The sequence below is a fragment of the Schistocerca serialis genome, chromosome 6 (assembly GCF_023864345.2).
Source record: "Schistocerca serialis cubense isolate TAMUIC-IGC-003099 chromosome 6, iqSchSeri2.2, whole genome shotgun sequence".
NCBI classification, from domain to species: domain Eukaryota; kingdom Metazoa; phylum Arthropoda; class Insecta; order Orthoptera; family Acrididae; genus Schistocerca; species Schistocerca serialis.
This window is the reverse complement of record NC_064643.1, coordinates 498,964,424-499,036,512: the sequence shown is the minus strand read 5'-3', so window position 1 is coordinate 499,036,512 and position 72,089 is coordinate 498,964,424.

Below are 72,089 nucleotides of genomic sequence, written 5' to 3'. Positions count from 1 at the left end.
CTGACTGCCAAACTGCTAGCCATGCTTAAAATGAAACCTTTGCCACGGATTACTAGGTTTTCCGACATTTTTATTTCGATATCTCTTTTATTACGCTGGTGCTGAAACATGGCGATTGTCCCACCGCAATTAAGAACTGCCACGAACACGTCACAATATGGATAAATTCTCGAAACGTGCAGTGATTATTGTCAATGAATTAGTGCGCTACGTGTCACTTGTTGCACTTGGGACTACCGAACAATAATTTTCTGCGACAAGAAGCAAAAATTCTCGTGCAGTTGAGCACCTGTTGCATTTAGTGTTACATATAAAGGTGTTCTAGTGATAGAGTTAGGTGATCTTTTAAAAATGTGGGCAGATAATATAATCAAGCTTCGTTGCTGATTAAGTCACTTCTTTTTTTGATAAAAGGCACTTTAAATTTCAGAGATGAAGATCCAAGTTTCAGTTGTACTTCCTACGCTTAGTGCTGCAGAAATACCGACAGTTATGCAGTGGCGCATGTGAAGCGGCAGAACCGAACTGAACTCAGGCCCATGTTACAGAAAGGTATAACCGACATTTGACTGTGGGATATGCTTTACCACACGATCTAGACTTCAGCCTTGGCCCATTTTTAAATGTTCCAACGTGAATAAGTGAACAGACTATAAAAGTACAAGTAGCAGAAAAGTAGGGTAAAATACAATTAGTGTATAGACTGAATGATTTGTTTACTTTCTTACTTGTCAAAAAGCGTCTGATTTGCGTGGAATATCTTCGTTTATGTTAACCTGATGTTTAATATGGTAAAGTGAGAACATTTTCGTGATATGTTAATTGGTTGGCTACTCTGAAATAAAACGAATGATCAAATCACAGGTTTACATTTCGTTTCACTATATCTATAATCAGCAACCAACATAAAAATAAGTAAAACGACCGTCAAATATCGACACAGAGACATCACAGTCTGCACCATGTAATCTATGATATGTCAGAAAACCAAGCAATTGAACTGTTTATTTAAAAAACTGGTTACATTATCTTTGCAATGGGTACAAGATACCAGTGTGTAGATTATATGGCATGGAGAACAAACTTCACAGTGCGCATGTAAGGCTCGCGACATATACCATTTAATTTAAGAGACTTAAGACCTTGTTAAATCGTAAAGTATTTGATACATGGTCCATAATAAAAATAAGTACCTATAAACTTCGTTGAGGATGACAATCACCTTACGCGAGACATATAATGATGCATGGTCCTTAACATAAAATGAATGGTTACAAAAATCATTAAAATTTACAACCCATTTACACGAAAGCTTTAAAGATTCTCATAAAAGACCAAGAATTCAAGAAATGGGAAAAATGTGTGGACATAGCGGGCGAGGGTACATACTAACGTTTTTTGTTTTGTTTTTTGTTTGTAATAACAGAATACTGATGAAAGCACCGGATAAAGATACATACAATAACAGGCCTAGAGCGCCAGAGTCGTCCCAGGCTAACAATAAATCCGGTGCATGAGTGTTACAAGCAAGACCTCACCGTAGAACAAGTTCCAGTACCAATCACAAGCAATGTGACAGCAGCTGCGAGCTGTTTCACTTTGTCTGGTGGATATAGGAGTAGATGGTAAAAACATGACTGGGAAACAATGTTAACTGCTCATCGCACGAGAGCGTCCCCTGACTGTGAAACGAGAGCTGACCCTCTGCACACTAATATCCAAGGCATCACAGATTTTTCTCACCTTTGACACGGTCATGGCAGACAACGAATGCTGCTCTAGTAAGAGGCGCTTCCCAAACGATGTTGGAGAAATTGCAATGCGAATACTTACTACACGAGAGCGTCAAACAGCGGCGTCGTCTTAAACAGGGAACCTCTGGAAGAGAGGCGATGTTGTCCTCGTGGAGCCACGGTGGCTCAATTCGTTGTCGTTGTTGTTCTGGTCTTCCGTCTGAAGGCTGGTTTGTTGCAGCTCTCCCCGTTAGTCTATCCTGTGTAAGACTCTTCATCACTGAGAAACTACTGCGGTCTACATCCATTTCAAACTGCTTACTGTATTCATGCATAGATTCCTGTACAATTTTACCCACTGCCTCCACCCCCTCGCCCCTACCCCCCCCCCCCCCCCCATTCCCACGCACACATATACACACAACACACACACACACACACACACACACACACACACACACACACTTTCCTCTGTTCTGTATTGACGACTCCTTGGTTGTCTCAGGATGTATCTTAGCATTCTTTTAGTCACGTTACACCACAAATTGCCCCAGTTCGATTCAGTACGTCCTCATTAGTTGTTCTATCTACCCACGTAATATTCAACATTTTTTCAGCATTACCACATTTCAAAAGCTGCTATTCTCTTCTTTTCTGAACTGCCTAACGTTCACGTTTCACTTCCCTAAAAGGCTACACTCCAGGCAAATACCTTCAGAAAACAGTTGCCAACACATGCATTTATGTAAGAGGACTACAGAGGCATTTGAACACAATGTGAATGACCATAGGCTAATGGAAAATAGGTTAGTGCACTATTTTTGCTGCATCGTTAGATCCATCGTTTTTTGATTTGATATGATTTATGAATGAAGTAACCATTTCATCCTCATTTATACACAAATCCTAATTTATCCCTGCGATATATTTTAGAGCAAACACGCTTTAACCAGCGATATGACGTCATGTATTATGCCGCAAATGTTCTTTTTTCTTCATGTTAAATTATTAATATGGTTGTTTAGTATATTTATTGATTTTCTGTTCCCCAGTTTTCTGTAAGTTACCAGAAATGAAGGTATGTTTCCTCTTTTTTGCGTATATGTCATAATTTGCATAAAAATAATGTAACTTTATATACAAATTGTTCATCAGTCTTATCTTCAGGGAGCACTACAGCTCATTATAATTCTGTGAGGTTTGTGATATTTGCCACATATTTTATTAAATTGAACACATTTTGTACTCTCATTACATCTAGTGAAACAAGAAACTATGTTGAACCTTAAGTGAAGTTGTCGGGTTTAGTGTCGTGGAATATTTTTTGGAACAATGCAACTTTTCCAGGAAGAATACATCAGCAAGTATGCTGAAATATTATATTTGTTTTTCAAGTGTCAAACGTCTCTTTTGCTGATATTCTCACTTTTTATTATGCTGAATGTTATGGTTGGGTTCCCAATCCATTTAAGAAGGGAAATCGTAATAACGACTGCTTAAATTCCACCATGCAACATGTAATTCATGTGACGTTATCCTAACGAGGATCGAATATCTGTCCCTAGAAACAGAAAATCTTTCCAAGGCTACGAATAATTCATTTTCCTAGACCTTCCTAACAAAGATATATGCTCCGTTGCCTACGACTGAGTGTACCTAATATGATAAACTGAAACTAAAAATGAAAAGAAAAAGCGAAGGGTGTGTCACGTAGGCTACTGGGAAGCTTCTCAGGGAAGGCTTTTCTGCACGACAAGGCGAACGCATATTATAAGAGAAATAAAAGGAAAAAAGTCGCACACTGAGACGGATGTTCATGTTATTGCAGACTTCATGTCGTTTACTCCTGTACTGAAGTGATCATAATTCATATAGGACTGATGAAAGACCCAGTGTCAGTCATGAATTACACTTGTGTCGCCAGATAAGATCTTAATGTGTCAGAGCTGCTGACAGTCCACTGCTAACACCATAATACATTCATACCTAAAACCGGTCCGAACAATCCACTGCAATTTCCTCCGGTGCTACACACGTCCACACACAATGAGAACTTGCCGCGTGCGGCGTGCTGCTGTCCGCCGATTATATCTGAGCAGACTTGCTGGAGCCTCCTGAACGGTCGGTCAGTCGCCGCTCTATATATAGAACACCGGCCGGCCGCAGCCACCTCTCCCTAGCTCTCGAAACTACCTCTGCAGCGTCGATCAATATTCTCGTAATTCACACACTCTTCTATAAACCATTACAAGTGATTGGTGACTGCAGTAAACAAGAATGCAACCAGACATGGGATGCAGTGGAATCCATAGCCTGAGACTGCTTTTGGTGCAGTCCACGTTTGTAGCCCACAAGCCCTTTTGCGGTGTGTGGCACAGGATTCATCTGACATTGATTTACTCCACATTTCTGTTTCACTCGCGGAGAGTGCACGGGGAGAGCAATTATTGGTAATCTTTCATATTTTTGGTTTTTTTTTTTTTTTTTTTGAGGGGGGGGGGGGGGGGGGGGGAATAATCTGTCATTTGACGCACTTGATGGCGTTCCTTTCCTATGTCAGTCTCTACCTCTCATAGTAACACTTGCACCCAAGGTCCTCAATTATTTGTTGCGTAATATATTTCAGTCTATGTCTTCCCATATAGCTCCTTCTAGTTTTTCCTTGATAGAGCAATACGTGTCCTATGATCCTGTCCTTTCTTATTGTCAATGTTCTCCAAATGCTTCATCGCCATCGAAACTATGAAGAACCTTTTCGCTGCCACAGCCACGCTCACTGCCCACCTTTGAAGTGCTCGCTCCTCACTTCTTCCCCAGCTGATTTCAAAACCAAAACCGGCCAAAAAGGCAAGACCGTGAAAATAGGACAACACCAAAGATATCAAAATAAGAATCAACCGCAACATGCGAGCCGCACCGGCTCACAAACACTTGGCAAAGTGACACACTAGAAATAGAAATGTTGGGTACGGCCTTTCTGAAATGCATTCCTAGAGTGATGGCCGCATAATGTGCAGACACGATATAAAGATTACGTTTAAACTGCCAAAGAAGACCAAAGAGTGTCTGAGATCGGCAAAGGAGAAAAGGAGCCCACTTGGAAATTGGAAATTTGTGGTAACTACTATGGGACCAAACTGCTGAGGTCACGGTCCCTAGGCTTGCACACTACTTAATCTAACATAAACTAACTTACACTAAGGAAAAAACACATACCCAATCCCAAGGTAGGACTCGAACGTCCGACGGGGTCATGTGTGATTCGTGCAGGACACAACGATGGCCAAGGAGTATTGTGCAGATTACCCCTACCCCTACACGACAATCATGCTTCCCGAAAGCAGTGGCATTTTCAGCAAGATAATGCGCCGTGTCACAAGGCCCTACATGACGATCAGGCTTCCCGACAGCAGTGGCTTGTACAACAAGATAATGCTCCACGTCACAAGGCCAGGAGTGTGATGGAGGGGTTAGAGAAACTCAGTGAGGAGTTCCAATTGACGTGCTGGCACGCCAACTCGCTAGATCTGAACGCGACTGAACACATGTGGTATGTCATTGAATGTCATGAGCTCATCGCCTCCTCTCTGGAATTTATGGGAACTAGGTGAGTTGTGTGTGCAGATGTAGTGCCAACTACCTCCAGCGAACTATCTAGGCGCCGTTGATTCCACGCCATGATGCGTCGCCATTTTTATCCGTCCCAAAGGTCGACATACCGCCTATTACGAAGGTGGTTATAATGTTCTGACTAATCAATGTGTGTTGCAGATAATCACTGGCTCAGAGAGTCTGAAACAGGACCGCAATGGGTTGTGAGGTGACAACGAGCAGGAGGGGCGCAGCGTAAGGGTATCACACATGGGTTTTCGCGCGAAACGGTTCCTTCGGCCGTCAGTTCTGCTTCTGCCGAGGTCGACTTGTTACTCCTGTGGGTAGTGGCAATCACAGTGCTGTATCGACGGTGTCCTCCTAAGGCCCTCAGTGAATTTGCATTTCCCTGTTTATACATGCTGTGCAGACCTGGACACTTGCAGTTTTGCCGTCGTCGATTCCGCATACGCGAGGACCGTTATTGGGGAAGTTTGTGGTCAGTATTGCTCCGCTCTGACATCTGTGCCTTTTCTGTTGATGTCTTAGTATCACTGGAACGTTTTAATTTATTGTGACTAATCTTGACCGCAACCACGTTGCACCTTCGCATTTATTTCATTGGTGGAAATCAACGGGTGTTAATTAGTTGGCGATAAAGTGTATCTCTGAGACCTTTACTTGCTGTGGATTACCAAGGCCATACGCAGTGCAGCGGGATGCACTCAGCCCTTGTGAGACAAACTGAGGAGCTACTTGAGTGAGAAGTAGCGGCTCAGGTCTCGTAAACTAACATACGACCACGAGAGCGGTGTGCTGACCACATGCCCCTCCATATCAGCATCCAGTGATGCCTGTGGGATGTGGATGACACGGCGGCCGGTCAGTTCCGTAGGGCCTTCATGGCCCGTTCGGGCGGAGTTAAGTTTTAGTTTTTATAAGCAGTGCACCAGTATCAAATTAAGTGGTTTGCAAGGAAAACTTAGCTTTACCCTCGAGTGTACGCAGTTTCGTGTTTGGGCTTTAGTGTTCAATCAAGTTCTTTACTGAGTGTTATTTACTTGATTATGAGCCGTGTGGGATAATTCTTGTTCACTGTGTTTGAGATTTTTGTACGTTTTGTAAGGTTTGTAATTTTAAGGTTTGTAATTATTTTAAGAGGTATTCCCTCTGTATGTGTGTTTTGAAACTAGGTTCTAGGTAGTTGTCAAGCCTGAGGACTGATCAAGGAAATACTGTTTGTAATACCTAGTCACTAAGTACTCCCTTGGAGGCGTAAGAATAATCATCTATTTCTTCTGTCTGTTTGATTCAAGTAGGCACTTGGCCCTGTATTTCCGGTGTAAATTTTTCCTAAATCTTTTGGGGAGTTGTTGATCGTTATATTTTTATATTATCTTGCCAGCGATTTAAGATCTATTTCCTTAAGGCAGTTTTTTTGCGAGTGATGTTTGCTACCTTATTTTATGATGGATTTTTTTGGGCTTAAAGCGGTACTATCTTATGATGGTGGCGATTGTTGTTCATGTAATTTGTATTTCTGTAGCCTGTGTCTCACCTATGTAGTGTATGTTAGCAGCGCCTCTTGGCCTTGTGAAGCGCGAACCCGGCATTACCACGGCTACAGAACGCGAGGTCCACTTGCTGTTATTCCCCCTGCACATGCCCTTCGGCTGTGTTTGAGGCACGTCCGCTATTGCTATAGCGGAACTGTTCAACTTAGAGGCTTGCCTTCATTAACTTAAGTTTTGCTTTTCCCTTCTTAAGGCTCTGATGTACTACCTTCAACTTCTAAATATTCTGTCTAAAGACCTATACGTGAGCGGTGTTTTGGGCTAGTTCCTTTGCCTGTTCAAATATTTGCGTAAATTCTTGATGTGCTGAGAAAAAATTTAATGTAATTTTCGTGCTGATTGCCACCTCCTGTTTTTAATGATAACTCACTACTCTTTGCTTGAGCTTAATTTGTCATTGTATCCGTTCTATGAATCTAAGAAAATTTGTCAGCTCTTCCATGCTTGGGATTTTATTCCAAATTACCAGTTCTTAGCTTAATAGCTGTGACTGTTTAAGAAGATTGTACAAGAGTTATCTTTTACTTACTTATTGTTTAAGACAGGTTTCATTTCTTTATTTGTTACTGGCACTGATTCCTTGACGTAGCAAGAATTGAAAGTTTAGTCATGCCGATCTGTGGTTAAAATTAAAAAAGCTTATTTTCATTTAACAACCTCTTATGTTCAGAGGTATGTGCTAATTATTGTATTTTATTTGGTGCTATCATCTGCACTGGAAATAAATGTGAGCATACAAAGGCCAAATGATGCAAGAATTATGGACCCATTTTTCCATGTGATTTCTTTCCTACCCCAACCTGCAACTTGAGGTTACGACAATGATTTATCAATTTCGCAATGTGTATAACAACTGAATCTGATACACTAATGGCCATTAAAATTGCTACACCAAGAAGAAATGCAGATGATAAACAGATATTCATTGGACAAATATATTATACTAGAACTGACATGTGAAAAGACTGAATGTTATGTTCACATTCAGTAAATGAAAACTGTACGCCCGGTAATACTCAAGATTCCAGCAAATGGACAGTACGTTTATTCATTCCTGCACCTCAGGTAATCTTATTCACTTCGTGACGGTCATTCTGGCTACAGTTCCAAACACTGAGCATGTCGCGTAATCATTGTCGCTGTGTGAAAGCCGCCTACGTGTTAAGACCTCGCTTCTTCTCTTCCAGTCAAGCAAACCCGAAACTTGACATCGGTATGAAACGACAGCTTCGTAATAAATACCCTTGTCACGCACTGAATGTTGAAGTTGGCGTTCTCATGAAACACTTCTAACAGAGTTTTTTCGATTCGTTAATTCTAAGTACAATACTGTGCAACGGAGTTACCGTCGGATGCTTTCGTATAACTAAACATGTGTATTCAGGAATGTATGCAGCAAACTTGTTTCAAGAGACGGATAATTCTACCACCTGCGGCCTGCCGGTGAGTACGTAACATTCATTCCCTCTCCTCTGATCCTCAAGGCAGTTGTTTAGTCTACGTCATCTGCCGATAAATTAGCCGCTTCCGCTGGCCCACACAGAACAATTACGTAACAACGTTCAACTAACTGAGTCATTTACTCATGATCAGCATTATAATATTTAGGGAGATATTTTAGCATGGTATTTACATGTGTCATTGTAAGTGCTGACAAATAAGCAAGCTTTACCTTAGAGCACACTATTTGGAAAGTCATTTTGTTCGCTGCGCTCGGAAGTGGATAGGGCGGTAGGCCGCACTTCTGCGCCACCTTCAGAACTACAACTGACGCAGCATCGTCTTTGCCTCTTCATAAGTAGAAACAAACGACTAGTACTCTACAAATGCGCTCTCTATGTAGACGTCTATCTTCATCGATACGCATGACTCAGTGGCAACAGTGCCGCAAGCTTATACAAGATGTAACAAGAAGGAATGGCCAAGCTTTCAGGAATGATTCCTCACATGTTGAGTAAGAAAATATGTTACATGAACGTGCGTCGAGACGCACTTAAGTTCCGTGTTAGAATTTCTACAGTTCATCAACACATCAGTCATGGGAAACAAAAAATGGCCCTCAGCACTATGGGACTTTAACATCTGTAGTCTTCAGTCCCCTAGATTTAGAACTAATTAGACCTAACTAACCTAAAGACATCACACACACATCCATGTCCGAGGCAGGATTAGAACCTGCGACCGTAGCAGCAGCGCGGTTCCGGACTGAAGCACCTAGAACCGTTCGGTCACAGCGGCCGGCCATGGGAAACACACCAGAAAAGAACGTATCAGCACAATATGAAACAATCCCCTAAATGAAACGCCCTCGGTTATCATGGATACTTGCATGGACCAGCCGTCTCATTGAATCCCTGATGTCCTGACGAATCTATGGAAAATTGCGTATCGCTTCACAGTTAAACACAATACGGTCACAAAGACTCTGTACGTTCTGTGTTGGGGTTCCGTACACAAGAGCTTTCAAATGCCTCCACAAATAAAAGTCTAATCCGCTTAGTTCCAGAACCTGTTATTTACTAGTCTACGAAAATTAACAGTGAAATGAGCAAGACATCCATTGTGCAAAAGTATATATGTTGTCAAACTCGTAAAGGCATATGTTCTAGCAGAATAGGTAGAATATTGTCTAAAAAGGCACAGTAAGTCCCTCCGTTGAGCCTGGGTGGAACATGAGGCCCTAAAATGCAGTCAGCAACAACGCTGGCAGAAACGCTTAAAGAAAATCTTGATTAATGACGTGACTGCACAATTTCGTGAGAATTCTCGACAACCCGTAATAAAAAATTGGTGTGGGCCCAAAATTGAACCTTGTGGGACTCCCTTCGAGATTTCTTCCCTCTCACAAAATGCTTTTTTCCTTCCACAATTGTCTGAATTATTCAGCACAAGTTTCTGCATTCCATTAAGTATGATTCAACCAGCTGTGATCAACGCGATTATGAAGAGAAGTAGACAATGACCTACAGCATGAAAATAAGTACTTCCGGATCCATGTCCATACAATACGTTTTATATCTCTATGTGTGAGGAATGTGTCCTGAAAATTTGGTCTGATCTTTTCGTCACTCCCTGTATACAGGAAGTTGGTAGAAGAGACTAATTCGAATAAAACTTTCGAAATAACTTGTGTCCAATTTTCATTGGTTAGTGAGATTGTAAGGGGTTCATTACTATTCGCTAGCGCACTTGAGCAGATGTAATTTCGATGGATTGCCCACGCGCTGCCTGCGATGTGGAATATCTATGCTACAATACACGTCAGAGCGGTGTTGGCAGTAAGTCGAGGTTAGTACCTAGCAGAGAGCAGTCGTGTTTTGTAGCTCGCACAGAGCACTTGAGTTATGGAGTTCGGACAGGGCAGTGCTGCCGGTCGGGCGGAACGACGGCAGTGCCTGAGCGATGTAGTATAAGGTAATAAAAAAAATATTATTGTTCTTTGTTGCTGCGCGCATATGTTAATTGCCACAACTGATTTAATCACAATTGTAATGTTAAAGTCCCACGTAATTCCCTGCAGAAATGTTTCAATAATAACTTTTGTTCTGAAGAAAACTTTTGCCAGTCATTTATCTGAATTTAAAGATTTTACTACTTTTTCCTGTGCATACTCATGTTGATTAAGCAAAAGAAAATCAGTTGTTTTCCTACAAATGAAAATCTAGTGTCCAGCATTGCACTGGGCTGTGCCAAAAATTTTTCTTATAATAGCAGATGTATAAATAGCGTTATCCGGCGACATAATTGTGAGGCAAGAATTTTTCAGTTTATTCAGGATGATTTCACAGGGCCATGATGCAGCGCTGCTGATGTCAAAACTTATTAATCTCGATATGCAGTCAGTCTTTAATGGAAGGTTACATTAAAACTTGAAATTTTATTATTGGAAAGAAAGTTTTGTATTGGGAACTTTAACGAGATTTTTTTGTGTTGGGAGGTTTCACTAAATGTGCATAAATACTCATAATGTTAAGCAAAAATAAACGATTTATTACAAAGCTGGTTTGCAGAAATTCCACCTCCGGCTTCAATGCACTTTCGAATTAGCTTAACATTTCCACCTGTAGCTCTTTTGCGTCGTCTTTGTACTTCTCTGAGCGCAGCACTATTCATACTCCGAACTGTCAATTTATCTCTTGTGTTTACTTTTTCTTTATAAGTTTTGTCTTTCAACCATCCCTATAGCAAAAAATTTAAAGGGATTGGTCGGTGAACAACGACGTAATTTTGTAGACACATTCAGCAACATATGTGGATACTGTCTACTAAATTTATTGCAAATAGACTTAGTTACAAAGAAGTAATAAATTGAAACGTCATGCATGATGCAGAACTTACGCATCTAGTTGTTTTCGACGTCATATCTTCTGAACTACATGTCGTACAAGCACATAATTTTGCAGTTACATTCAGTACTATAAGTTCACACTGTCTAAAACGTGTCGCGAATACAGTAAGTAGTAAAGAAGTAATCAATTATAACGTAACGTCTCAGGCGGTCCATAGGAAGTCACCACTACCATCTCAGGAGGCACTTTTACTGCATGAACCGTGGAAAAGTAGTAAGTCATAAACTTCCTTCCCCCCATCATTTTCTGGGGCTACAAGCGAGAAAACTTTCGTACAGGTTTTAAATCATATGTAAGATTGGTTGCAAGTCGCCAAGTGCTCTCATTGTCAAGTTCCGGGTGAATAAAGTCTGAGAATTCACGCGTCGGCCTAAGCTTCTTTTTCATACCCACCCCAATCCATTTGCGATTGTTGTCTGACAGTAAGGTGCATGTGCATAAAGTTTGGTTGAAATCGATCCAGTGGTTTAGAAGATGTGGAACATACATACTCTCACACACAAAATAACCAATTTTTATAAAATTTATGTATTTGTAAAATACGTGCGTCATGCTTGTACGATGCTATAGATATGACCAGCAGATCACAATGATAGTTGAAATATTCTGTTACGTAAAGTCAGGTACAACCAAACAAACTGAGTTTCAAAAAAAAAAAAAAATCCATAAATAAATACATAGCAACTTGTGTACCAATACGTGAAACGTAACCAGCTGTCTCTCTGTGACGCACGAAAAGTGGAAACGTTTCACAGAAAGATTTATTCGGATTACTCTATACCATAACATACTAAAATATTTACTGTTCCTCCTGAAATGTCCGTATAAATGTTACACAACTTTAATTATGGGTTTCGGCTGGATCACGATATTTTCAGATTTAAAATATAAAATATAGGACTTCCACTACTCTCGGTGTCAGCTGATATGAGTCGTTACAATTAAGCTTTCAAATTTTAAATAGGTTTATCTGTTTTTCCTTTATTCCAGGCCGTTAGGATATTTTATGATAACTAAATTAAGCAGTTTGTCCAACACTTTAGTGAATACAGGCATCGTAGAATGTCTTGAAAACCAAATTACCGACCTATAAAACGGTAGCATCATTTTAAATTGCTATATTTCAGCAAATATTATTCGTTATTAACCTGTGTGATACATGTATAAGGCACACGCCAATATGCATGTGATTTGGCTCTACGGTTTTATCTAGTTGGTAACGCCACATTTCTCATATACACTCACAAGTGATTTCAATAAATTCTCAGTTATAACGGCGTGCAGCAGCTGGCCCTCGCGGTAGCATCCGTCTTCCTGTACTGTAGGTAACATTACGGCTGGTAAGCAAACATCGAATGAAAAGCACATCTCTGATGCTTTAGCTAACATGAGGAATATTGTGAAGTGTTTGAGTGCCATAGTGATTTATTGTTTGCACTGCGACGTTTTGGGCATCGTCCTCAAAAGTTCTCATGATAAAAACAAGACGAAAATTTTGGAACATACTGAGGGAGCTGACGGCATGCTGCTGACGAATACGTTATTGTAACTGGAAGAGTTAGCCACCTCAACATGCACACATCAGCTCGCAACCGTTAATGTTCTAAAATATAGTTTGTCAAAAGTACAGCATACATTGCTGGTATCGTTCTTCCCCGTCTGATCTAGACTGTTTTGGTAACAGAAGTTCTACAGAACCATTTTGTTTTTATTTTATTTATTCGTGATTTAGTTTTTTTCCGGTAACAATTTTCGAAGTTGCGACCCCAAAACCAGTCGCAAAAATGAGAAGTAAAACAAAAATCATAATATATAGCTGCAGCACTTCTGTTTCCATCTGTGCGAAAACTGTTCACTTTCAGGCCTTTTGCTCCTGCATTCGTACACATAAATTCTGAGCGTATAGTGCGAGAGGAATCACAGTCCACCCTCATTATTTTTCACTCGGATCATATACAAGAACACAAATTATTTGATAAAAAAGTACGTTAATTGTCGTAAATGCATTATAAAATGTGGAGTATATTTACACTCTGCAGCGCTGGAGGGAGGGGGGGGGGGGGGGGGCGCTGAGTTAGTCATCCGTTGGCAGCAACGTCTCCAGGCAATGTGCAATGAGCGAAGACCGCCTGGTACAGGTGGACGCATCCAGAATAGTTACAACCCTTCCCGACAGGGAAGAGGTTGTTTTGGACATGTTCACCTATCCGGTGTGCAAGATGCTGCACAGGATGCTGCTAAGAAAAGTGAGAGGCAGAAGTCATCACCAAAACAAATACTGCCGTCCTCTGTGGCCGAGCTGTTCTAGGCCCTTCAGTCCGGAATCACGCGGCTGCTACGGTCGCAGGTTCGAATCCTGCCTCGGACATGGGTGTATGTGATGTCCTTATGTTAGTTAGGTTTATGTAGTTTAAGTCTAGGGGACTGCTGACCTCAGATGGTAAGTCCCGAAGTGCTTAGAGCCATTTGAACCAAAACAATTACTTTATCAGCTATGGACCCACAAACAGAATTATAAATTATATAATACAAGAATATACAGCCTACAGTTAACCTGCAACTGTAGCCTGTATATTCTTATATAAACAGTATCAGTTGCTGACGCTGCATAAAAATGTTAAAAATTATGGAATTCTAAATTAATGGAGAAGATCGCGAGAACCCGTTTCAACAATGACGTGAACACAGTAACAAAGTAACAATATATTAATAGGTTATACACTGAAGAGCCATTGCAACTGGTACACCTACCTAGTATCGTGTAGGGCCCAGTGAGCACGCAGATGAGTCGCAGAACGACGTGTCATGAACTCGACTAATATATGAGGTTCTACTGGAGAGAACTGACACCATGAATTCTGGAGTGTGGTCCACAAATCCGAAAGAGTACGAAGGGGTGGACATCTCTTCTGAGCTGCACGTTGCAAGGCATCTCAGGTATGCTCAACAATGTTCAAAGTCTGTGGAGTTTGGCGGCCAGCGAAAGTGTTTAAACTCAGAAGAGCGTTCCTGGATGCACTCTGCAGTAATTCTGGACGTGTGGGGTGTCCCATTGTCCTGCTGAAATTGCCCGTCAGAATGCATAATGGACATGAATGGATGCAGGAGCTCAGATAGAATGCTTACGTACGTGTTACCTGTCAGAGTCGCAAATAGATGTATCAGGTGTCCCATATCACTCCACTGCACACGCCCCACACCATCACAGAGCCTCCACCAGCTTGACATGCAGGGTCCATGGATCCGTGATGTTGTCTCTGTACCCGTACACGTCTGTCCACTCGATACAATTTGAAACGAGACTCGTCAGACCAGGCAACATGTTTCCAGTCAGTAACAGTGCAATGTCGATGTTGACGCACCCAGACGAGGCTTCAGCTTTGTGTAGTGCAGTCACCAAGCGTGGGCTCCTAAAGCCCATATCAAATGGTTCAAATGGCTCTGAGCACTATGGGACTCAACTGCTGCGGTCATTAGTCCCCTAGAACTTAGAACTAGTTAAACCTAACCTAACCTAAGGACATCACAAACATCCATGCCCGAGGCAGGATTCGAACCTGCGACCGTAGCGGTCTTGCGGTTCCAGACTGCAGCGCCTTTAACCGCACGGCCACTTCGGCCGGCCCATATCAATGATGTCTCGTTGAATGGTTCGCACGCTGATACTCGTTGATAGCCCAGAATTGAAATCTGCAGCAATTGGCGAAAGGGTTGCACTTCTGTCACGTTGAACGATTGTTTTCAGTCGTTGTTGCAGGATTTTTTTCCGGATGCAACGATGTCGGAGATCTGACGTTTTGTCGGATTCCTGATATTCACGGAACAGTCGTGAAATTGTCGTACGGGAAAATCCCCTCTTTATCGCTATCTTGGAGATGCTGTGTCCCATCGCTCGTATGCTGACTATAACGCCACGGTCAAAGTCACTTGAATCTTGATAACTTGCCAGCAATCGATCTAACAAATGCGCCACACAGTTGTCTTATATAAGCCTTGCCGACCGCTGCGCCGTATTCTGTCTATTTACATAGCTCTTTATTTGAATACTCATGCCTATGCAAGTATCTTTGGTGCTTCAGTGTATTACAGAGAGTGGAGTGAGGTCTGCTCAGTTGTTCTGTTCGGCTGCGGTCATAGTGCCATCGACAATGGTCGCCAGAGAGCATCCGATAACATCTGCCGACTTGTTTGTCGCAGTGTCTCCTATAGCGTTCGTCAGTTTTTGGCGGGATCAAGGAGGTTAGAATCTATTCGGGAAATGTTTGGCTTGTACTATACGCTTTACGAATGTATGGGCTGAAGAGAGAAACGTTCTATGATATATTCTAGATAATTCGTGATGACATTGAAAATCAAGATTGGAAACGCTCTGCACAGCTTCAAATAAATTCATCAGAACAAGCATAATAGAACCCTCACAGACTGTAATTCTGCGTGTCTGAAAGACAAACGAAAGTTTTAGAATGAAATAATGTGAGCACCTAAAGCACTAAAAAGTGGGAACATATACAGCAATTGAAAACCGCCTCATGTAACAAAATTACCTTCATTAAAACATCGATAAACAGTAACAATAATTCGTAGACAACAAATGATTATCTTCCACAACCCAAGGAAAGTCGACTACAGTAGCCTCGAGCATCAACATTGACACACATCACCGTTCTCAGTGCAACATAACTTTTTTTAGGTAACGTTTTAGGCCAAAATATTTCCAATATAGATTTGTCCTGTGCTGCAGATGACATGCTAAACTCTCGGGATACCACGAACTTCTTCTCTCTTGCACTAAATTTAAAAATTTCTCACAATCCACATTTTGCGTGTGGGGATGCCGTCCGATTCGACGGAAGAAGACGAACTGATTTCAGTTCCACCTATCGTCGTCCGAAGTCTGCGCGTTCGGGTGACGAGATCTGTGGCGTTGAGACCGCCTACGTGCTAGCATACAGATGTAGAAAGTTTGTCCGCTTCGGCCGACATTGGTGGTCGTCGCTAGGATGCCCCGACGCCCGTGCCTCTGTGATCGCATCCTTAGTACTGCGGGAGAAAGGCGGGAATCTGTGTTGGAGTATCGGCGTGGGAAACAATTTTAATTGGCCTCGAATCATCAGTTCGCTTCGCTTCTGTTCGCGAGTGGCTGCGAAGGATCTCACTTTACTCGCATTTGTTCACTATACATCCGACAAGAAGCAGTATGTTAGTTTGAAGTTAAGAGCTGCATGTTGCGAGCAACAAATTCTTAAGGGTACATAGTAGACACCTAAGTCACTCGTTGCCTGCTTGTCGGTGGACTGATAAGTGGTGAACGCCTCAGAGAGGCGGTGTTACGAGGCTGGTACCCGGCTCGTTTACTGTGGTCGTCAAAGGCTTTACGGCTACCGTCTGCGAGGTCGCGTGCGCGGCACTTACCGAGGAAACCGGAAAGCGAGCGAAGGAGAGTGAGACGCAGGCGGTCAGGTCGGCAGGTCGTGTTCAGCGTTTTACCACGTACTTCGGAACAAGTTGCCGTTTGGGACCTCTGCCTTAAGGTTGTATGGGATTTCAGGCTCAGCCACCCTAATTTCATTGATGAAATCTACTCGAGTAATCAGTCGAGTCGTAGCGTCGTGTTGTCGAAACGTTTCGACGAGTTTCCTGTTCATCATCTTCAGGGATCCTACTCGTCACGTCTCGTCGAGACTCGGCTGATAAACCGAGAAGATTTCATCAGTCCTAATGTCAGTCTGATGTAGTTCTACCGTCCTATCGCTCGCCATCTATGCTCTTCACTTAGGTATAACTTCTACATCTCACATCATCGAAGACCTTCCTTACATATTCATATCCATAGCCTGCTCCGGCGATTCTTCCCTTCTATCATTGTTTTAAATGGAGTTTCCAACAACGAATCACTTCGTGAATGAGATCGGCATATCTATCCTTTGTGTGGGTGGAAACAAGGCCTCTGGAGTAGACGACATTTCCTCAGAATTTGGAAATCTTTTGATAGCTAACCACGAGAAAACTATATATAAAGACACGTGAGACAGGTGAAATAACCTCACACTTTAAATAGAAAGAAGTAACTCAAATTCCGAAGGAGACAGCTGCTGACAGGTGTGAATACTATCGAACCATTGCAAAATACTGACACGAATTATTTACAGAACAATGGAAAAACTGGTTTAGGCCGACCATGGAGAACATCTGTTCGGGTTCCAGGGAAAAATTGGAACACAGGAAACAATGAAAATAGAATTGATGGTATGGAATTACTGGGCATTACTGGGGTTGTTCGGCCTCCAGGTGCAAGCCTTTCCTATTTGACGCCAATTCAACGACTTGCTCCTCTTTGTGATGGAGATGAGATGGAATGATTAGGACAACACAAATAACCAACACCCGAGCAAAGACAATCTCCAGTCCGCCCGGAATCGAACCTGGGACCCCGTAATCTAGAGGTAGCACCGCTATGCACTACACCACGAGCTACAAAACTGTGGCCGTTCGTTGTGGCCGAGCAGTTCTAGGCGCTTCAGTCTGGAACCGCGCGACCGCTACGGTTTCAGGTTCGAATCCTGCCTCGGGCATCGATGTGTGTGATGACCTTAGGTTAGTTATGTTTAAGTAGTTCTAAGTTCTAGGGGACTGATGACCTCAGAAGTTAAGTCTCGTAGTGCTCAGAGCCATTTGAACCATTTTTTTTACAGATCTGGACCTTCTAGCAGTCAAAGTGGAATCACCCTAGAATCAACAAGATGAGCCATAACAACTTCGACGAAATCTACGTGGGAATCCATTCAAGATAAGTGCCAAAATTAATGACTTTTTTTACAGTGACTTCATTATTTCCACTCTGACGATACCATCCACAGTCAATAACTTTGTTGTTGCCCGATAAAGCGAACATATGCTGCGTGAGCAACATTATTAATCTGATTTCTAACCTACTTTGCAAGTGGTGGTATTGTTAGACCCTGTTCCTAGTAGTTTGGCCACTCTTGTATTAGGGTGGATCATCCGTTGGGGTGTGCCCGCTATTGCGTGGAACTTAAACTGACTACTAAGATAACTGTCTTTTCTGCCCTAATATTGTTTTTATGCTTGAAAGGGATTTCACTAGTGAGTTCAGTGGAATAAGTCACTACATAAGTGGTGGACTTCCGTTGTTCTATGATCTGTTTATTTGTCTAAGGTTACCGTTGGGGAATTTGCTCTTTTACTTAAAATTTGTCATTTAATATTCTGTATTGTTGTTCGTTTTACCAATGGGTATTTAATCCCGGTAAATGCCTGTTAAATTTGTGGGAAATTATACTTGTCATCTATATTTTTCTGGGACAATTTGCTATTTAGTTGAAAGGATCTTTACGTCACTTGTTTCATTCCATATACTCTTGTATAAGGTTTATAATTATATTTGTTATTGGTGACTATTTTGTAAAAGATTTTGCAAAACTGTTTTTGGGGAAATGTGTAATAAATCTTTGTGAGCTACAAGCCTGTGTTTGCGTTTTCTTGTGATTGCTCTTGGTAACTATTGAAGAATTTTAAATTTCACGTCCCACACGCCTTTATACAAGCACGACAAACATACACAAATAGAGCACTGTTACTTTGGGAATCAAATTAGGAAGACAACAGTACAGGAACATCTCACTCATGCTTATTCATGGACAGTTTATAGGCTGCATCTCTTGTCTGCATATAATTTGAAGGTCTGAACAGCTAAGGAAGTGTTAAATGCTTTCATGTTAAGGCAATCAGATCGAAGGTTTTCACCGATGATGAAACACTGGAGCGACTGTCTCATTGCCATTACCTCGGCTGCAACGTGATATATGAAAAAAAATGATATAAAAAATTAAGTACTTGTCAGAGTGTGTAACAACCCCTAAGGAGAAAGTGAGGAACGAGATGCAAATGAAATTTTATGAGATGATGTGGGGTGTCACGTTGTAGTACGGAGGAGAATATTTCGCTCACACAAAGAGAGATCCTAAACAATTGGATACTTCTAAACTGATGTTCCTCTGTTCTGAAAAATGTTGTCTAGATAAAAAAAATAGGGGTCAACTACGGTACGGCAGGGTTAGGTTTAAATCTACAACAGGTAAAGCTGTACACGGAACAGGAATGAATGGTAGCAACGTGTTCTGGATCTACATCTAAGCTATACTCCAATAGTTATCTTACGTTATGTACTTCCGGTTGGTAGAACTACCATTCCCCCCCCCCCCAAACACCTCCCCACACCGCCGTTTCACTGTTCCATTCGCGAATAAACCTCCGTGTGGTCTAATTTCTCTCATCTTGGTCATTTCGCTACACATATGTGGGAGGATGTAATATGTAGCCCAACTCTACTTGGAACATAAGCCCCTTGAATTTTAACAGTAAACATGTGATACACTACACCTCTCGCCTAACGTCTGCCACAGGAGTTCGTAAAACTCTCCCAAGTACTAAAAGACCCAGCGACAAAATGTGCCGCTTTTCATCTCTTATATCAGTCCAACCATGTAAGGAACACAGGCGACCAAAAATCAAAAAATTTGCAAGCCAATTTTTTTGGTGTGAATTACATTTCCTTAATATTCTTACGATGAATTTCATGGTAGTATTTGTTTTTCCCGCATTTACGTTTAGGTGATGATTCTACTTTAGGTTGGTTACATATATTTTACAGTTACTACTGTTTTCAGTGGTTTATCGCTAATATCATAATCGAAAAGTAATGTATTTTTGTATACATGTTACATCCGTTCTTTCAGGCATAACAGAAAAACAGACACTAGGCATATAAAGAGGAGTTTGTGGCACAACTTGACAAGAAGAAGGGACCGGTTAGTAGGACGTGTTCTGAGTCATCAAGGGATCACAATTTTAGCGTTGGAGGGCAGCGTGGAGGGTAAAAATCGTAGAGGGAGACCAAGAGATGAATACACTAAGCAGATTCAGAAGAATGTAGGTTGCAGTAGGTACTGGGAGATGAAGAAGCTTGCACAGGACAGAGTAGCATGGAGAGCTGCATCAAACCAGTCTCAGGACTGAAGACAACAACAACAACAGGCATATTAAAATATATACGGCTCGGCGGTCATTAAGATCATTCCAGAGCGGATGAACTCTCTCTCCTGAGCGGCTGCGGGAATCCAGAGTGATGCGGCGAGCAGTGAGTATGGCGGACAGGGGGGCGCTACATAAGGAGTTGGAAATTCAGTTTGGACAGATACAGTGCTCGGACAGCCGAAGTGGTTAAAGCGACTGCCCGTGTAAAGCGGTAAATCCGGGTTCAAGTCCCTATCTGGCACAAATTTTCACTTGTCCCGACTGACTTCATTTCAGTGGCAAATCGCGGCTCATGTCAGAATTTATTTCATTACATCAAATAACGTATTTCTTCCCCTATTTACTCACAATATGTCACATTTATTTATAGTCTTCTGGCTATGAAACCTTCCTATAAACAGCGACATCGTTTACGATCAGATCCGTGGAGCTTCCGATTTTATCCATTAGATCGTTGCACTCTGCAGCTAGGGGACACGGCTCCCAACGTAAGACTGTAAGTCTTTGGGGAACATACCAGTACGCATTCCGAGGACAAAATGATGAAATACGAGGGTCACTGCAAAAGAAATGCACACTATTTTTTTTTTAAATCCGATTATTCTACATGTTTGAAAGTTTTACAGTGCGTAGATACATCCTTTAGGAATAATATTTTCATTTCTCCACATAATTTCCATCCATCTCAATTGCCTTACGCCATCTTGGAACAAGCGCCTGTATACCCGCACGATTAAATTCTGGACCAACCTGTTGGAGCCACTGTTTGGCAGCGTGGACAAGGGAGTCATCATCTTCAAACCTTGTTCCACGAAGAGAGTCTTTCAGTTTCCCAAAGAGACGATAGTCACATGGAGCCAGGTCAGGAATGTAAGGCGGGTGTTTTGTTGTCCATCCGAGTTTTGTGATCGCTTCCATGGTTTTTGACTGACATGTGGCCGTGCATTGTCGTGCAACAGTAAAACATCCTACTTTTGCCGATGTGGTCGAACACGACTCAGTCGAGCTTGAAGTTTCTTCAGTGTCGTCACATATGCATCAGAATTTATGGTGGTTCCACTTGGCATGATGTCCACAAGCAGGAGTCCTTCGGAATCGAGAAACACCGTAGCCAAACTTTTCCAGCAGAAGGTGTGGTTTTGAATTTTTTTTCCTTGGGTGGATTTGCATGATGCCACTCCATTGATTGCCTCTTCGTCTCTGGTAAAAAATGATGGAGTCATGTTTCATCACCTGTCACAATTCTTCCAAGAAATTCATCTCCACCATTCTCGTACTGTTCCAAAAGTTTGCTGCATACCGTTTCTCTTGTTTCTTTGTGAGCCACTGTCAACATCCTGGGAACCCACCTGGCTCAAACCTTTTTTAACACTAACACTTTCAATATTCTGCAAACACTTCCTTCCCCTATCCCAACGTAGCGTGACAATTCGTTCACTGTGATGCGTCTGTCAGCAGTCACCAATTCGTTAACTCTCTGCACATTGTCTGGAGTGTGTGCAGTACGAGGCCTGCCGCTGCGAGGACAATCCTCAGATTAGATTAGATCAATACGTGTTCCATAGAGATCATGAATACGACTCTTCATAATGATGTGGATCGTGTCAGGTTAATAAAAGATGTCTGTACAAGATATTACATTACATAAAATATTTCATGACACTAATGTTTTTTTTCCCCTTAATTTATATCTAAAAATTCAGCCAATGAGTAGGAGGAGTTGTCATCTAGAAATTCTTTTAATTTATTTTTAAATGTTAGTTGGCTATCTGCCAGGCTTTTGATGCTGTTTAGTAGGTGACCAAAGACTTTTGTGGCAACATAATTTACCCCTTTCTGTCCCAAAGTCAGATTTAACCCTGCATAGTGAAGATCATCCTTTCTCCTGGTGTTATAGCTATTCACACTGCTATTACTTTTGAACTGGGTTGGATTATTAACAACAAATTTCATAATTGAATATATATACTGTGAGGTTACTGTGACGATCCCTAAATCCTTAAATAGATGTCTGCAGGATGACCGTGGGTGGGCTCCAGCAATTATTCTGATTACACGTTTTTGAGCAATGAATACTTTTCTACTCAACGATGAATTACCCCAGAACATGATGCCATACGATAGCAGTGAATGAAAGTAGGCATAGTAAGCTAATTTACGGAGATTCTTATTACCAAAATTTGCAATAACCCTAATAGCATACGTAGCTGAACTCAGACGTTTCAGCAGACCATCAATGTGTTGCTTCCAGTTTAACCTCTCATCAATGGACACACCTAAAAATTTTGAAAATTCTACCTTAGCTACAGACTTCCGTTCAAAGTCTATATTTATTACTCGAGTTGTGCCATTTACTGTACAGAACTGTATATACTGTGTTTTATCAAAATTTGAAGCGAGTCCGTTTGCTGAGAACCACTTAATAATTTTGTGAAAAACATCATTTACAATTACATCACTTAGTTCTTGGTTTTTGGATGTTATTGCTATACTTGTATCATCAGCAAAAAGAGCTAACTTTGCATCTTCATCAATGTGGAATGGTAAGTCATTATTGTATGTAAAGAACAGTAAAGGACCTAAGACCGAACCCTGTGGGACCCCGTACTTATAGCCCCCCAGTTTGAGGAATCAGCTGTTGTTTTAACATTACATGAACCACTTATTTCAACTTTCTGCATTCTTCCAGTTAAGTATGAATTAAACCATTGGAGCACTGCCCCACTCAAACCATAATGATTTAGCTTATCTAAAAGAATTCTATGATTTACACAATCAAAGGCCTTTGAGATATCACAAACAATACCAATGGGTGATGTCCGGTTATTCAGAGCATTTAATATTTGATCAGTGAAAGCATATATAGCATTTTCTGTTGAAAAGCCTTTCTGAAAACCAAACTGACATTTTGCTAGCACTTCATTTTTACAAATATGGGAGGCTACTCTTGAATACATTACTTTCTCAAAAATTTTTGATAGAGCTGTCAGAAGAGAGATTGGGCGGTAGTTGTTGACAGCCGACGTATCCCCCTTTTTATGCAATGGTTTTACAATGGCATATTTCAGTCTATCGGGGAAAACACCCTGCTCCAAAGAGCTATTACATACGTGGCTGAGAATCCTACTTATCTGTGGGGAACAAGCTTTAAGTACCTTGCTGGGAATGCCATAAATTCCGTAAGAGCTTTTACTTTTCAGTGAGTTTATTATTTTACTGATTTCAGAGGGAGAGGTTGGTGGAATTACAGTTGTTTCAAACTGCACAGGTATGGCCTCTTCGATTAGTAGCCTTGCCTCTTCTAGTGAAGATCTAGATCCTATTCTCTCCACAACATTTAAAAAATGATTATTGAAAATATTTTTAATTTCTGATTGTTTGTTAGTACACTTGTCATTCAGTTTTATCGCACTAAAGTCTTCTTGTGCTCTTGGTTGCCCTGTTTCCCTTTCATTAATATTCCAAATTTCTTTAATTTTATTATCAGCGTTGCCGTGCCCGCTTTGATCACGTAAGCTGCTTGCCCACCGACTAACTGTACTGAAATCGACAGCAGCATCTCAATACACCTTTTTCAACCTCTTGTGGACGTTTCCCACTGACTCGTTTTCACAGCACAGGAAATCTACGACAGCACTTTGCTCTTGACGAACGTCAAGTCTAGCACCCATCTTGAAGACATGCTGTGACGGCGCCACACACGGGAACAGGTTGAACTAAGTTTGAAAACAGGCGGGAAGGATGTATCTACACACTGTAAAGCTTTCACACATGCAGAATGAAAACTTTTTTTTTTTTACAAAAATAGCGTGCATTTCTTTTGGAGTGACCCTCGTATCAGGACCATCTTGTCTTAAGTCTGCAAAGACAAGAATATTAAGTCTCCATTTGGTGGTGTCGAGGAATACTTCTGAGATGGGTCAAAATGGATGATGCGTGCCGCGACGAATCCGCTTAGGCGCTCGTTTCAGCGTATTTGCGAGGCGCCACTGCACGCGGCGCGGAGCAGCTGGCGTGGAGCCACGGGGAGGAGAAAGTCGCGGTTGCAGAGGCGGCATCGGCTTCCTTGCCGCCAGTAATCTGTAACCGAGCGGGCGCCGACCGGCTGTTGAATGCCAAGGCCACCTGGCGGAAGACCTCGTCACTGTTTATTGAACCCGCCACTTGGCATCGGCGCAGATGTGGTAAAGATAAATGTACTTGTAAACCCCGCTCACTGCCACAGAGGTGCCGAGATAAGGTTACTCTCTGGTAATGGATACTTGTGTGCGTGTGTGTGTGTGTGTGTGTGTGTGTGTGTGTGTGTGTGGTGCAACGGCCGTCCAGGTCGCAGGGTACATCCGGCAGGTCCTCCTGGACGCCTACATGTTTTGCGAGTAACTTGTGCGTCGCGGCAGCCCGCTGTTGCTGCCCACACTGGTCCAGCAGTCTCCTACAAGGAAAACTTGTTTCACGGTACGGGGAAGGCGCCGAGTCCGTATTTCTAGTGTGAATACTGGTAATACTGCTTCTGATGTTTACCCTGTTCGCACCGGAGCAACTCGAGATTCTCTTCTGGAACAGACGTCGTTTAATATATGTTGTTCTTCTTTTGGTTTTCAGCTCGAAGATTAGTTTTTTGGAGCTCTTCGTGCTAGTCTATCTTGTGCAATTCTCTTCATCGCTGCATAGGTATTTCAACTTAAATCCATTTGATCCTGCTTACTCCTGTCAAACATTGGCCTTGACCTCCACACTTTCCTGGATTGCCATATTGACTGTTCCTTTTCCCTCAAGGTGTCTAATGGCAACCTGTCCCTTCTTTCGTCAGTTTGTGTGATAAATATATTTTCTCCTCGATTCGATTTGATCAGTTATCCTATCTACATTTACATCTATACATACTCTGCAAGTCACAGTATGGAGCGTGGCGAAGAGTACTCTGTACCACTGCTAGTCATTTCCTTTTCTGTTCCACTCGGCCGGCCGCGGTGGCCGAGCGGTTCTAGGCGCTTCAGTCTGGAACCGCGCGACTGCTACGGTCGCAGGCTCGAATCCTGCCTCAGGCATAGATGTGTGTCACGTCCTTAGGTTACTTAGCTTTAAGTAGTTCTAAGTTCTAGGGGACTGATGACCTCAGATGTTAAGTGCCATAGTGCTCAGAGCCATTTGAACCATTTGTTCCACTCGCAAACAGAACTAGAGAAAAACGACTGTTCACGTGCCTCCGTACAAGTCCTAATCTCTCTAAACTTATCTTCATGGTCTTTACCCAAAACATACGTTGGCGGCATTAGAATCGTTCTGTAGTCAGCCTCAAATTTTCTCAGTACTGGTTCTCGGAAAGCACATTGCCTTTTCTCCATTAACTTCCGTTTGAATTCTCGAAGCATCTCCTAAATACTTGCTTGTTGTTCGAATATACCGGCAACAAATCTAGCTACCCACCTCTGCATTACGAGGTGCATTCAAGTTCTAAGGCCTCCGATTTATTTTCTAATTAACTACTCACTCGAAATCGATGAAACTGGCGTTACTTCTCGACGTAATCGCCCTGCAGACGTACACATTTTTCACAACGCTGACGCCATGATTCCATGGCAGCGGCGAAGGCTTCTTTAGGAGTCTGTTTTGACCACTGGAAAATCGCTGAGGCAATAGCAGCACGGCTGGTGAATGTGCGGCCACGGAGAGTGTCTTTCATTGTTGGAAAAAGCCAAAAGTCACTAGGAGCCAGGTCAGGTGAGTAGGGAGCATGAGGAATCACTTCAAAGTTGTTATCACGAAGAAATTGTTGCGTAACGTTAGCTGGATATGCGGGAGCGTTGTCTTGGTGAAACAGCACACGCGCAGCCCTTCCCGGACGTTTTTGTTGCAGTGTAGGAAGGAATTTGTTCTTCAAAACATTTTCGTAGGATGCACCTGTTACCGTAGTGCCCTTTGGAACGCAATGGGTAAGGATTACGCCCTCGCTGTCCCAGAACATGGACAGCATCATTTTTTCAGCACTGGCGGTTACCCGAAATTTTTTTGGTGGCGGTGAATCTGTGTGCTTCCATTGAGCTGACTGGCGCATTCTTTCTGGATTGAAAAATGGCATCCACGTCTCATCCATTGTCACAACCGACGAAAAGAAAGTCCCATTCATGCTGTCGTTGCGCGTCAACATTGCTTGGCAACATGCCACACGGGCAGCCATGTGGTCGTCCGTCAGCATTCGTGGCACCCACCTGGATGACACTTTCCGCATTTTCAGGTCGTCATGCAGGATTGTGTGCACAGAACCCACAGAAATGCCAAGTCTGGAGGCGATATGTTCAACAGTCATTCGGCGATCCCCCAAAACAATTCTCTCCACTTTCTCGATCATGTCGTCAGGCCGGCTTGTGCGAGCCCGAGGTTGTTTCGGTTTGTTGTCACACGATGTTCTGCCTTCATTAAACTGTCGCACCCACGAACGCACTTTCGACACATCCCTAACTCCATCACCACATGTCTCCTTCAACTGTCGATGAATTTCAATTGGTTTCACACCACGCAAACTCAGAAAACGAATGATTGCACGCTGTTCAAGTAAGGAAAACGTCGTCATTTTAAGCATTTAAAACAGTTCTCATTCTCGCCGCTGGCAGTAAAATTCCATCTGCCATACGGTGCTGCCATCTCTGGGACGTATTGACAATGAACGCGGCCTCATTTTAAAACCATGCGCATGTTTCTATCTCTTTCCAGTCCGGAGAAAAAAATTCGGAGGCCTTAGAACTTGAATGCACCTCGTACTTCGATGTCTTCCCTTAAACCGACCTGTAGCGGATTCCAAACACTCAGAACAATACTCAGCAATGGCTCACACTAGTGACCCACATGCGGTCTCCTTTACTGATGAACCACGCTTTCCCAAAATTCTCCGAATAAACCGAAGTCGCCCACTACAGTTCCTTTCATTTCACATTGTTTTGGGACGTTACGCCCAGTTATTTAATCGACAAGACTGTGTCAAGCAGCTCACTACCGATACTGTATTCGAACATTATGGGTTGGTTTTCCAAATCATTTGCATTAACTTACAGTTTCCTCCAGTTAGTGCTTACTGTCATCTATACATTTAATCATCAGCACTCTTCTTGACAGTACATTTCCACTGTTTGTCTGGGATACGACACTTGCACCCAGTTAAAGTAGACATATCCACCGACGAAACGATGATGTACTGCTCAGACAATAATTTAATGAGTATTCGCTACAAACTCCAAAGAGTTCTTGTATTGTTTGAAATATTGTTTACAGTATGGCGGAATTAAACAAATGCGAACAAAAGGAAGGTAATCCCTTATGCTTATACAATGACATAATAAACAAATGCGAACAAAAGGAAGGTAATCCCTTATGCTTATAGAATGACATAATTTGCGGATACCTTGCTACTACTCACAGTTAGTGAAAAAAATGTTGATCTGAGCCCGCCGAACGGTTTGGGTTGCAGTTCGACATATGCCTTGTCTCAAAGAATCTCTCAGAATACCGAATAAAGCAGACGCTACGTTAGCTACCCGTAGTAAACGAAAATCATCCGTAAGCAGTAATACCATTCTCTAATTTTACATATGGTAATAAAACGACTAATTATGTAAGCCTGTCCCATTTGGCATAACGTTGCACCAGCAGATATCAACGAAATCTATACCGTCCAAAACAAGACACTGCTAAATGGTTTGTTAAAAAACTGCAACTTAAAATCGTTTCAGAACAGATTCACTCCACATCTGAAAGCTTTTACAGCCCCACCAACATACAAATTCATCAACTTTCACACACGATTTGTGTGACCTAGACAGGGATGTCAGTAACTCAAGAAATGCGATTGACTGACGTTAATAACGAAGAGTGTTCACCATTAATCTTTGTCTGAAAAGTAATTACCAACTAGTAAAACTGAAAGACAATTATGGTAACCTACAAGTTTGTTTATGTTACCGTCATCCGCAGCAAGCACAGAAATATTTGTTTTGTAAATAATAACCGGCTTTTTCTTCGTGCAACGTGTGTATGATACAGTTTTGTTTTGGTATGTGATATTTATAGATTATAAAATAGTTCACGTCCCATTTTTAAGTAAATAAGTGATTACTTCACTGCTCTTCGCGTGTTTGGTTGGCATCTGCGTTTCCTCTCATCTGGTCACGTGATGAAGGTCGCACTGTAACTTCACTAACGAATGTGAAGAAAAAAATTCGGAACATGACAACGTGCTTATATTTCGTAAGTGAAGTTATAGCGCGACCTCCAGAATGTGACCAGATGAGACGAAACGCAGATGACAACTAAAAACGTTAAGAACTGTAAGTGATTCACTTATTTGCGTAGGATCTACAAATTTTATGTATCAAAACAAAACTGTATCACTAGATCCCAAAGAAAATGCCTTAAAGTAAAGGGAGAAATGGTTCTGGTAGAAATAAAATATATTGCAGCAAGGAAAGGCAATTTTTATATACAAAAGAAGTAACCTACGTCTATGTTCACTTGTACCTCGACACGTTGTGGCGTTTTCTATTACCTGGAGCCACTATGCTTGCAAGGTGTTGGATACAGCAAACGTTTTGTGTAGCTGGGTGTAAGAATCTTCCGCCACCCATTAAATTTTCATTACAGCCATAACTACTCTCACTCTTGTGTCCACCCTGATCCATTTGATGTTTTGGTTTCCCCCTTCATAAATACCAATATTACCGGCCATTGCTCCCTGAGATAACGCCAATTTTCGAACGATCTTTGAGTTAAAATTCTGTACCTCGAATGGCTTTAGATCCTTCATCAGGTATTACTTCCGAATTCGCGTTATTACCGTTATTAATTTCGCTTCTGATTTCTCTTTGAAGTAAACAAAATTTTAAAGAAGTCTTAGAAAGCTTGTAGCATTTTTACTCTGCTTTTAGACAATCTCAACCCAGGAAATAGGATGTCTTGTCGAAGTACAATTCTGGTTTGTTTTCCTTCACATCCTATTGTATCGATTGTTTATCTTAACAAAATGTTTATTGTGTCTTCTCGCAACTTCTCGAATTTTAATCAGTTTCCTTTGCCTCAAATATATCATCACGCGTCTGTTTTTTTTCTCGTCTTTCTTCTACCTTTTCCTTTATGCATGCCGTGTTCCGCTGTAGATTTTCTTTTCTTTTGCTTCATTCATATCTGCATCATCTTAAGCAGTGAACATTTATTAAAAAGTTGCTGCCTTATTCTGGATTACCATTTTCTATGTTGCTAAACGTGTTGTTTAATTTAATCACAGTGATAACGATCGGCAAAAACTTGTAAATTTTCCCCATCCAAATGACTATACCCCTCGCATTTCTACGAACTGACGAATAATCACATCAGAACATACAATCGAAGCATCCTCAGTTCTATTGATATATCTACGACGACGCGTACGAGAATTACATATATTTACATTCCTTATTCACCAACTAATGTTGAAATTTGACGTCTTAAAACTATATAAAATTCGGCCGTCAAAATAGCGTTTCTCATCATTTAGTCATGCAACACGATAGAGGAAGTGCACAAAAATATATCTCGTTCTTGTAACTGAATCTAAACACTGATATGCACACTCTAAGTACATCATATTCACAGAGCTGCCACGAGGTGGATATTTGACTTCCGTTTGATCACAATATATTACACACTTCCGTTTAAACCAGAAGAAGACATGGTTTAAATGGAAGTACCGGTGTATAATGTATTGTGGTCAAACGGAAATTAAATATCCACCTTGTGGCAAACACACAACACACACACACACACACACACACACACACACACACAGGGGATTCACAGCCCTTGTCATTAAAAAATCTTTTCGTTTACTAGTTTGTCTCGACACTTACTTACGTTTCCATCGGGTGAGGACGCGCAGGAGTGACGCAGTGAAATCTTTTCGGAAGGACGGTATGTCAGATCCACATCCAGTCATCCGGATTTTATTTTATGAGGTTTCCTTAAACTGCTTCAATCAAATTCAGGGATTATTCTTTTGAGAAGGACGCGGCCGATTATCTACCGGTACTTCCTTAATCCCAGCCTATGCTTGCCCTTCTTACACTCCTGGAAATTGAAATAAGAACACCGTGAATTCATTGTCCCAGGAAGGGGAAACTTTATTGACACATTCCTGGGGTCAGATACATCACATGATCACACTGACAGAACCACAGGCACATAGACACAGGCAACAGAGCATGCACAATGTCGGCACTAGTACAGTGTATATCCACCTTTCGCAGCAATGCAGGCTGCTATTCTCCCATGGAGACGATCGTAGAGATGCTGGATGTAGTCCTGTGGAACGGCTTGCCATGCCATTTCCACCTGGCGCCTCAGTTGGACCAGCGTTCGTGCTGGACGTGCAGACCGCGTGAGGCGACGCTTCAATCAGTCCCAAACATGCTCAATGGGGGACAGATCCCGAGATCTTGCTGGCCAGGGTAGTTGACTTACACCCTCTAGAGCACGTTGGGTGGCACGGGATACATGCGGACGTGCATTGTCCTGTTGGAACAGCAAGTTCCCTTGCCGGTCTAGCAATGGTAGAACGATGGGTTCGATGACGGTTTGGATGTACCGTGCACTATTCAGTGTCCCCTCGACGATCGCCAGTGGTGTACGGCCAGTGTAGGAGATCGCTCCCCACACCATGATGCCGGGTGTTGGCCCTGTGTGCCTCGGTCGTATGCAGTCCTGATTGTGGCGCTCACCTGCACGGCGCCAAACACGCATACGACCATCATTGGCACCAAGGCAGAAGCGACTCTCATCGCTGAAGACGACACGTCTCCATTCGTCCCTCCATTCACGCCTGTCGCGACACCACTGGAGGCGGGCTGCACGATGTTGGGGCGTGAACGGAAGACGGCCTAACGGTGTGCGGGACCGTAGCCCAGCTTCATGGAGACGGTTGCGAATGGTCCTCGCCGATACCCCAGGAGCAACAGTGTCCCTAATTTGCTGGGAAGTGGCGGTGCGGTCCCCTACGGCACTGCGTAGGATCCTACGGTCTTGGCGTGCATCCGTGCGTCGCTGCGGTCCGGTCCCAGGTCGACGGGCACGTGCACCTTCCGCCGACCACTGGCGACAACATCGATGTACTGTGGAGACCTCACGCCTCACGTGTTGAGCAATTCGGCGGTACGTCCACCCGGCCTCCCGCATGCCCACTATACGCCGTCGCTCAAAGTCCGTCAACTGCACATACGGTTCACGTCCACGCTGTCGCGGCATGCTACCAGTGTTAAAGACTGCGATGGAGCTCCGCATGCCACGGCAAACTGGCTGACACTGACGGCGGCGGTGCACAAATGCTGCGCAGCTAGCGCCATTCGACGGCCAACACCGCGGTTCCTGGTCTGTCCGCTGTGCCGTGCGTGTGATCATTGCTTGTACAGCCCTCTCGCAGTGTCCGGAGCAAGTATGGTGGGTCTGACACACCGGTGTCAATGTGTTCTTTTTTCCATTTCCAGGAGTGTATTATTCTGCCCCGTCAGGTTACTGTGACCACCTGTCTAAAGCATGAAAGTCAACTTTTGCAGCGTGAATCGCTGCAACACGTTTAGGAAGAGAGTCAGTGAAATTCTGGAAGGTCCTGACAGAGACGTGGAGCCATGCCGACTTAAGTGCCGTAGCCAGCTGCGCTTTCTCGGTCCAAGCTCCATATTGCCAACAGCCCGATCGAGGTGGCTCCACGGATTCCAGACGGGGTTTTAAGTCCGGGGAGTCCGGTGGCCAGGGAAGCGTGGTAAACTCATTGTGGTGCTCTTCGAACCTCACACGTACACTTCGAGCTGTGTGACACATTGCATAGTTCTGCTGGTAGATGCCGTCGTGCCAAGGAGAAACGAACTGCATGTAGGTGTGGACACCGTCCCCAAGGATAGGTGCAATGTGCTTTCCAGAACGACGTAATCACGCAGGGAATGCCACGAAAACATTTCGCAGACCACAACGCTCCGACGATTGTTGCTGGGTGTTCGCACGCAGACGTTTCACGACTTACACGCGAGCGGCCATCTGTCCGACGGAGCACGTAATTCATGTGAAAAAGCCCCCTGTCGCCACTCAGTTGCGATACTGGCTTCGTCACCGATGAACAGCAGTCGGCATGGATGGATGAAGCAGGCACCTGCAGCGGGGGCCCATAAGCAGCGAAGTTCGCTGAACGATCATTGAGGAGATGCTGTGGGTAGCCCCTTGGTTCATCCCGGAGGTCAGCTGCCCAACAGATACGCGTCTATTCGCCAGTACACATCTACGCAGGCGTAGTTCGCCCATATCATCTAAGGCCCGTCGTGCACTACAGTTGCGTCGGCGCTGCGAACAATTCGCAAACGAAATGTTTCCATCCTTGGACCGAAAGCCAATGATCATGCCCCGTCCGACGTCAGATAAATCACTCCGTTTTCGCATTACAACTACTGCACTGATTTCGGCCTCCTTCCAACGCGCTTTATATACCCTCCACTGTTAGTCTGTGAGTGGTTTCTGCACGCTGACGTTGCACATAGACGGTGCTCACATTAATGTGACCGGACCGTGCAGTAGTATGCTTTCAGCCTATCTCGTTATTTAAGTCAAAATGTATCGAATTTTAAATAATTATTGACATTAGAAAACAATGCATTTTAATTCTTATATAAATACTCATTACAGAATTAATATCAAATGGTTGAAATGGCTCTGAGCATTATGGGACTTAACTTCTGAGGTCATTAGTCCCCTAGAACTTAGAACTACTTAAACCTGACTAAACTAAGGACATCACACACATCCATGCCCGAGGCAGGATTCGAACCTGGGACCGTAGCGGTTGCGCGGTTCCAGACTGTAGTGCCTAGAACCTCTCGGCCACAACGGCCGGCAATTAATATCAGTTTCAATCAACTTACTGCTAAGGAACCGATGTGATTTGCTTTTTAAAAGCAACTTTTAACTGGGCCCTGTTACGTGTAGATCACATGTGCTTTAATTTTGGTATTCTACTTACTTAGACAACACTTTCTGGCCGAAATAGTTACAGCACTATGCTCAGAAAAATTAGAGTTACATAAATATAGTGTCTATTTCGGGATATATTAAATAGGGCCTATAAGAAGGTTCAACCTTTCTCATTGTAACTTGTGTAATGTGATCTATCTACGTCAGATAAGGAGTATTATGAGATAATGGCTCAAAAATGGTTCAAATGGCTCTAAGCACTATCGGACTTAACATCTGAGGCCATCAGTGCCATAGACTTAAAACTATTTAAACCTAACTTGACCTAAGTACATCACACACATCCATGCCCGAGGTAGTATTCGAACCTGCGACCATAGCAGCAACGCGGTTCCGGACTGAAGCGCCTGGAACCGCTCGGTCACAGCGGCCGGCAGATAATGACTCTCACTTACTATGTTACAGATAGTTATCAAAGAAAGATAATCGGTTCGAACTCCATCCTCCGGTGCTACATGGTTTTTCCTTTAATCGCACAGTTAATAGGTCAATGTGAATACAATGAAAAAATACTTTTATTATAAAAAGTAAGAAGAAGCTGAACTCCCGCTTTGAGCAGAAAGGTTTACTTAAAACCTCCGATTTTAAGCAAAAGTATGTTCATAAGAACGAACCTCATCAAGGACTGAACCATGAATTTACTTAGTGATCTCCACTCGTGAAACTCAACTCAAAATTCGACATTGGAAATGCATTACAGCCGTAATGTTCACGATGCATACTTTAAGAACAAAGTTCGCGGAAAAAAGTCTCCTTATGCAGACAATCGAGTCCATTTTTTGTGGACTTTTAGGTAGGTCTTTTGTTTGGTTTTAGGTAACAGCATTTTTACTTATTTTTCAAAAAAAAAAATCTCTGCTTGTTCTACCTAACGCCTCAGGGTCCTTTCTTGGTTAAGCTTTGTTTCCAGTTATCGATTACAATATTTAGCTCGTTGTGCCAGAAATGTGTACCACATACGCAGAAAACAGGTGGCACAAAATGTCTTTGCCAAAATAAATAAATAAATAAATAGAAGGAATACTGATACAACGTAGTGAAATTGTGTTCTATAGAGTCTTCACGTTCTCAGTAGTTGAATGCGTTACAAAAAGTACTAGTAGAACTTTACATAAGGTACTAATAGGCATAACTGATCAGTATTTGTAACGATATCACGATTCTAGATGCCTGTGTTTTGTATGATGGGACCGACCATATACTATTTACTTTACTCAGTCTAAAACTCGTAAAACGCTGATACGTTTTTAGCCGATGGGTGAGTTATGATGTGTGTATCGTCCCCAGAAAATATCTAGAGAGAAACTTCCAAACAAAACTTGGCTGCAGAGGACGCGCTGTTAGCCCAGAGAAACAAAACAACGGGGCCTCGTTTTAACGGCCCAGACAAGGTCGTCCCGACCTTAACTCTGGTGTGGCAGGTTAAGGATGATCGTAAATGCCCACAATTAAGTTTTAGGGTCGAGGGGAGCCCTTCGAGCCCTGGGGCTGCATGTCTGGGTAAACGCCGAGCTGCCTCGCTCGGCCTCTCGACTCTACACACATCACCTTCCACAAAACGTTTCTTACGACTCGACGACGTCTGACACTGCAAATCTTGTAAGAGCTTTCTTTCCTACTGCAACATCGAAATGAACACACACACAGACCCAGACACTCACTCAGACACACACACACACACACACACACAATCACACACACATACATACACACACAGACACACACACACAGACACATACACATACACGAACTAAGGCGATCTTCTCAAGAGACATGAAAGTTATCATGGACCTGAAGGGGAGGATTTCTGAGATGTCACGACATGGAATTTAACGTTGGCAATTACTAATGTACGTGAAGAATCAACTGAGTCACATCAGATTTGGCAAAATGCTACTAAGCGTGACCCACTACGATGCAAGATTGCTTGCTACGTTACGGGCAGGACCGAGCAGACGCAATTGAAAATAAGCTAGCATAAGTATCCCTTGCCATTTACCTCTTCTCCTAATATGCTGGGAGTTACATTTCTGTCATAGCATACGTCGTCCGTTTGGGTAACTGCGGGGTCAGCGCGGCAGATTGGTAGCCGAAGGGCCCTACGTTCGATACCCAGCAGGGTCAGAGATTTCCTCTGCTTCGGGACACAGTACTATGTTTCCCGTATCTTCGTATAAACAGACATCACAAGAAAATCGCCTGAATGGCATCACATAACAAGTCTAAGACTACGTAACTTCGTGTCAGGATACGGCTTGACTATAATGAATATTCGAAATTTTCTAAGTATATTGTCGAGTCATCTTTCCGCTGACAAAATGACTTCATGGGCACGTACCGAAAGCCAATAAAATAAAAAATAGTACGTGTCTTATTATTATATCCCACCTAGTCACTGTTTTTCACACATACACCTCCGACCTTCGAACGCTTCGACTTGCTTCTTTTGCCCTTTCCTTACGGTCCTCGATTCACATTTGTTCAATGCTGTGCTCCAGACGTAACATTCTCACAAATTTCTTCCTCAGACTAAGTCCTATGTACGATACTAGTGGGCTTCTTTTAGCGAGAAACGTCTGCTTTTCCTGTGCCTGGGCAAGCCTTATTTAACTCACAACGCTTCAGAATTCCTTCGCTTCGTCTATTGCGAGGGCCCCAATTTTAATGCTGAGTTCATCGTTAATCTCATTTCTGCTTGAGAAGTGGGGAGGCGCTGGTGCCAGTCGCTTTCTCCGTTCGTTTCACCCGGATCGATTGTTTCCCTCTGGCGTTGCTTATCTTTGCCTCGTTGGCCGGTGGTGGTGCTGGTGGGCTGGCGGGCAGACTGGATTTTGGCTTCGGAACGGCCGGTACGTGTCGCTCCTCAGACAGTGAAACTTGTGTTTGCGTGGAGTTAGCTGGATCTGACCGGTGTATGTGGCTCGGAGTGCGGAAGCGTGCCTGTTATTGCAAGTTCTTGAGGCGTGGCTGGGCCATGGTCTTCTACACAGGACGCTGAGCAATGTGTTATTCATTTTGGCTAGTGGAGCTGAACTATGTACCACGCAGCTGTCTATTGAAGAAGTAGACATTCAAGCTTTCTAGTTTTGCACTCGGGCCTACCCGTGTTATCACTAGCTTCTACCTTTTCTTATGAGTGTAATTATTGTATTGGAACTGCGACGTACTGGTGTTATAATATTATGCTTTGTCTTATCGTTGCCCTTTTAAAACTAGTCTGTTTGTGCTGGGGCAGTTTTACATATTTTGAAATTTGAGGTCTACAGTTAATTCTTTTAACCATTTTTATTATGTCTTTGACTTGATGTGATCTATCTTTGCAGAATTTTATCTTACTGTAGGCTGTGACTGTTAACATTGTTTCTTTTGGCTGTGGCTGTGTGTCTGCGCTTTTCTGTTGTAGCACTGCAGCGGGCACCTAGTCCATGTCTAAATCAATGTCCGGATTACGACACCTTGGCTGACCAGTACCAGAGGGAACGGGGGGTTCTTTTGGCCGCGGGGAAAATGGCAACCGATACGGCGGCCACTGAGTTCTTCGGGTTGTAGTGAGTGGGGATCTTGCATTAAGTTAAGTTCATTCTGCATTGGGACGCCAAGGCGTCTGTTCCGTTTGCTATACTGCTTATATATTTACCGTCAAAACCATAAAGGAAGGAGACTAGTGTTCTGAATTATACCTTACGTGCAGCGGGAGTTGAACATATGTACATGTTAAAGAGAAATACTTGATGGGTAGCGGAAATTGGAAATTATGTAAATTGTCCTATTGCGCTTGCCCAGGTGACCTATTTAAAAGAAACTTATTTCACCTTTATTATTCAAGTGCTCTTTGTTAAATGAAACTGATTTTACCTTTTATTATTGAAGTGCTTACAGTTAGTATAGAAGTTATAAGAAGTTCTTGTTTGCAAGTAATTCAATCAGAAAGGTTTTGTGTAATGTATTTTTCTGAATTGTGTATCCTGTTCAAAAGAAACTTCTATCACTTTTATTATTCAAGTACCCTTGTTAAATGAAACTGATTTGACCTTTTATTGTTGAAGTGCTTACAGTTAGTACAGAAGTTATAAGAAGTTCTTATTTGTACCTAATTCAGTTAGAAAGGTGTTATGTAATGTATTTTCTTGACTTTTGAATAAGAGACACTTGTAGAAAATGTTTGGTAAATTCTGTGCCCTTTGGGTTAAACTGTTGATCAGTAATAAATTAGTTGTATCTTGCAAGTCCTCTGTACTTGTTATTATTTCACTTGTCACCGGTTTGCACGTAAACACGTTGCACTGCTACTTCTCATTACTTACGTGTTTGTCATTCTCCACCCATATTGTATGCTCATTCCGTTCAACAGATCTTGGATGCATCGCCTATCCCTCTCGAAGAGCAATACGAAACGGTACGCCGTAACTACCCCACGTGACGGTCGGATCACGACAGTGTCGCAGGTCTATACTTCGTGAGGTGTGAAATTTAATCTAGGACATTGGCACAAAGTCTGATGAGCGGAAACTTAGCGACCCCTCCTCTGCTCCCATTGCCAACCAAATAATCGTGCGGAAAATTTTTTCGAATTGGCTAACCTCCTAGTCGTGTGCCACTTTTATGTAAAGCCTTCTGGTGGTGACGTCAGTTACGGAGGCGAGTTAGAATCTAAATTTACATGATTACTCTGCAATTAACGATTTAGTACACGGCAGGAGGTTCATCGAACCACCTTCAAGCTATTTCTCTAAGGTTCCACTTTGTAATAACGCGCGAAAAAAACGAGGACTTACATCTTTCTGTGCGACCTCTGATTTCTCTTATTTTATCATGATCAACTGTCGCTGTGTAGGTGGGAGCCAAAAGAATATTTTCGCATTCGGAGGAGAAAGTTGATGTTTGAAATTTCACGAGAAGATTCTGCCGCAACGAAATACGCCTTTTAGTTATTGAACCCTAATTCAGGCATCGTGTCCGTTGTACTACTTCCCCTATTTCGCGCTAATACGAAACGAGCTGCCCTTCTTTGAACTTTTTCGATGCCCTCCGTCAGTCTCATCTGACGGGGATCCCACACCGCAAAGCAATACTCCAGAAGAGGGCGGACAAGCGTGATGTACCCATTTTCTAAGTGTTCTACCAATAAATCGCTGTCTTTGATTTCCTTTATCCACAACATTCTGTATGTGATCTTTGCAAGTGAAGTTATTCGTAATTGTAATCCGAAGTATTAAATTGAATTTACGGCCTTTAGATTTGTGTGATTTATCGTGTAACCGAAATTTAGCTGATTTCTTTTAGTACTCATATGGGTAACTTCACATTTTTTATTATTTACAGTCCGTTGACACTTTCTGCACCTTACAGATATCTAGTTTGCAGCTGGTTTTTATCATCTGATGACTTTACAAGGCTGTAAATAACAGCATTATCTACAAACAATCTAAGAGGACTTCTCAGATTGTCTCCTATGTTGTTTATGTAGATCAGGAACAACAGAAGGCCTATAAGACTTCCTTGGGAAAAGTCAAATATTACCTCTGTTTTACTCGATTACTTTCCGTCAGGTACTAGGATCGGTGACCTACTTGACAGGAATTCACGGATCCAGTCGTACGACTAAGTCGATATTCCATAGGCATGCACTTTGGTTAGAAGACGGTTGTGAGTAATGGTGTAGGAAGCCTTTCGGAATTCTGAAAATACAGAAGCAGTTTGACAACCCCTGTCGATAGCACTCATTGAAAAATTGAAATGAAATCCCATGCTTCTTGACAGAGAGTAGGGAAACGATGCCGGAGGCCCGCACCGCCGTAATATGCAAGCTCCTAATGGAGGTGGTTTGTTGTTGCCTTCCTGTGACCGTAATGGGGATGGATGAAGTGAAGACGACACAGTAACACCCAGTCATCGCGTGGCAGGTGAAAATCCCTGACCCCGCCTGGGATCGAACTGGGACTCAGCGCTCGGGAAGCGACAACGCTACGGCGAGACCACGAGCGGCGGGCATAGCACTCATTCCTTCGTGAGAATAGAGAGATTGTTGTGTTTCACAAGAACGATTTTTCCTGAATCCGTGGTGACAGTCAATAAATCGTTTTCTTCGAGGTAATTCATTTTGTTCGAACACTGATATGTTCATAAACCATACCGCAAATCGACGTTAGTCATATGGGTCTGTATTTCAGCAGATTACTCCTGTTTGCTTTCTTGGGTATTTGTGTGACTTGTGCAACTGTCCAGTCTTTAGTTACAGATCTTTCGATGAGTGAGCGTTTGTGTATCATTGGTAGATATGGAGTTATTGTACCAGTATACTCCGATAAGAAACTGACTGATATGACGTCTGGACCGGAAGCCTAGCCATTATTAAGTGATTTAAGCCGCTTCACTGCACCGAGGATATCTACTTCTAAATTACTTTTGTTGGTAGTTGTTTTAGATTTGAATTCTGGAATATTTACTTCGTCCTCTTTGGTGAACGAGTTTCGGAAAATCTTGTTTAGTAACTCGGCTTTAGTGGCACTGTCATCAGTGACATAAACAATGTTAACGCGCGTTGGATGTATTCATTGGGTCTTCTCGCTGGCGTACTTTACATATGACCAGAATCTCTTTAGTTTTCTGTCAGATTTCGAGACAGAGTTTCGTTATGGAAACCATTAAAACCATCTCGCATTAAAGTTCGCGCTAAATTTCGAGTTTCTGTAAATTTTTGCCTATCTTATGGATTCTGTGTTCTTTTAAATTTGGCATGCTTTTTTCGTTGGTTCTACAAGAGTTTTCTGGCCCGTTTAGTGTACCAGAGGGGGTCACTACCATCGCTTATTAATTTATGTGGTATATATCTCTCAATCGATACAATTTCTTCGAATTCAAACAATATCTGATCTACGGTTACATAGCCAACTCAGAAGGAGTGGAGACTGTCTTCTAGATGATGCAAATCAGATTTGCTGTAAATACGCGCTGTAACGGTCGTGAGAGGTAGTTGAAACGTCTCTGTGTATCCTATTCTGTCCACCGCCTGATTGCGGTTTAATTCATTAACTATCCCAGAAAGACTGAGCAATCAAAGTAAGACTTATTAAATGATATTATGCTTGATTTCTTTGTATTCCATAGGAAATCATGACCTGTATTTATTACGTTTTTCCCTTCACCCTAGCCGGCCGAAGTGGCCGTGCGGTTAAAGGCGCTGCAGTCTGGAACCGCAAGACCGCTACGGTCGCAGGTTCGAATCCTGCCTCGGACATGGATGTTTGTGATGTCCTTAGGTTAGTTAGGTTTAACTAGTTCTAAGTTCTAGGGGACTAATGACCTCAGCAGTTGAGTCCCATAGTGCTCAGAGCCATTTGAACCATTCCCTTCACCCTACCCTATGTAAGCGTAAATGTGACTGAATGAGTGTTTTTACGAGTGGTTTGTTGTCGTCTGTTAGCAGCAGATGATGTTTGCTTTCCCGTTTGGAGGGTAGCACAGGATGACCAACTTAGGATCCCCGTACCTGGACAGAGAGGTTAACCCCTTTTAGTCTGAGGTTGGTTTGTCTGTCAGGTTGGTGGCGGAAGTCTACCCTTCTGGTAGCTTCCGTTGCACCGCGAGTTAGGCGAAGATCGGTGGAGAAAGGACACTCTGCAACTAGAGGTTAGTGAGTACAGTTCGTAGCTCCGAGAGAGGGTTTCTGCCTTGCCGAGTTAATTTTATTTCGTGACGGCAAAATCATTCTGCTATTGCACCATTAAACTTTCTTACGTTTGTGCCTGGTTTAATGTCTAATTTCTGAGCAGTTAACTCGTAATCAAGTTTAACACGTGGAGAAGTTCGGTCGTTCGTAAGCGGCAGGCGCGGATTCCATGTCGTATATCTACTATACAAACCTTGCGAATCGGATAAACCTCTTTCTAAGCTAGTGCATGAGCATAATGGTGATAGGTATCTCTCTGAACTATTTCTGTCGTGGGTATGTAGACGGAATGATTGAATTATTGTGTTCCACTTCCCTTTTGTGTGTTTTTCCTTTTTTAATTGCGCTATTCCACCATTTTTGGCGTATGATTTAGTTAAATTTTTCATTCAGGCACCAGCCATGTGCATTCATAGAACGTGCATCAAATTCAGTAATGAAATAAATGTGTTACACAAAAGAAAAACTCTGCGTCCTTTATTTTTCTCATTGATGCCAGTTTTCAAATTTATTTTCTATTCCCTGACTTTTTTAAGTTAATTTGCTTGCTTGTGTTGAACAAAAACAGGAGGAAAAATCAACTTAAATAAACAAGCTCATTGATATACGAAATACAACGCTGTTCATCTTGTTAGTGTCTTTAAAAAATGTATTCTTATAATTAAATTCTTCATTTATTTCAACTGATAATTTCCAGTTCGGTCTTCTCTTAATTGTTAGGAAGGGCTTGAGCTGGTGGCGACCCTATAATTTTTAAATTTTTAATTGTCCTTGTGAGGTGGCTTAACCAGAAATTGCGAACAAGGGTTACACCTCCATTATTCTTGGTACGTAACGTATGTCGAGCTTTGGCTAGGATCCGTTGACAGTTCTACGTACATACTTTACACAGTTACCTTTAAGGTTGGACGTGGTGAGTTGATGTTAGTCAAGAATGCCTTTAAGACGACAAAAACACCGTTACAAATATAAACATTTTACTGAGTTTCAACGGGATCGTGTAATAGGGCTACGAGAAGTTGAATGTTCCTTCAGCGATATTGCGAAAAGACTTGGCAGGAATGTAGCCACTAAAGGTGAGTGCTGGCAGCGATAGTAACGAGAATTTACGGTCGCGAGAAGATGGAGCTCCGGATGGCCACGTGGTACTATCGACAGGAAGGCCATCGTGATCGGCGTAAGGTTCAAATGGCTCTGAGCACAAGGGGCTTAACTTCTGAGGTCATCAGTCCCCTAGAACGTAAAAGTACTTAAACCTAACTAACCTAAGGACATCACACACATTCATGCCCGAGGCAGGATTCGAACCTGCGACCGCAGCGGTCGCGCGGTTCCAGACTGTAGCGCCTAGAACCGCTCGGCCACCTCGGCCGGCTCGGCGTAAGGCTCTGGCTCATAGCACTGCGGTGTGTGTGTGGTTTGAGGTTTTCGGGCGCTAAACAGCGTGGTCATCAGCGCCCACATAGCACTGCACCTGCAGCAACAATTTGAGCAGCAGTTGGCACCACAGTGACCCAGCGAAATGTTGCAGATCCGTTACTTCAAGAACAGTGAACCTGTCTTCCCCTGGCAGGATTCGGTTATGATTGTGGACGGGGCCGTAATAAGTTACTATTGGTTGGAGGAGGAGGAGATTAGTGTTTAACGTCCCGTCGACAACGAGGTCATTAGAGAAGGAGCGCAAGCTCGGGGGAGGGAAGGATGGAGAAGGAAATCGGCCGTGCCCTTTCAAAGGAACCATCCCGGCACTTACCTGAAGCGATTTAGGGAAATCACGGAAAATCTAAATCAGGATGGCCGGAGACGGGATTGAACCGTCATCCTCCCGAATGCGAGTCCAGTGTGCTAACCACTGCGCCACCTCGCTCCGTTACTATTGGTTGCCTTTTACAGTTACACACATTTATTTTTAAAACAGTATTTGAAGACTCAACAATAAATAAAAATATACCACACGTTATTAATGAAATAATAAATAAGTGTGTAAACAATAGTGTTTTCAGTGCGTTACAATTTAGCTAATCACCATAGAATACAGATAAAAATTGTGTTAAAAAAAAAAACAAGCCACTGTGATCACGGCTGAAGGCCTTATACGCCAGGAACAGCAATTATATAAAAATTTTAGAAACTTGCTGTAAAACAGCAAATACAAGCAAAGGTTAATTAAAAGAAACAAGCAACTGATCACCAAATGGGTGAAATAAGATGATGGTAAACCCTGTAACACAACCATTACACCACTAGATTTACTCCAGAAGGTGACCAGAGCTATTAATTAGACATACACAACCTTTAATTTAGGCATTACAAGGTATAATAATGAATAATACAATAATAAAACAAAGAACCAGTCACAGACGATGCTCCTGGAATCGACCTCTAAGAAGGTCCGGCAACAAATACTTTTGCGAGCGATGAGATAGGCAGCCAAGAGTTGCATTCACTTCACAAGATGGTAACTCACACTAGTGCAGTCTAATGAATGATTAATGATAATCTTGCTGAAGCTACCTTACGCCCGATAAACCAGATGCAAGAATGGAACAACAAGCCAAAGCCTGGACCAGCGGGCTGCACTACGCCCCCAGAATACTGTGCTTAGAGTGTCCAGAACGGGAAAGGAATCACTACCACCAGAGTAGAAGAATCACAAACGGCCTACAATCAAGAAAGCTGTCAAAACTACACACCTTACCCGACAGCAGCGGCAACGCAAGAAAACATACACTGCCGTTAAATACACTAACCCCCAGGGCAGGTAACTGGGGCGTTAGCGGCCACCAGGAAGGAAAAATATCGCAGGTTGAATTTAATAAATTTTAACAAGCTGAAAGTAGTAAAAAGTAATAAGAAGTCGCGGAAAGCCAATCAGATCCACTTTCCCCAAGCACTCCACTCGCTGTTCTTCGCTTCAGCTACTCTATGAGCAGCAACACGAACCCAAGTCACTGGAGACTCGCGAGATGTGACAGTGGTGGAGGTTTCTCTATTTGAATCCAAATGCACTCACCTTAAAGCCTTCATGATCTGGTTTACGACAAGGTCGTGCACCCTCGTGACCACAGCCCATCCATCCGGCAGTCCACGCGCGCCACCAGCGGTCCCGGCGTGTTTTCGGGCTTAGTGGACCTGGCTCCTCCTGAGCCCCCAACCGAACTGCCACACTCACACGACCCGGAAACACAACGACGTCGCCCCAAAGATAGGGCAACAGTTAATACATATCGATAACCACCGCTGCTTCCACTAGCGGAAAGGCAACTCTTATGAAACCGAGTGGCGCCAGTCAACACGAGAAGATGACAAACAACGGCAACCACGCCAAATAAACGGTACGATCGAGCCTGCAACAGAGGGCGGAAACTTACAAACAGCACCAACGCGAGCCGCATCATAGCTCAGACAGCTCCGAGCCAAACGCCCTGTAGTGTGTCTTCCACTGACCACAAATCACCAACACACCGAGCGAGGTGGCGCAGTGGTTAGCACACTGGACTCGCATTCGGGAGGACGACGGTTCCATCCCGTCTCCAACCATCCTGATTTAGGTTTTCCGTGATTTCCCTAAATCGTTTCAGGCAAATGCCGGGATGGTTCCTTTGAAAGGGCACGGCCGACTTCCTTCCCAATCCTTCCCTAACCCGAGCTTGCGCTCCGTCTCTAATGACCTCGTTGTCGACGGGACGTTAAACACTAACTACCTACCTAAATCACCAACATTTGCGAATTTACCAGTGTCAAGCGAGAGCCGACTGGAGGACAGGGTTGAAGTCTGTTGCATTTTCTGATGAAAGCTCGTTCTGCCTAGGCGCCAGTGATGGCCCCGTTGTGGGTGGAAGGAGGCCAGTTGAAGACTTGCAATCAACCTGTCTGCGTTTTAGACACACTGGGCCCACATTTGGAGTTATTTTCTAGCGTGCTGTTTTGTACGCCAGCAGGAGCATTCTCGTGGTTATCCCCAGCACCCTGATTGCATAATTGTACGTCGATCTGGTGATTCGACCTGTTGTACTGCCATTCATGAAAATCATTCAATGAGGTGTTTTCCAACCAGATAACGCTCACCCACATACTGCTGTCATAACCCAACATCTCCTGCAGAAGTCGACATATTGCCTTGGCTGGCTCGATCACCATTTCCGTCTCCAATCAATGACACATGGGACATAGTCGGACGACTACTCCAGCGTCATCAACAAACAGCTTTAACAGTCCCTATATCGACCGTCCAGGCGCAGCAGACATGGAACTCCATCCCGCAAACTGATATCCGGCACATGCACAACACAGTGCAATGTTAATCACTTACATATATTACCTAGACAAATGTATTCCCGAAATTTCATTACTCTACATTAATTATTTTTTGGTGTTGCGATATTTTCCATCACTGTTTGTGCGCTTTTTCAGCCACGTACAACTTAGGGCAGTCACATGACGTGTTCGTAAGACGTCCATTCATCTATTTCAAAAAGTTTCACGGATCTGTAAAAATGCACGTGAATTCCGAATGGCATAAACATGCATCTGAAAAGTCAAGTAATTTTGTTAATATTACGACAAAACAAACAAAAATTGTAGATGAATTCGTCGGTAAGAATCTTGCAAAATTAGTAGAAACTAACCGTACTAACCAGGAATATCAATTACTTAACCTCATATTATAGGGAGGGAAAAAAAGCCCACTTGTTGTCAGCCCACAGATCGACTCTCCCAACAGAATTTGAGCCATATTCTGATAGTACGCTGTTACGAAATTTTTAATGTACAGCTCTTAAACTTTGGCGCGCATCGGTTGTTAGTCGTTCTTAGACCCCACTAGAGCCGCAAAATGCCCGTGCACGATGTATTGTGAATAAGAGGTTTGTGAAATACTGTTTTGACATTGGTAACATGGTTCGTTCACTATGTCGAAGTAAGCTGTCCTAGTGATCTTTTTGCTTTGAACATTTTTATGTTGCGATTCACAAACGCAAAGTAACTAATTGAAACGAATGAGTGTGTGTTATTAAGTAAGTAGAATAGCGCTATTTAATTATCAACAAAGCTATTATGCGTTATTGTCTTTCGATTTTATACTTGCTACAGTTAAAAAGCACTCCGTCTTCAGGCCACAAGTAGCCCATCGGGACCATACGACCGCCGTGTCATCCTCAGCTGAGGATGCGGATAGGGGGTGGGGGGGGGGCGTAGTCAGCACACCGCTCTCCCGGTCGTTATGATGGTTTCCGTGACCGCAGCCGCTACTATTAGGTCGAGAAGCTCCTTTTATGTATATATATATTTCTTTTCGCGGGCAAGTGCTCGACCATCGTTTTTTTTTTTTAAACCTCTTGAGTATGAAAATAAAAGACGACGTTCTTCATAAAATAACACAATATCCTTTGAAAACGTAAAACATAAAAGGTTGCTATATTTCCGCAACGGCCTTCTTTTGTATTTGTATGTTTTTTGTTAACATAAATCAGTATACAGTCTCACCATCAGCAGCATATTTTTTGTTTTTTGTTTTTTTGTTTTTGGGAGCACAAGAGAAAGAAAACAAATAGGCTGCAGATAGAGAGCTATGTGTGAAAAGGATAAACATGTGTAAGGAGAAAAAAACTTAGAAGAGGAGGAGAAAAGAGAAGTGAAATAAAATAGGAATACTTTCCGCGCCATGCTCCACTTTGGCGCGCCAGCAGAACAAAATGCATTCTATCATTGACCATTGAAGGGGAACGTGGGATCGTCCAGTCTTGGCTGGCACGGTTCGTTGAGATTCCAGCTTTGAGGCGGGTTGGTGAAAATGCTCTGTAAATAGTTCGCGAAAGTGGCCCGATAGTGTCGATGCCGGCGAAGGGTGTGGTGATGTACTTGGAGGCGTGTCCAAAAGTCCGCCGGATCGACGATGACGTCCCGGAAGAGGTAGTTGACATCCATGCCACTGATCCATGTGATGGCGTGCCACTTAGCCGATGGAAAGTAGGTCGTGTCGGGATATATCATCATAGTGGGAGAAACGTGATGTGGTGGTACTCGGAGGTAGAAAGCCACAATCTTCTTTACGAGGGTCCAGACAGCTGCTGCTGGCTCACACTCAAAACGATGTAAATCTGTATCTTCGACATTGCACTTGAGGCACAGGGGTGAGTCCACCAGTGCGATGCGATGCAGTCTTGTAGTATACTTGCCGTTGACGAGAAGGTACCACATAGAGGTGGTGTCAATGGTGTGATATGGTTGGTGGATCGTTTTCCAAACTGTAGGCCATGAAACCTGGGGGTGACGTGTTTCGACGGGGTTACAGGGTGGAGACTTTCGGAGAAGGCGGCAGATGTCGCGGGTGGTCGTCTTCCTGGTCCTGGGGAGCTCGGAGCATATGTAGCTGTACTCCAAAAAGAAACGGCCGATATGTGACATCGGAGGTGGGATGTGTGCCAAAGACGTCGGTGGGCGTCTCGAAACAGGTGCGAGCTCGGTGGTCAACATTCCAGTAAAACTAGCATTTTGGCTTTTCCATGACCGGAGCATAGTATTGGTGTAAAGTGCCGTAGTCCTGGCTCTCACATTAACCAGATCGAGGCCACCATCCCGCTTCGTTAAGGTGAGAGCTTCATACTGGACTTTGAAGATGTGTCCAGAACAAATGAAATAGCCGAATGCCGCCTGTAACCTGGCCGCCATTGTCGCAGTGATGGGCAGAATCTGCGCTATATGGGGTATCCGAGCTGCCACATGGGTGTTGACGAAGGTGACTCTCTGGCACATATTCAGCGGGTGTAGTATGTGATTTTGTATGCTGGCCCGGATGCGTTGCAGCAGCGCCCGAAAATTGATCGCCGAGGTGCGGCGAATGTCTCGCGTGTACACCAATCCGAGACAACGAAGGGTGTCCACCAGTTGAAATGGAACTACGCTGTCAGCGGGAAGGCCCCGGCCGATCTTAATGGCGCATGATTTCGCCGCGTTCATAGCGCTCCCTGCCCCTGCACTGTAGCGGGTAATCCACTGCATCGAAGCTTGTACGTCAGCCGCTGAACGTACGACGATGGCCAAGTCGTCCGCGTAAGCTCGGCAGCGGAACATATGATTCCGGAGTGGAATACCTGTCAAACGTCGCCGTAATCCGCAAATGAGTGGTTCCATCGCAATGGCATAAAGCACCGTCGACAAAGGGCAACCATGCCGTACTGAGCGTTCAATCCGTATAGGTTCTGTAAGTCTGCCGTTGACGAGAAGTCTGGACGTTGCTCCACGTGCTCCACGAAGGAGCCGCATAATCACTTGCGTGAACGTCGGGGGAATTGCCATTCGGTCCATCACTGCGTTGAGGAATGCATGATCGACGCGGTCAAACGCTTGTTTGAAGTCGATGGAGATTAAAGCGCCTGGCAGTCGCTAGTGTGTTGCCACAGCGATCACATCTCGATATTCACTGAGGGCCGTCTGTATATTACGATCGCCGCCTAAGGATGTTTGTTCGTGGGAAACAATGTCCCGTAAGACACGTTTGAGTCGCACTGCTAGAAGGCGTGTGAAAATCTTGAAGTCCGAATTGAGTAACGTGATCGGCCGATAACTGTCGAGTCGTGTTCCTCCTGCGGGTTTCGGGACTGGTACAAGTAAGCCTTCCATGAACATTGGTGGCGGGTTCGCCGCGCCGGACAAAAGTTCCCAGTACATGTCCCTCCATCGTGGCATCATCAAATCTTGGAAGGTTCTGTAAAATTCGAGAGGTAAACCATCTGGGGCCGGGAGAACGATTCAGAGATCCCTTGGCCACAGCGCCTTGGACGTCGTCGGTGGTCACTTCAGCAGTCAGGAGGGTTGCAGCTGCTGCGTTTAGAGTTCCAAGTGTCTCATGGGCAACCTCAGCAATGGCCTCTGCACCGGCAGGTACTTCTTGATAGAAAGTCTATAGTGTTTTGTGAATGCATCCGCAATGGTAGCTTGCGAAGTCAGCCGTCGTCCATCAGGTAAGTCTAAAGTTGTCATTAAAGCCTGTCGGCGTCGACGAACATTTTGAACAATATGATGCATAGAAGGTTCTTCACCATTAATCCTGTCTTGGCTGCGGGCTCGTACAATGGCTCCCTCTAGACGGCATCTGGTCAAGGATAAAATCTTTGCCTTGATGCGTTGAACTTCTTTGAGGCGATCCGGGGATGGAGGATGATCCATGAGTTCACGTAGAGCGCTATAGTAGAAATCAGTTGTATGGTGATTCCACCTGGCTTTGGCTCTGCCATAGTGTGTCAATGTGCGTCGGATGGCCGGTTTGGCGCACAGCAACCACCACTGTAGTGTGGTCTCGTAACGCATAATGCGTTGAACACAGGTGTGCCACGTGTCGGTGACCTGTTGTCGACATTCAGGGTCCCGCAGTAGCGCGACATTGAGTTTCCAAGGTCCTGCACTGCGCCATATAGATTGTCGATGTAGGTTCATGGTACAGATATAGGTGTCATGATCCGAAAAGGCAGACGGCCAACGTTCCGCGTCGAGGAGAACTGATTTTAGAGCGTTAGATATGTATATTCTATCAAGTCGGCTGGCGGAGTGGCTCGTGATGTGTGTATACCCTGGGCGGTCGCCGTGTACCACTCGCCAAGTGTCGAGGAGACGAAGGCGGCGGACGAGGAAGCGAAGTTCTGGACATGTGGTGAAATGGGGGTATTGGTCTGTGCGCTCGAGAACACAGTTGAAATCTCCACCTACGATGAGATGATCGTATCGACCAAGGAATAAAGGCGTGATATCCTCTGCGTAGAACTGGGAGCGATCCCTCCGTTCATTAGTGCCCGATGGGGCGTAGAGATTTATGATTTTGAGTCCTTCAACTGTTATGGCCACCCCTCGCGCTGTTGGGAGGTATGCGACATCGGAAACTGCAATCCCTTCTCGGAGGAGGATGGCTGCGCCTGTGTGTTCCATAGCTGCAGGGGCGGCTTACGTCTCATATCCATAACACCCAGTCCAAGTCGCTGTCCTCAGTTCTTGTAACAGGGCGATGTAGATGTCCGCTGCTCTTAGCGTGTAACGGAGCAGTTGAAGTTTAGCGTGGGAGCCGATATTATTAGTATTGATAGTAGCTATTCGGTACGCCTGATGGGAGATCCGTGCTGCCAATAGGTTCGTAGCTGGTGAAGACTGTTGTGGTGGATGCTGGAAGTCCATAGAAGTCGCAGGATTCGCCGTAGAAACTTCCCCCATTTTAGTTTTGGTCTAACGGAGAAACAGATCTCATTTCCGCATCAGATGGAGGTGGGAAATCCGTGTCATCCGCCCATGAAAGGTGTCCGACAGGTTTGACATCGGCGAGAGGTGGCAGCGCTGGCCGAGTCGGCTCAATGGCGTCGGTGACAACAGGCGTGCTATGTTCCATGGCTTCTGGGCGCGGGGCTTGCGCACGATCTCTGTTGGACGGTTCACCGTCTTGTGGATGACGCGTCTCCGTGGCAGAGGAGAAAGTGTTATCGTGTTCTCCGTCGGAGTGATGCGGCATCTCTTCGTTCTGCGGAGGGGGCTCAATGGTCGAGTCTGATGTCTTGCGGCGTTTTTTTCGTCGTTTGGGCGACTTCTGCTTTCGGCAATGAGTTTCGGTGTCTGAGGAAGGAAGAGATTCACGTCGTTCCGGTACAAAAGCCGCGTGTGCTATGATGCGGTCTTCATTCTCCAGAACACTCTCATTGGTATCCTTGTGATCTTCTAGCGTGGGTGTGTCCGGCTGTTGGACACGTTCACGGGCGGCTTCGCCGGTGTCAAGGTGCTGGGACGCCTCCGGGTGTAACGGACCAGAGAGACGTTCATGAACGGCGCCTTGTGAGGGCTGGACGTGCAGTGTCGCCGCATAGGTGACTGGAAGGGTGGTCGTGGTTCTGTCGGTGTTCGTATCGTCGGGCCTTAGTTGTGTGATGCGGCGTTGCAGGCATTCATTACGGACGTGGCCTTCTTTGCCACAACCGGAACATGTTCGAGGTTGTCCGTCGTAAATCACCACCGCATGGCTGCCGCCGATAGAAATGTACGATGGAACGTGCCGTTTGAGATCGATTCGGACTTGTCTCACACCATTAAGCACCGGATACGTCGTAAACTGTGCCTATGTCTCGGCTACGTGGCTCTGGACTTTTCCGAACGGGATTAGCGCCATGATGACTTCATCTTCATTCATCTCGAAAGGCAGTTCGAATACACGGATCGTCCGAAGGCCAAGTCCTGCATGGTCGACATCCACGGGCCCGACATTTCCGTCGGAGTGCCGAAATTTTAGTCCATGTCGCGTCCTTTGAATGATCTCGTTGCAGGCAGCGTCGGAAGTCATCTTAACATAAACGACGCTGCTAATGATCGATAGGTGTATGCTGATGAGTTCGTCACGCGGGATCTTCACGTCATCGCGTAGGAATCGTTCGACGGCCAGTGCTTTGGGTCGTGCGTATTCGTTTGAGAAGGTGAACTTAAGAGTGTTCTTCCTGTAAGAGTTGGCCATTACAGCTTGTTCGACTGAGAAGCGCTGTGACGAGGAAGTAAACAAAACACTCCGCGCGCGCAGCGGCGTGGACGGCCGAGCGCGGTGCGCACTGCTGCCCTGCCGAACGCAGACGCTCCTCAATTGGCATCATAAGGCTGAGTACACCCCGAAAAATGGTAACACCGCATGGCAGCTCGGGTGATCACCCATCCAAGTGGTAGCCACACCCGACAGCACTTTACTTCGGTGATCTAACGGGAACCGGTGTAGCCACTGCGGCAAGGCCGTTGCCTGCTGCGGTTAAAGTGAAGAACAATTGCAGAAGATGCGCTATTCTTCAATATCATTGGCATTATCAAATTGTAAATCGAAAAATCATTTACCTCATTTCATAATGATTCTTCAGTTCCTTGAGCTTATTCATTTTGATTTTTAGACGTAAATATAGTTGAAGAACACCAATATGAGTGTGGTGTCACCGCCAGACACCACACTTGCTAGGTGGTAGCCTTTAAATCGGCCGCGGTCCGTTAGTATACGTCGGACCTGCGTGTCGCCACTATCAGTGATTGCAGACCGAGCGCTGCCACACGGCAGGTCTAGAGAGACTTCCTAGCACTCGCCCCAGTTGTACAGCCGACTTTGCTAGCCATTGTTCACTGACAAATTACGCTCTCATTTTCCGAGACGATAGTTAGAATAGCCTTCAGCTACGTCATTTGCTACGACCTAGCAAGGCGCCATTACCAGTTACTACTGATGCTGTAAAACATGTACCGTCAAGAGCGATGTTCACCAAGTTAAGTATTCCAGCAGCTACGTACGTTATTGGCTACATTAATTACCTTGTCCTGTTCCAGACCTCACGCCTGTCTGCGTGAGCTTAAACGCGTGCCTTTCGGCTTCCTCATAGTGGCTTGGCTGTCTTGCCAAGCCACAACACTGAGAATATTGTTAAAATAACATTGAACGTAAGTGAAAGGTTTACATAGTGTGAACTCATATTATCTCTCGTTTTTGAGTAGGACAACATCAGTTCTCGAACAAGATTTCAAAACAAGCTGTCCACCGTCCCCCTCTTCTTCTCTTGCCCTCAGCATACCGAAATAGGAGGATTCTTGTTGTCATTCTACTTCGCGCTCGAGCGGCTGCAGTAGAACGGAACGAGTAATACCAACAGCATTAAAAGCTGTACTTTCAGAAGATCATAACTGCCTACTGTCAGAATTACGGTCGAAATTTTCGCGTCGGATCGATTGTTGGCACAGATATCTTGCATATGCTCATTTTCTCCTTAAACTATGAGGTCAAGTTGGTGATATTCCCTTTTAGGTTTAAATCAGTTGTTTCTTGCGTAATGTATTGTGCATTGGATGACTTGCCTTTAATAGTAATATCAAATTAAAATGCTGTTTCTGATGATTTATTGCTATTCAGCTTACAGACTGGTGGTGAAACACTGGGAAACACTTTGAAAGTGCCCCTAAGAGTGCCACTTATATTTCTCATAGAGCCCAATACGACTTAGATTCCGAAGTAAACTGTACAATTTTACGTCATCCTACAGACTGTGCATAAGCGTGGACATGATATAGTTTCCTCATTAATCGATTTGAAAATCGATGTTGGACTTTGGTACTGGCTCAAAACCAGAAAAAGGTGGGAAATATTATCAATCTGAAATTTTTAATGCCAGGGAACACTTTACCGAGAGAATAGGCCCTATTACAGCATCAACAGAAAGTAACGTAAAAGGCGTGAAAACATAAAATCTGGGAATGGAAATCCAAATGGTTCAAATGGCTCTGAGCACTATGGGACTCAACTGCTGAGGTCATTAGTCCCCTAGAACTTAGAACTAGTTAAACCTAACTAACCTAAGGACATCACAAACATCCATGCCCGAGGCAGGATTCGAACCTGCGACCGTAGCGGTCTTGCGGTTCCAGACTGCAGCGCCTTTAACCGCACGGCCACTTCGGCCGGCGGAATGGAAATCCAGGTTTTACTATAACTATACTGTTAGCTTGTTTGTGTTTAAAATACAAACCAGGTATTAAATATAGACTGAAGAAACTAGATGACAGTGTATTCGAAATTTACGCTACTGGCCATTAAAACTGCTACATCACGAAGATGACGTGCTATAGACGCGAAATTTAACCAACAGGAAGAAGATGCTGTAACATGCAAATGATTAGCTTTTCAGAGCATTCACACAAAGTTGGCGCCGGTGGCGACATCTACAACGTGCTGACATGAGGAAAGTTTCCAACCGATTTCTCGTACACAAACAGCAGTTGACCGGCGTTGCCTGGTGAAACGTTGTTGTGATGCCTCGTGTAAGGAGGAGAAATGCGTACCATCCCGTTTACGACTTTGATAAAGGTCGGATTGTAGCCTATCGCGATTGCGGTTTATCGTATCGCGACATTGCTGCTTGCGTTGGTCAAGATCCAATGACTGTTAGCAGAATATGGAATCGGCGGGTTCAGGAGGGTAATACGGAACGCCGTGCTGGATCCCAACGGCCTCGTATCACTAGCAGTCGAGATGACAGGCATCTTATCCGCATGGCTGTAACGGATCGTGCAGCCATGTCTCGATTCCTGAGTTAACAGATGGGGACGTTTGCAAGACAACAACCATCTGCACGAACAGTTCGACGACGTTTGCAGCAGCATGGGCTATCAGCTCGGAGACCATGGCTGCAGTTATCCTTGACGCTGCATCACAGACAGGAGCGCCTGCGATGGTGTGCTCAGTGACGAACCTGCGTGCACGAATAGTAAAACGTTATTTCTTCGGATGAATCCAGGTTCTGTTTACAGCATCATGATGGTCGCATCCGTGTTTGGCGACATCGCGGTGAACGCACTTTGGAAGCGTGTATTCGTCATCGCCATACTAGCGTATCACCCGTCGTGATGGGATGGGGTGCCATTGGTTACTGTTGTGACTTGGCTAGACAGCCAAGCCACTAGGAGGTGAAGCCGAAAGGCACGTGTTTAAGCTCACGCAGGCTGGCGTGAGGTCTGGAACAGTTAAAGGATTTGAGTCTAGCAAATAAAGTACGTAGCTGTTGGAATACTTAACTTTAATCCATAATTGGTGAACATCGGTCTGACGGTACATGCATCACAAGATAAATAGCAAATGATAATGGCGCCTTGCTATGTCGTAGCAAATGACGTAGCTGAAGGCTATGCTAACTATCGTCTCGGCAAATGAGAACGGAATTTGTCAGAGAAGCATCGCTAGCAAAGTCGGCTGTACAACTGGGGCGAGTGCTAGGACGTCCCTCTAGACCTGCCGTGTGGCGGCGCTCGGTCTGCAATCACTGACAGTGGCGACACGCGGGTCCGACGTATACTAACGGACCGCGGCCGATTTAAAGGCTACCAACTAGCAAGTGTGGTGTCTGGCGGTGACACCACAGTTACACGTCTCGGTCACCTCTTGTTCTCATTGACGGCTCTTTGAACAGTGGACGTTACATTTCAGCTGTGTTACGACCTGTGGCTCTACCCTTCATTCGATCCCTGCGATACCCTACATTTCAGCAGGATAATGCACGACCGCATGTTGCAGGTCCTGTACGGGCCTTTCTGGATACATAAAATGTTCGACTGCTGCCCTGGCCAGCACATTCTCCAGATCTCTCACCAATTGAAAACGTCTGGTCAATGGTGACCGAGCAACTGGCTCGTCACAGTACGCCAGTCACTACTCTTGATGAACTGTGGTATCGTGTTGATGCTGCATGGGCAGCTGTACCTGTACACGCCATCCAAGCTCTGTTTGACTCAATGTCCAGGCGTATCAAGGCCGTCATTGCGGCCAGAGGTGGTTGTTCTGGGTACTAATTTCTCAGGATCTATGCACCCAAATTGCGTGAAACTGTAATCACTTGTCAGTTCTAGTATAATATATTTGTCCAATGAATACCCGTTTATCATCTGCATTTCTTCTTGGTGTAGCAATTTTAATGGCCAGTAGTGTATGAATCACGTATATGGTGAAAACGGTTTGCACCTTCTGACACGAACATTAGTGGGCGACCCTGTTGTGGTTCACTTACAAGACGTGATTATGATATTTAGAATGAGTTTATAACATCTACAGAGATGCGTTAACGTGGGTCATAGACTGTACTACGTGAACAGACATTCAGAAATTGATATACTCTGCAAAACAGCGCCTTCAGTTACAGCTCTCTGGGTTCAACCTGAACATAGTAGGTTTCGTTTGCTATTTCTCAAGATATTGTACGTAAACTAAGATGTGTAGTGCTGAGTTCACTCATCCTGGTTTGGTAACGCAACGATTCTAAAACAGGAATATTAATTACAATAATCCACCTTAGCTACTTAGTTGTGAAATACAATATTTATTCAAGACGCCTGCGGTGGGTTACTGTAACTTAGTATACTTACAGACGGCTGCGACGTGCTTGTGTACCAGTTACTCGGTAATGTCCTGGCAAGTTAAGGGTACCAGATGTATCATCGATTTTTAATGTCTAATGGCTACACTAAAGCCTAGAGCATGACCATGTCACCATCACATCACGCAAGAAATATTCTTACTGCCTACACAATACTTTAATTAAATGCAGGCAGGGCTGTAAACAGCGATAAAATTAAACAGTGTTGCACACTCTGATTTTATTTTAAAATAATTAAGTTTAATTAAACATTAAATTCCTAAATTCTTACAATGGCAGAACGAACACACAACAAAAGAACGCTAAGAGCAGCATATCACGTTCCAAGCGGGTTTAGTTTTAATAAATCATCACACTGAGTTCAAATTATAAAGTGCCCCACTTTAACTGACAAAAATAATCCAAGACCTACACTTGCCCTCAAAATCAAAGTCCACCAAAAAGTTAACTTGCAAAAATTTCTACTGTAGAGTCTACTCTAGGAAATCATCCAAGATGCTACACCAGGCTGGTGTAAAATGAATGTGCGCAACGGAGAATAATAAACGCTAAAGTGAAGATTTGGCCCTGTCTGACTACCCCCTGAAGCAGATCTTAGGATCTATTAATTCTATAAATTACAATGTAAACATAAATGAATGATGAAGGCAACTAATCCTACTAAATGACAAACGTTGTACCTGCTTATATATTTATTGTAGATTTAAAAAAAATTTATGTTACAAAGTTTACATTTCCTATGTAAAATTACTAATCAATTTCCCAACTCTGCCCCTTATTATGCCTGCGCGGTCTAATATCAATAACATGAAATGACTGACATCGCCTACGTAGCAAACACTAGAAGACACTACTTTCAAAGATTATCTACGGTGGTGTGCAACCTCAGTGGAAATAAAATTCACGTGATCACAGCTGTGTTGCGTTATGGCCCTAAATAGCCGACACAATTAGCAATATCACCGTTTGTACTGCGTCCGGTGCGTCGGAGTGATGGTTCTCGTACACGTCTGCGACGACGGAAGAACCCCAGTCACAAAATAAAAAAAAAAAAAAAAACTCGTCCAGACACCAGGATGGCAGAAGACGGTCCTCTGACTAGTATAATCTAATACTGTCTTCTCCTCTCTGTGTTCTACAGACGAGAAACGCGAACTCCAAGCCACAAGGACAGAGTTCAGATCACGTCTCAACGTGAGTATAGGCAGAGGAAGTGCTCTCAATCACTGAACGCTGCGTACTCAACGACGACTCTCTACACGGATGCGAAGTCCAGAACCGTATAAGTTCGCAACAGCACAGTGCCTAACCGTTCTAACTATGAAATCTCCAGAGAGCAAAGACAGCAAGCCCGTCTGTAGCAACAAAGCTGATACTGAACAAGCTGGCTTCCCAGCAAAGCTCGGCTCTCCTCCTCGTGACTGCAGAAAGCGAATCATATTCTCGAAACCACGGAATATTCTCCATTTCTACAGATTCTTCCGAACGCCGACCAACCATATTTTAGTCTTTTGTCGTTCAGCGCGGAAAGTTTGAGAGGAAAACCTATACTCGTACAATGGTACGCTTTTGAATAAAATCCTCGGAAATAACCCAGCCTGCATGGTTTTCGAGGTGTCGCTTCTTCGTTCCTCTCACCTCCGTCTAAGATTTGCTGAGTTCGGAAGTATTATACGGTTACCCTTCCGGCCCTATTACAATAGCGGCTGGCCATCACCCTATTGTGCTTTGGTGTCGCGACGTCTATCTAGCTACTTCCTGTTTTTAAGCAGGACCAACACCTGTGCGAGCCTTCCACCCAAAGCTTGATATCTGCCTGCCGTTTCATCTCCACTGTCGTTCCAAACTCTACTAGTATAGGCAATTGTTCATTACGCCATTCTGATAATAAAGACACTCCGTCACCTTTCATGCATCAAGCTTTAACAATCATTTACAAGGCACACGTGACAATGTCAGTCTGCTTTAAATATTCGTATATACGACTTACAACCTATCACATGATACCTAATTGTGTTTGTAGATCACGGCAAAGTATGTGGATGAGTTCTTGTAAGGTGCGAAAGTGTAGCCACCTTACAATCAAAGTACAGCCTAAATTGACTATCTAAAAATTACAATATTAGACCGACTACAAAGTTTAAGTCCATCACCATCTCTTGTGAGAAAAATTAAAGTTCTTCAGCAATATGACTAAAAATATTAAAGGTTTAGTGCTGATTCTCAGAATTAAGAATCGGAGTGTAAGTAGCAAAAAATTTCAAGGGTTGCACGAATATCAGAAGTTCACGGAACTGTTGTCTGAAAATTTCTTAGTTAACAGCACTGTAGCGTGATATGATAACAAGATCCTGAACTTGCCCTCAGGAAACCTTGTAACACATTAACGGGGCAACCAACACCTTATTCACAGTATCACGTGTGTGCTTCCTTTCAAATTCCTGCAGTTATGCAAATACACTTTTCTCTTTTTTAAGATAAAATCACTTCAGCTGTAAGTACTTTATTTACAAAGCATTTTACTTATAATCACAGCTGGTTTCTCAGCATCTTAGCTACATCATCAGCCGCAAGAAAATCGAGTCATGTTCTGATCAAGAAAAAGAATGGGATGACCCAGCGTTGATAGCCAGCAGGTTTTCGTTATGTAGCTGCCGTCAGTTATAAAATTTGATTACACATCCAGTGCGGTGGTCAACGAGCGACCAGTGCTGCTTAATTTTACACAATCCCTTGGAGGATCATATGTGACCGGTTTTTGATCACTTTTTCGGTATGTGGGGACCTGTTAGCTCTGTAGGTACTGGTACTCCGGTATCACGGGAGAGTTCTGTGTTGTTTTATGCTGTTTTATAACTGACATCCACTACATAGCGAAAAATTGTTAACTGTAAACGCTGGGTCATCACATTCTCTTTTTTGATTTTATTGATCCTGATGATACAAGCTAAAATGCTGCGAAACTGGTCGTGCTTGTAAACAAAGTACTTACAGCTGAAGCCGTTATATCTTCAGAATGATATATCAAAGCTGTGGCTGCCTTGAATACAATGTCGCCTATATATTTATCTTATATCTAACATACAAGGACCAGAATTTTCCCAGCTTTTCTATAGTTTCTTTGGGATTTGGCTCGCGCTCTTAGTTTTTGCAACATTCATAGTTTATTTTGGTAGTTTCTGTGCAATAATTTGCTAATAAACAACTACAAACATAATGAAATCAACACAGTTGTAGAAAGATCCCTTAGTCTATCATACGGCCGCTACTTTTATCATCTTGTATGTTACTTAATGTGAGAACGATGTTTCTGTACATCGAAGCTCAAATTCCTGGCTATTATTCAAAATATATTGCATGTACAAAAATTCTGTTACTATATTCCAACACATTCATAAGCCTTTATAAAACTTTCATTGTGCATAACTTAAAAACTATTGGTTGTATGAAGACCTCGTTTAGATAAACGTCCTCGCCTTAATATCCTCTTTGTTTGGGTATACTTCGTTATTTTCTAGGTGTAATGGTTTGGTTTTAAATGATTCTGTGGCCTTGCAGTGAATATTTCAGGACCTGGTTTCTGTCTCGGTGGATGCCTCCCTGCATAGTGTCCTAATCGTCGTCCGGCCTGGCTTTATCCAGTGACAATAACGTTGCCAGTAACGATCTCCCGCTACCTGCTGCACTTCTGCACTTCTGCAAGTCACGATATTTCGTTGGTAGCTTCCTTCCTATGAGCAGGTTTTGCTGAAAGAAAAAGAACTCGTGAACAGGTTCTCAACATACGACATATAATCGAGAAATTGCCAGCGTTCTGTTTTCCTGTTTTCATCTGCTTCGTTGACCGTAGGAGAGCCGTTGACTGCATTGTCTGGGAAAAGTTGTGGCAGGTTCTCGCAGAATTTGGTGTCCCACCATATTTGATAGGCGTGGTCAGAAGTCTATACAGCAATCACCTCGCAGCTGTGAAGGCAATTGCTGACACGTCTGATTTCTTCATTGTGTCAAAAGCTGTCAGACAAGGTTGTGTTCTTCCCCCAACTGTACAAAATCTATGCAAAACATGTTATCAGGAATGCTCTTGGTGGTTGGACTAAAGCCACCTCAGTTGGAAGTAGAACTACACTCCTGGAAATGGAAAAAAGAACACATTGACACCGGTGTGTCAGACCCACCATACTTGCTCCGGACACTGCGGGAGGGCTGTACAAGCAATGATCACACGCACGGCACAGCGGACACACCAGGAACCGCGGTGTTGGCCGTCGAATGGCGCTAGCTGCGCAGCATTTGTGCACCGCCGCCGTCAGTGTCAGCCAGTTTGCCGTGGCATACGGAGCTCCATCGCAGTCTTTAACACTGGTAGCATGGCGCGACAGCGTGGACGTGAACCGTATGTGCAGTTGACGGACTTTGAGCGAGGGCGTATAGTGGGCATGCGGGAGGCCAGGTGGACGTACCGCCGAATTGCTCAACACGTGGGGCGTGAGGTCTCCACAGTACATCGATGTTGTCGCCAGTGGTCGGCGGAAGGTGCACGTGCCCGTCGACCTGGGACCGGACTGCAGCGACGCACGGATGCACGCCAAGACCGTAGGATCCTACGCAGTGCCGTAGGGGACCGCACCGCCACTTCCCAGCAAATTAGGGACACTGTTGCTCCTGGGGTATCGGCGAGGACCATTCGCAACCGTCTCCATGAAGCTGGGCTACGGTCCCGCACACCGTTAGGCCGTCTTCCGCTCACGCCCCAACATCGTGCAGCCCGCCTCCAGTGGTGTCGCGACAGGCGTGAATGGAGGGACGAATGGAGACGTGTCGTCTTCAGCGATGAGAGTCGCTTCTGCCTTGGTGCCAATGATGGTCGTATGCGTGTTTGGCGCCGTGCAGGTGAGCGCCACAATCAGGACTGCATACGACCGAGGCACACAGGGCCAACACCCGGCATCATGGTGTGGGGAGCGATCTCCTACACTGGCCGTACACCACTGGTGATCGTCGAGGGGACACTGAATAGTGCACGGTACATCCAAACCGTCATCGAACCCATCGTTCTACCATTCCTAGACCGGCAAGGGAACTTGCTGTTCCAACAGGAAAATGCACGTCCGCATGTATCCCGTGCCACCCAACGTGCTCTAGAAGGTGTAAGTCAACTACCCTGGCCAGCAAGATCTCCGGATCTGTCCCCCATTGAGCATGTTTGGGACTGGATGAAGCGTCGTCTCATGCGGTCTGCACGTCCAGCACGAACGCTGGTCCAACTGAGGCGCCAGGTGGAAATGGCATGGCAAGCCGTTCCACAGGACTACATCCAGCACCTCTCCGATCGTCTCCATGGGAGAATAGCAGCCTGCATTGCTGCGAAAGGTGGATATACACTGTACTAGTGCCGACATTGTGCATGCTCTGTTGCCTGTGTCTATGTGCCTGTGGGTCTGTTAGTGTGATCATGTGATGTATCTGACCCCAGGAATGTGTCAATAAAGTTTCCCCTTCCTGGGACAAAGAATTCACGGTGTTCTTATTTCAATTTCCAGGAGTGTATTAACAATCTCCGATTTCCTGATGACACCTTGCATTCAGCCAACAGCGAAGAGCAATTTGCTGAGCCATTACCAAAAGTAAAGGACATTAGTCTCTCATATGGATTGGACCTCAATCTCTGCAAGTCCACACTTACGATTATTGTTCGAGGAGTACAGATTCAACTTGCAGGTCGATTAAAGGAACTGGAAGCCGTACATTCTTACATCTGTCTTGGGTCAACCGTCTTTGAGGCGGAAGGCTGTGAAGATGAGATAATACGACGGATCACCCTATAGCGAGTGATTTGAAGAAGCTTGCCAAGATCTGGCAGAACAGGGCAATGATGAAGACAAGAAAGGTCCTGCTTGTTGAAACACTTGTGTTTATCAGTCTTCTTTCATGGCTGCGAGACTTGGACCATTAAAGCCAGAGACAAATAGGGCATCGACGCATTTGAGCTTTGGTGCTGGCGCAGGATGCTGCGCATAAAATGGACTGAAAGATGATCTAACATATCCTTTGTTGATTGTCTCAATACCTCCAAGCCCCTTTCTTCTAGTGTCAACCAAAAAGTTCCCCAGATGGAGAAAACCAAGAGGAAATAATCATGGAAGGGAAGCTCGAGGGAAAAGACTGGGAGGATGAGCAGTGAACCGGCGGAATGATTAGATGAAGAAGATCTTGAGTCTACCTCTTCAGCAGGTTCCAAGAGAAGCTGATAACAGTCCTGGATGGAGACGCTTGGTTCGTGGGGTGATGACACTCAGCACTGACCACAACGAGTTGTGAAGAACTTTCGCCAATAGCGGAGTCGGAAGGAACAGGCACTGCAGCAATAGAACCGTTACGAAATACGTGAAATGTGTTCCCAGCTGCGAATACCAACAACCTTCAGCTGTTTAAGGGAGTGGTTCCGACAGTGAAAATTTATTCCGGGCCGGGACTCGAACTCGGGACTTCCCGCTTTAGGCGAGAAGTCACCTTAACTGCTTTTGCTATCAGCGCATGACTCACTGCCAGGGTCAAACTTCAATATGCCGTCGTTCACGCGTCACCACCTGTATTCGTACATGCATTGTGTAATTCCCATACAGGGGAGTACATTTTAATACGATGTAGCAATGCCTGTGTTGTTAAGAAGAACGATGCAATGTTCCTTCGAACATGCATGCATTTTGATCTGCTATAATTAGCTTAACATTTACTTGATTACAATGGCATTTTTCAAGGAAAATACTTTTATCTCCTTCCAAGATGCTACTCCAGGCGGGTGTAAAGTGAATGTGGGCAACGGAAAATACTGAACGCGAAAATGAAGATCGGCCCTGTCTGACTACCCCCTGAAGCAGATCTTAGGATCTCTTAATGCTGATATTATCTCCCCATTCTCGCTCTTTAACATATAAATTACAACATAAGCATAAATGAGTGAGTAACAGAACTAGTAACTACAAATGATAAATGCTGTTTCTGCTTATACATTTATTCTAGATTACAACCCACTTTAAGTATTACAAATGTTTATATATTAATGTCCAATGGACATAAAGAGATACAAATGGATTTCCTAACTAATATGATTGATTAATTTCCCAAACCTGCCCCTTTTTATGGCTGCGCGATCTAATATAAATAACACGAGATGACTGACATCATCTACTTAGCAAACACTAGAAGACACTATTTTCAAAAATGATCTACAGTGGTGTGGAACCTCAGTGGAACTAAAATTTACGTGATCACAGCTGTTTAGCTTTATAGCGCTAAATAGCCGAAGCAATTAGCAATATCACAGTATGTATTCGTCCTATGCATGGGAGTGGTGGTTCTCGTACACGTCTGCGACGACGGAAGAACTCCAGCCACAAAATAAAAAAAAAAAAAGAAACCCTCGTTCAGACACCAGGATGGCAGAAGACGATCCTCTGACTAGTATAATCTAATACTGTTTTCTCCTCTCTGCGTTCTACAGACGAGAAACGCGAACTCCCAGCCACAAGGACAGAGTTCAGATCACGTCTCAACGTGAGTATAGGCAGAGGAAGTGCTCTCAATCACTGAACGCTGCGTACCAACGACGACTCTCTACACGGATGCGAAGTCCAGAACCGTATAAGTTCGCAACAGCACAGTGCCTAACCGTTCTAACTATGAAATCTCCTGAGAGCAAAGACAGCAAGCCCGTCTGCAGCAACAAAGCTGATACTGAGCAACTGTCAAAAGCAACTGTCAAACATGGGCGCTCAAAACGGAAGACCTCTTTCTCTCCACCGCTGGCTTCCCAGCAAAGCTCGGCTCTCCTCCTCATAATTGCAGAAAGCGAATCATATTCTCGAAACCACGGAATATTCTCCCTTTCTACAGATTCTTCCGAACGCCGACCAACCATATTTTAGTCTTTTGTCGTCCAGCGCGGAAAGTTTGCGAGGAAATATCTAACCTCGTTAATTAGGAACTCATACAATGGTACGCTTCTCAGAGTAAAAATCCTCGGAAATAACCCAGCCTGTGTGATTTCCGAGGTAACACTTCCTTGTTCCTTTCTGCTGTGTCCAAGATCTTCAGCCTTCCGGCATAGCTACAATACAAGCCGGCCGCCGTTGTATTGCTACTAATGTAGGCAATCATTCACTACGCCATTTTGATAATAAAGACACTCCATCACCTTTCATGCAATAAGTGTTAACAACCATTTACAAGGTGTATGCGACAATGTCAGTCTTCTTTAAATATTCATATATATGATGTACAATCTATCAAATGACACCCAATTCCGGTGTTAAATCACGGCAAAGTATGTAGATGAGTGCTTGTAAGGTGCGTAATTATAGCCACCTTATCTCTTTAAGATCCTAATCCAATGCACAGTACATTAATACTTGCCTTACAGTTTTATAATAAATGCAGCTACTTGCCACTTAGCTAACATAATTTGTATCTAGATAGTCAGATAATTTGTGAAAGGGTGGTTAACGAGATAGGTTTTTAATATTCCCAACTTCTTATTTTATGCTAGATGGGAGCTCGTTGAATAACCCACAACAAGAGTATGCAACTGGGTTCTCAACCTTGGACATGGAGGCAACGTCTGCACGAAAATTATGTTTGTGTCTCATATTTTGACTGTGGGTATGACAGTTCAGTTGAAACCAACCTTTATTTTCAGCAACAGAAACTATTAAGGAGTGAATGCATTGGAAAGCGAGTGAAACAATTCCAAAATGGTTAAAAAAGGCTTCTGCTGAATGTACAGGTATGTGCTTTACCTAATATTCTTACTGGTCGCTTCTATCGAACAAATACTTTATTTACTTTATCTGCACTGACCCAGAAGGTAGTTCCACAACATGACAGACAGGGAAAATATGCAAAACAAGCGACGACATTTTTCTGTAAGTCAGCACAATGGCAGATCCTTCTGCTAGAATAACACATTGAGCTGAGCTTCTTCCTTAGTTTATCCATGTGGAGATTCCATTTTAGCTTGTTATCGAGCTGGACACCAAGGAATTTTACACATTGTAATTCATCCAGTGTTTGACTACTAATGTCAACTTGTGGTGCTAGAATATCCCTATTTCTTGTTTGAAGTTATCTAACATGAGATTGAAGAGAGTGAACCCGATGCAGGGTTGCTCAGGTGCCATCAGAACTGTGTCTTCTGGGCTTAAGATTTGACCTTTTATTAGTATCCTTGCCCCATTAGCAAACATTAGATTTGCTGAACTGTGCTTTAAAGTCTTTGGAAGATAATTGAAGTACGTAAGAAAGAATGGTGGACCACGTACAGATCCCTGTGGTTCTCCAAATGCTAAGTTCCCTTATTCCGAAGCTATTTAGAGTAACGACCTTAATTGTGGCCTTATTTGCATGTTTCCTCATCTTTTTCTAAACACGCAAATAAGGCAACAATTGAACAGTAATCTCAAAAATGAACTTAACAGTAAATTTCAGAATGTAAAAACTGTACACCAAAACTGATCAAAGTGAGGAAACGAGTGTTCCCTGGGACTACAGTAATGCCGATCTCTTGAAGCGTAGGTTTCTGTTGATATGCTAATCATCACAATCGCGCTTAAACGCTGTCTGATTTTCGTAGAGTTCCTCCTGCAATAACGAGTCGAGGCGGCGAACGCAGGCCAGCCACGTGGTCGGGCGCGCAGACAGCTGCTGTGACGTCACAAGTGGACAGCTGAGCAGGCAGCTGGACGAACCTCCAGCCAGCACCAGGCACCACTGACGGCCCGCCAAAGGCTGTCGCCACGGCTTCATTAGTGTCGGATAACGGCTTCTCTTGCCCCCCCCCCCCCTGCCTGTCTGTCTGTCGTTACGTGCCTCTGATACACTTTCAAAAAGGACGCCAGCGTTGTTCCCGGAACTATATTCCGACAGAACAGCTTCTTCTACTTCTCCATTCTTCCATTCTTGCACGTTCCGGCTTCACAATTGTCTCCAGCGTGTCCTGTGTTGCCCTCATAATCTTCTTCTTCTCGGTTTGTAATCCTTGCTATCTTGGAAAGACTGGAATTCTCTATTTTGATTTTTTCTAATATTTAATATACTACGGTATAATAAAAGTGCTACACCACGAAGAAATGCAAATGATAAACGGGTACTCATTGGACAAATATATTATACTAGAACTGAAATATGATTACATTTTCACGCAATTTGGGTGCATAGATCCTGAGAAATCAGTACCCAGAGCAACAACAGAGATGGATTGCGTGTACAACTACAGCTGCCCATGCAGCTTCAACACGATACCACAGTTCATCAAGACTAGTGACTGGCGTATTGTGACGAGTCAGTTACTCGGCCACCATTGACCAGACGTTTTCAATTGGTGAAACATCTGGAGAATGTGCTGGCCAGGGCAGCAGTTGAACATTTTCTGTATCCAGAAAGGCCCGCACAGGACCTGCAACATGCGGTCGTGCATTATCCTGCTGAAATGTAGGGTTTCGCAGGGATAGAATGAAGGGTAGATCCACGGGTCGTAACACATCTGAAATGTAACGTCCACTGTTCAAAGTGCCGTCAATGCGAACAAGAGGTGACCGAGACATGTAACCAATGGCACCCCATGCCAGTATGGCGATGACGAATACACGCTTCCAATGTGCGTTCACCGCGATGTCGCCAAACACGGATGCGACCGTCATGATGCTGTAAACAGAACCTGGATTCATCCGAAAAAAATGACGTTTTTGCCATTCGTACACCCAGGTTCATCGTTGAGTACACCATCGCAGGCGCTCCTGTCTGTGATGCAGCGTCAAGGGTAACTGCAGCCATGGTCTCCGAGCTGATAGTCCATGCTGCTGCAAACGTCGTCGAACTGTTCGTGCAGATGGTTGTTGTCTTGCAAACGTCCCCATCTATTGACTCAGGGATCGAGACGTGGCTGCACGATCCGTTACAGCCATGCGGATAAGATGCCTGTCATATGGACTGCTAGTGATACGAGGCCGTTGGGTATCCAGCACGGCGTTCCGTATTACCCTCCTGAACGCACCGATTCCATATTCTGCTAACAGTCATTGTATCTCGACCAACGCGAGCAGCAATGTCGCGATACGATAAACCGCAATCGCGATAGGCTACAATCCGACCTTTATCAAAGTCGGAAACGTGATGGTACGCATTTCTCTTCCTTACACGAGGTATCACAACAACGTTTCATCAGGCAACGCCGGTCAACTGCTGTTTGTGTATAAGAAATCGATTGGAAACTTTCCTCAAGTCAGCACGTTGTAGGTGTCGCCACCGGCGCCAACCTTGTGTGAATGCCCTGAAAAGCTAATCATGTGAGTATCACAGCATCTTCTTCCTGTCGGTTACATTTCGCGTCTGTAGCACATCATCTTCGTGGTGTAGTAATTTTAATGGCCAGAAGTGTATTGTGCTATATACTGAGTCTATACTTAGTTCCACCTAATATCTTCATTTTGTATCCCATTCATCCTCGTATATTCTTAAAAGCTACTTAAGAATCTCATTTTTGCCGATTCTATTTTATTTAGTTGTTCCTGAATCAGCAATCAAGTGTTGCTGCCATAAGGCAATATGAGTAAAGCACTTACTACATAAAATTCTGTTCTATTTTCTTTCCTAAGTTATTCTTAAAAGTTCTTTGAATGGTTCCACTTACCCATAGCTTGAAATCTTATAAATGTTTGGTCAGTAACCTCGCCATTATAAAAAGTTATGTCACAGCCACGATATTTAAAATTCTGTACCTGCCCTAAATTGTTGTTTTCTAGCGCAATCTTTGATGTGATTGGATGTTCTAAAAGCCGACTATATGATTCACATAGATTATTTAAAAGATACATGGATTTCTGTCACTGTGTTTTATTCAGTCTAATCATTATTTAATCACCTGTAAGTGCAAGAGTGTTAGTAAACACACACACCTACACACACACACACACACACACACACACACACGTGCAGTGCTCTAATTTCATTCGACTTACCCTGTCAAATAAGTTCTCAAAATCTATAAAAGAGGAAGCAAAAAAGACCTTAATCTCCACTTACGGCGCTTCGTATGGTGAATAATACTGAATTCTTCCTTCTACTCTTCTAGCTCGTGGCCATGTCCACGAGGTCCTGGCCCTGGAAAGGTGGGACGTCTACGCGGAGTACTCTGCTGGCCACAAAAACGACGACACTGTGAAGACCGCATGTAACGAACATCAAATTGGTATGAATTGTATTGCATGATGGATATGTAAGTTATTAGCATTTGAGCGGAACTGCAGAGAATTGGTAGGAGTAACGCCATCTATTGGGTTCGTGCGTAAGTTTGTAGTGTTTTTCCATAACTTTAACAAACACAACAGATACGCACAACAATGACTTAAGTCATCAACAGTGCATTTTCTTTCACTATTTACATTAGTCTGCCCACGCTGCGGTAACTTTTCGATTACACGACTGCAGGAATCACGTGGTTTTATGGCGAAAGAGTTAGTTCCTTGAAGGTTGTTTGCTAGAAAGTGGGAAAGGCGAAAATATGAGGGCACAGATGAGCCGAATGAAGGTGGATGCAGAATGATTTCCTGTATTGTGTTTTATGTTAGTCTAACAGAATGCATGAGGGCTTATCGTGGAGTAGCATCACTTTAGGCAGTCTTCTTGGTCGTTGTTCTTGGACTGCGCCGCTAAGACGTCTCAGGTGTTGACAATATATGTCGGCTGTTATGGTTACACCTCGCGAAGAAATTCGTAGTACAACACACAACGCTGTTCCATCAGATGCATAAGATTATCGTTTGTGGATGCGCGCAGGTCTTTGTATGGGGAGTTGCTGCTTTGTTTCGCCTCAACCATTCCTTTCTTTTCCTTACGTTGACATAAAGACACCATTTCTCATCACCAGTAATGATGCGGAATAGGAATGATCGAATGGTCGGTGTTGTTGACGAGCCATTTGATGACGAGCAAGCAGAAATCACGTATAGCTATCCACAGATATTTTTTATTTTGGCTTAGAGCATACAGTGCACATATAGCCGATTTTTGAACCTTCCCAATTGACTGAAAATGTAACACAGTGGTGGTATGACCACAGTTCATCATATTTGCCAGTTCTGGAGTACAGTGACGTGGATCATGGTGAGTTAATGCGCTCAAACGATCTTCCTCAAACCCCGAAGTTATTCCTGAACGTGGAGAGTCACTAAGGTCAAAGCGATCCCATTAGAAACGAGAAAACCATTTTCTTGCCGTGCTGTGTCCAGTCACCGGTATTATCTCCATACATGGCGTAAATGTTTCTGGCTGTCCGCGTTGCTCTCACCCTCTATTGATCTCAAACAAAAGAACATGTTGTAAATGTTCCGATTTCTCCACTTGGCACTCCAGTTTCTATCGTCCCCAGCTCCACTCACTATGATAAAATGATAAAATGACAATAGGTAAACTTAAGTAAGTCAAATATCAAAAAAAGATAATCGGTAAATAAAACCATAACAACGAGAATAAAATCTGTCAATATGCAAAATGGAAACGTCGCGAACTTATGCAACACCCTAATATATTCTTTATGTAAGGAAAGATTACACAAGGATTTTCTCATTCAGAAATTACGGTTGAATATTGGTTGTTTGCGAGCAGACTTTCTTATGCCTGGTCTAACAACATGTGTCTGAAGTTGATGACAGCAAGATCGAAGTCTATCAAGTCTGAATTCATCATTCCGCGATATTGCTGCTCATATTGCGGAGGACACCTGATTCTCAAGCATATACGGAAATGATGTGTACAGGAAGGGCATACTCAACGCCATTTAGGATCCCAACGGTTCGACGCAAGTGATGTCCGAGAGAACAAGACATAACGTTCGCTCAGCAGTACAAGATCATGCAGCGACTTACCTTGAGTCGGGAAATGGGCTTGTATGCTTATAGTTCAGTATCAAAAGTGACTGTGCGACAATGTCTGGAGCACCACGCAGTGTCTGCACGGCGACCGTTGTTCCATCTTCCCCTGATACAGCAGGTGCTGCGACAGTTGTGTGGCCAACAACACTGGTCGCAAGAGTGCTATCCCGTCACCTTTCCAGACGAGCCAAATTCTCTGTACAGCATCACTCTGGTGTCGTCTGAGAAAAAGATGCTCCAGGTCAGAGTTGTTACCTCATGACGGAACCACTTGTAAGGACGATTGCTGATGGACGTAGCGACGGATGAGGGGCGTCGGCATGGACTCTTATGCACCAGCCTAATATATTATTTGTATAAGGAAAGATTACACAACGAGCTCCAAACGCTGCCGCTGCTGGAAGAGCACTCTCGTCAGCGCGCAGTGCCGATCAGCCCCACTCTGCTTTCGTCGCTAACGACAACAGCATCATCTGTCTTCAAACCCTGCAGTGCAAGTTGTATTAATAGACGAGAGAAACGCATTGAAGCTTATAATCAACTGCACATACCACCTGTTAAAAGCCTAAATAAACTTTTGCAGAGCGGACCACTGTGAAATGTGCAGGAAAAGGGTCAGTGAGATTCTGGAAGGGACGTGGTGCCTGAAATGGTGATAATTACAGCCTCTTAATTCAGCCAGGAAGGGTTGGACTAGTGGGGATTTTACACACATCATTCACTGGGAGGACATAAATGTATTCTACACAGTTTCGACCACATAGCAACCAATTAAGCTTGAATTTATTTTCTTATTAAATTAATTAAAAGGCCAAGCGATGAGAAGCTCATTTAAAATGTAATGCCAGTTTAAATAATTTACAGAAAATTTAAAGTTAACTTTAACCTATATAACTTAACATTTTTAACGCAAGACACGTCCTATGTAAGGCACAGAATGTAATAAGGCTAAAAGCCTAATAAAGGCAGAAGTAAATCTAAACATCAGTACCAGAACAGACTAGAACGTCCTTAATTACAAAACAGTGACAATGATACATCGTTTAAAATTGACTGATTAAAAAGAACCCAAAACCATACATAACACAGTGAAAAACAATTTAACACCAGTATCTAGGCAAGGCAATTTTAAATCCAGAAAAACATATCATTTTACACATTTTCCAATAACACAAGAACAATTAAGTTACAACAAATTAAGATATATGATGGCGTCCCAAATCGTGTCAGAATTTGCTTAAGGTGAATGGAACAAGATAACGGATACAAATTCAGAATTATAACAAATATAAACTTAACTTGAAAGGGAACATTAAGTAGTGCGACAGCAGGTGGGAGGAAACAAGCGAAAGACAGACAGCGGAGAGAGCTGCGAGTGTGTGCCCTCCAAATGACGTAAACAGCAGGCTAAGAGAGCCGACGTGGCGTGAGTAATTGGGGCCCGATCCTAGGTAACACGTACCAGCAATGTAGTACAAGAGATTATTAGTGACAGCACAGCACAGGTGATTTTAATTGGACAGAACTCCAACACACAGCCGTGCGTCAAATAAATAACTCTTAGGGCAGAGTTAATTAATCTGACGTCTTACCAAAACCCAGGACAACTTAACTGCCTTTTAACAAGTTAACCAAAAGATTTAAGAAACCAGCTACGAATACTAAAAAAAAAATAATTTCAGCAATAAGGTGGTAAGTTCAGAGAAATTTTCTTTTCAAGTAAACCATTAAAGCAGCCACAAGGAGTCTCTCATCACATTCAAAGCTCATCCGTACACACATTAGCCCAAAGCGGTTTTGAGAAAATGCATAGAACAGACGCACTACATAATTCCTTAGACAGCATAGGCCTTAAGCATTAGCTTCTAATAAACCAGAACAATAAAAGCAAATTATAAATAGCCCAATAAAACAGCAATACAGACACACATTCTGACATGCACAATTACTCATGCGTAGTAACTAGTAATATTAAACGTTTCGCTGCGCCTCCAATTGAAAATTAGACGATCAATCGTTTACGTTAAAAATCAGAAGAATTAAGGGGGAGCGAACAATAATAGGTAATGCATATACACTATGTGATCGAAAGTATCCGGACACCTGGCTGAAAATGACATACAAGTCCGTGGCGCCCTCCATCGGTAATGCTGGAATTCAATACGGTGTCGGCCCACCCTTAGCCTTGATGACAGCTTCCACTCTCGCAGGCATACGTTCAATCAGGTGCTGGAAGGTTTCTTGGGGAATCGCAGGCCA